We start from the raw sequence: 52,115 nt of genomic DNA, 5'->3' as shown, positions 1-52,115 counted from the left end.
GAGGGTGAAGTTGGATTAGATGTTAGGAAGAAGCTCTTTACTGTGAGGATGGTGAGACACTGGCACAGGTTGCCCAGAGAAGCTGTGGCTGCCCCATCCCTGGCAGTGTTCAAGACCAGGTTGGACGGGGCTTTAAACAACGTCTAATGGTCTAATGGAAGGTGTCCCTGCCCATAGTAGGGAGGTTGGAATTAGATGATCTTTAAGGTCCCTTCCAATCCAAACCATTCTATGACTCTACATATTCACTAACATTTGAAAACAAAAGAGGAGGAAAGCCATGAGACCTGCATGTGGCTGCTTCCAGCACCTACCAAGGAGATGCCCCCACTATGCTCCCTCATTCCTCAGAGAAGCATGACTGCCTCTGCAAAAGCAGTGGCTCCTGCCTACTCTCACACTTGGATCTCCAGCAGCACAAATCTTCAGAAGCCTTTGTAGCAGAAACAAGAGACCTTTTTATTGGGGCAAAAAGTTGCCAGAATTTAGTATCTTTGAGCCTAAATTCCCTCTTATCAAATTTAGTTGAAGTTGGCTGACATGGTCCAGCATTACTGAGCAAGGCTGGGCAGAAAGGATTGGGCATAGAGTAAAGGAAAGCACAACTGGATAACCTCTGTTTTCAGAGGAAACAGGCTGGCTAAAAAAAAACAAAATAAAACCAAAAAATCCCAACCTTGCTCTTCCAGGGTATTGCTACAACCAGTTTGGGGTCCTCCTTAAATTAGTTTTATTTTGATGCATTTCACTCAGGTGGTTCCTTTTTCTTCTCCCTCATCTCAAAATGAGATTACAATTAATTTTGCACACAGCTAAAAGCCAGAAAAAAATCCCACTTCATACATGATGACCTGAATAAAATGCCCCATGACAACATGAGATTCATGTCGATATACATATACCTCAGTGGAGGTATTTCTAGCTATTTTATGTTCTTGTCCCAAACTTGGTGCTACATTAGTCTATGTCTAATATCGATGTACAGCTGCCCCTCAGGAGGGCTTAAATGCATTTGGGCATGTTCCTGGAAAAGGGGAAACAGATCAGATCAGGTTGAAACTGCAGTACAATCATCAAGACCAACCATTTGCTTTCCTGAAGTCACAGAAATCCTCAAGAACCGAACAGTTAGGCACCAAATATAATTATCTCTACAAGCCATATTACTATGTCTGTGACAGCCCTTCCCTACAGTTCCTAACATCTCTATTTAAAATAAAGCTTTGTTGTTTTGTTCTTCTATTGGCACAAGGCTATAAAACATACATAGATTTGCCACTGCCTTATATTTTATCCATTTATAACCAAACCTGATCAAAAGTAAACCAAAATTTGAGTAAAACCTGTGGACACTCGCATGGACTATTTGCTGCACTCGTATATATATTTCCCAAAGTCAGCACTAAATTTGAAATGAATAGTGCACTGGCTGGATATAGGGTTTATCTAGGACCTAAGAAAAACATGTAGTGATTTTCTTTTGTGACTTATCTGAATACACTGGCATAGGAAATTAGGTGTTCTGGATTACATGGTTTCTAGCATCAGAGAAAATTTGCATGAGGAGAGCACACATCTGAAAGGGACTCAAGTAAAAATGTCAAACATTGTTTCTGCTCTGAGCAGAATAATTTAAGAAAAACACTCATATCTCTGTAAAAGGCAAAAGTTGAATACAAACTTAGCAGTAAAGATAAAATAGCATTAGAAAAAGTGGTTGCAGCTTGTAAGGGAATCCAAAGACTTGGGGATGGTACATAGCTGAAGACATCCATAACTTTGCTTCAGCCATCACAGGCCAAAAGAATAACAAACGAAATAGTGAAAATTTAAAGGGATGCTCTGACAAAGAAAGGTGCAAACCTTGCAGCTGCTGAGAGGCTTCAGGATGCAAAAGTCAGTAGCAATACACTGTCGATGCCTTATTGACCCCTGAGGAAAAAGGGAAAGGCAAAACAAGCATCAGAATAAGGATTTCAGTACTGAGCTTTGTGTCAAACGCACCCAAGTTACTTGTCAGATATCAAAAGCTGGATTATGTGACATTGCTCCCAATAAATTTCACTAGAACCTGAAAACAAGTAGCTGGACCAGGGACTCTCTGATGAAAGTGCCTCAGGATGGCTTTAACTAGCCACTCTTACACATTGAAATAATTGTACAAGGAAGTTAGCCATATGGTTAGAAAAGCTAATAAATATGACAAAAAATAGTCATGATCAAGCATGCTTACAGGAAAATCATATTGACCAAAGCTAAATCCTTTGTGAAGCTTGCAGAAAGGATTACACTCTTCTGAAAAAGTTTCCTTAGCTTCTTCAATATGCACTTCTCAAGCCAATGACAGAATTTCAGTCCTTTAAAGATGCTGATGAATTCACAATTCTTTAACATTTTGATGCTATTTCTGCTCTTACAGTTCTTGAAAATTACTGCAAACATGATTAGCCTCTTCCTTAGTTGAACTTGTTGACTGAAATGGGAGAGTCATTACCCAGTTTCACAATACTCAAGACAAACTGTCACGAAGATTGTGCTTTTAATAAAAAGTGATAGTCATGATAAGTATCTTGCAATTTAAGACTATGAACAGAAGTAATATTGGCCAGAACACACTCATAGCATCTGCTTTACCTAGGCAAAACTACAGGCAACAAATTTTCTCTTCTCCAGGCTGCACAACTCCAGCTCTCTCAGCCTGTCTTAACTGGAGAGGTGCTCCAGCCCTCTGATCATCTTCATGGCCCTCCTCTGGACTTGTTCCAACAGGTCCACATCCCTCTTGTGCTGGGGACCCCAGAGCTGGATGCAGTACTCCAGGTGGGGTCTCATGAGAGCAGAGGGGCAGGATCACCTCCTTTGACCTGCTGGTCACACTCCTTTTGATGCCTCCTGGCATACAGTTGGCTTTTTGGGCTGCGAGCGCACACAAGAAGCCAGGTCACAAGCATTATCCAAACCTAGCCAACATTCTTCTGCCCTCCTGAATAATACATGTTCAGTACAGAGAAGCACTCTACTAGGTGAAGATCACCTTGAAGTGCTTCCAGCTGTAGCTCACCGAGCAGGTGCATACCTTTGTAGTAACATGTGATAGTGCTTCTTCTGCACATGGATCTAAAACCATGTTGCTGAATTTGCTTGTAGTGAAAATAAAATGAACAGGTCTTGCATTTCTTTCTTTTTAAAGAACATAGCAAAGTAGACACAGGAAGTTTATGTGCATGAAACAGGTGCTGTCTATGTACTCTTTAACCAAACCCCTCATGAGAAAACATGTCCAAAACTTGAGTGGCATTAACATAATTGTTTTTAACCTAACTTTAGAAAACAGAACAAAATCAGTCTATTTACCTGAAATGAACTGGGAGAGTTGAATTCCTGACATAAACAAAATTTTATTTAAAAGGTATGAATGGTGAAGGGCCTTGGGCAACATGGTCTAGTGGGAGGTGTCCCTGCCTATGGCAGAGTGGTTGGAACTAGATGATCTTAAGGTCCTTTCCAACCCTAACTATTCTATGATTCTATGAACAAGTAATTGAAAAACATCACATCTCCCTACAAAAGCTACATGCAGAATATTGACACAGATAACAGATTTTAACTTCCTTTAGATCAGGGTGCCATGTGGTTTCTGCTGGGTCACCTTTTAGCTGCTCCCAAAAATTCAAACCATTTGAAACTTCTGGATAACTGAAGTCATAATATAATAGAGTATCTAAGTTGGAAGGGACCATTCCTCCCATATACTTCTTACAGCAATTATAAACTATGATGCTGCAGCAGCCTTTACTTTGAACATTTTTCCCTTATCGTGCTCCTTCCTCTGACCTGCTCCCCCATTGCCACTTTGTGTGCCTGCACACCATGCAGGTCTGTAAGCACAAATGGTTGTCTGGCAACACAATGAACCAGACAGGTCCATTTTAAACACAAATTGGTTTTTTACCCGTTTATTTCAGCAGTGAAGCGAGAGCAGTTCCCTGTCTCCCTTTAATGTTGCTGCTTGGTTGTTTTTAACCTAGTTGGTTTGCCACATGGCCTCAGAAGAGGTAGCTGCAGCTCTGTCAGCAGATGAGCTAATGCAGGGTGAGAAAAAAAGAGGTGGAAGTGTAGAGAAAATGGCCAGGACCACTTATATGGCATAGCCACCAGAAGAAATGCCTACACAGCAAACCCTTCATACAAGCTACAGTGTTGAGGACTGGGTTGCACAGATTTTAGAAAACATTCAATTCAGTCAATAAAGTCTGAAATATTTTTGATCCTTGAGAAGTTACTGCCAATTTTCATGTATCTCTGCATACTCATGTGTATTTGCAGCACATCCAGAAGGAGAAGTTCAGAGACACAGGAGACAAGGGGAACCATACCTTTCAGACTCAGCAAACCCAGTAGTTAGGTCTGCCTTATAAGCAAGCTCTTAAAATAGTTCTAGCATGACCCATAGACCAAAGAAACACACTGCATAAGAAAGTCTTTGGCAGCAGTTTAGCTCTTTAGATTTAACTCAAAGTTGAGACAGTCAAGCACAGTGACTCCCCATTCTACATGCTGATGGTTTTGGACTGCATGCAGAAGCAAGCTCTCCATATCTCACAGTTTGGGCCCTACACCAGCTTTAAGGCACCTCTACATCACAGCAAGCTAATTGTCAGAACTGGTATCCATCATCAAGACAGGTGCTGAAATGTGATAGTACCATCTGTTTTGCACTATCAGAGATGCAAGTGACAGCCTGGACAGTTTTGATGCAAAAGTCAGTGTATGTGATAGGATAAGCCAATAGCTTGTTATCTGTAAGTATACTGCAGTCTGCCACATGCTAGTCCCATCTGCAAGGTTTTGGGCTAGCTTGGGTCAGCCTTCTGCTTTTGAGGTACCTTCAGCAGTTCCTAGCTCACACCCCATACAGTGTCTGGGAGAACAAAAAATGTGCATCATGAAAACCTATAATGAATGTATTAAGATCATAAGATCTCCAGGAGATGTGGATGTCTTCCCTGAGCTCACTTAGCACCTGCAGAGATAAACAGTCAACATAAGACAGACTGTTATGACAAGTGTGCCCGAAATTCAAGGCTAGCAAATCAACTGCCATGTTGCCAGCTGGAGGTAACAGTTATCTGCTGGGTGCAGCTCCTGAACAGCATGTTCATGTAGCATGTCAGCTACCTGTTACTATGTGCTAAGCTACCCATGCTCTGTGGTTTGGTACAATTTACTCTGTCCATGTGTCAACATCTAGAGGTCAGAGACTGTCTCTGCTTTCCTTAGCACTGCCAAGTGTCAGCTGCAGTCTTAGGCATGCTCAACCACTTCTTCATTTCATATAGCCAGAGGTTTATCTGCTCCCAGCCACCACTGAAGTAAAGGCATACAGCGCTTCGCTAAGTAGGTCAAGATCCCAAAGTAGCCTTGAAGTCAGCAATAAAGACAACCAGCTTAGCTGAACAGGGAGCTTTGGCTGGAACTCAAGAAACAAAAGTTTATGACCAGCAGGACTAGGGCAGTGATCATCCCCCTGTTCTTGGCCATGGTGAGGCTGCACCTCAAATACTATGTTCAGTTCTGGGCCCCTCACTAAAAGAAAGACATTAAGGTGCTGGAGTGGGTCCAGAAAAGGGCAACAAAGCTGGTGAAGGGTCTTACAGGAAACAGCTGAGGGAACTGGGGTTGCTTAGCTGGAGAAAAGGAGGCTCAGGGGAGGCCTTAGCACTCTCTACAACTACCTGAAAGGAGGTTGTAGCAAGGGGGGTGTTGGTCTCTCCTCCCAGTGATGAGTGATAGAATAAGAGTAAATGGCCTCAAGTTGTGTCATGGGAGGCTTAGATTGGATATTAGGAAAAACTTCTTCACCTTCAAAGAGTTATTAAGCACAGGCTGACCAGGGAAGTGGTTGAGTCATGATCCCTGGACTCAATGATCTTAAAGATCTTTTCCAATCTAAATAATTCTATGATTCTGTAAGTGCATCTCAATTATAACTTCTTAAGACATATGCTGTCCGAAAACCAACTCCAGAAACTGTGAGCAGGTATCTCCTCTTTCCATAGTATTTAACTGTTATGGATACGGTAAGAATTTTGTAATTGTAGAGAAACATTTTACTACGTGACACAGGTAAAAACTTCAGAAAGGATACTACCCCTTTTAAAAGATAGACGTCAGTGCATGTGCTGTGACAGAATATTCTTGTCAGTCTCCATAGGGGTCTTAAAAAAAATAAAGAATTGTCAAAAAGGTCCTGCCTTAAAAACCCCTCAGTCATCCTTCTACCCCAAGTAACTAACCAGTGGTCATAAAATATCAAAACACTCGTGTATTACATGAGGTGCTAGTCATTAGGAAGCATTTTCCAGGATGTCCCAATGTGAAGCTTAAGAGCAGAATTTGGACAAGGCAAGGAATAAAATATTTTCTAAAAAAAGCTACAGCATCTGTTTTGAAAACTAAAGAGAAGTTAAATAGGGAAGTGTTGGCAGCTATCAGAACAAAAAAGAAAAAAGCTTCACATGTACCGATCTTTGTTATTCTCACCTACTGAAACTTGTTTTAAAATTCCACTCCTGCTTGTCTTTGTATATACAAAGACTACTTACTAAGATGTTTCCATGATGCATAAATAAATACTTTTGACTTTGGGTCTTTCAATGTAAATCACACTAATAGGGCTGCACAGGCAACATAGCACACAGTGTGTTGTGCATTCATCACCAAGGTCATGGAACTTACACTCTCAGGTAACATACAATGAAGCTATCTGTGCACTTTGAAGTCAGCCAAAAATAACCTGTAATGGCTGTAGCAGGGCTTTTTTTCCATTTTTTGTTTTCATACGTTTGCCAGTTCTCATCAGTTTTCCCAATTCCACAATCTGAAGACACCAGAAATGCCACCAGTATCCTTCTGCCTTCTACACTTCCATGCTCACACTGACAACCCGTGACAATTAAATCCCACAGTTCTCTTTCCTTTGGCTTCATAAAGTTTGTATTTATTTGCTTGGGTCTACCCTAAACTCTCCTTGATCCAAATAGTTTCCTTTTGGTCATAATTTAATTTCCACTGGTTCTTTTCTTCCTAAAATACTTAGGAGCCATCTTGCAAACACTACCCAGTGTAAAATAAGAAAAAAATTAAAAAAGGAAAAAGCAACAACAAAAGAAAACCAAACATTTCCAATCTCTCTTCCTTCTCACTCCAATACCTTCAGGGGACAAAGTAGGCAGTGTGACCAGCACTCCTTTTTTTATGTCCACATGCAGTCCCCATATCCCCAACACATTTGTTGTGCTGCCCTGCTTCTGGTTCCTCCTCTTGGCTCAATCCCAGAGTTCCTTCCAATCTTAACTTGTTCCTGCATCTTTTATTCCCTTGACACTGTACAGAAGTACTTCTTGTCATGCTTCCAACTGCAAAGTGCATTTCACCCTCTTCTTTCCTTCCTACTTTCTCCATTTCTACCTCTGAAGCTCAAGTTCATTAAAATGTATGAACTTCTTTGCACACTTCCACTGTTCCCATTCCATATTTCTAATTCCTTGCTTCCTAAAGCACCCCACATTTCGAAAAGGCACTTCTATGTTGCTCAATGCTGCTACTAGTCACTACTGCACTTGCTTTGGTACTTCTCTCACTTGCTCCTTCAGCATCTCCCTTTACCAATGCCAACTACTCCTTCCCCACCTCCACCCCCCTCTGTGAGCAAGGTTTGTCAACTTTCTCCTTCTATTACCCTCAGGCAACATCATCTGCAGCCTCCTATTCCTAAAATAAGAAAATCGAGTACTCTTCTCACTTGTTCCCTTGTGTTGTTCCCTCCAGCAAGCTGTCAATACCTTAAACTCTCAACAATGAAAATAAAGACACCTATCTTGCCTGTTGTGCATGTGGATGATCTTAAATTGCTCTTTATCCTACCCTCGAAGTTTGTATCCAAGACTTTCCCCCCCCCCTTAAGTTAAACCTTCCCTATTCCTTTTCCCAACTACCAAGGCCTTTGCTATCACTGTACCTAGGACAGATGTAAACACTTCATTCCAGTCAGCTGGAATATATGTAAATCTCTCTACAGTCTCTTTCAGAAGTCACATTCTTCTTCCATTGTCTGACATGATTCCTTTTTCTGAACCAGACTCCTGAGCAACTTCGTTCAATGTGCCTACCCTGTCCATGTCCCTCTCCCTCTTCATTAAACTTGTGCCAAAACTTGCATAATTCTTAATGCATCACTTCTTTCTCCTAAGCCTATCTTTTCTGTATGCCATCAATGAGTCACACCACCACCCAAAGCCAATCTACCACTTTAGAAGAACTAAAGCTTAAGAGACCTCCAAAGAATCCACATCCACAGTAATGCATCACTTCTTTCTCCTAAGCCTATCTTTTCTGTATGCCATCAATGAGTCACACCACCACCCAAAGCCAATCTACCACTTTAGAAGAACTAAAGCTTAAGAGACCTCCAAAGAATCCACATCCACAGTACTCTACAGAAAATTAACTCTTTCTACATAAATATCACTGAAGCCTCAAGTCATTCTCCCCATGGCAAACATCAGCACACTTTTCCATACTAGAGAGTATCCTATCTGATCATATATTATATGTAAAATAACTGAATTTATTAATCTGAGACAGAGAAAGGTACTCAACAAAAGGGCTATTAAGTAACTATGTGTTTGTTAGGTGACAACAAAAAGGAAGAAAGGGTAGAATGGAAACATCATACCCATTAATTCTGTCATTGTAACTGACTTGACAACATATTTAACAATTCAAACACACAAGTAATAATAGTGTACCTTTATTTTAACACGTGCACTGCACTGATGCAGTAGATACAATGCCAGCAGTCTTCTCTTTGCACAAACTACTATCAATCAAGTTTTGAAATAGTTAGATCACATTTCTAGGTGGAAACAGCATTTGGTGCAAAGAATAAGAAAACCCTAATGGTAACCCTACCTCATGAACTATTTGCATACATAGTGCACCAATCATAGCTATTTCCCACTGGCCTTAAACATGGATAATTCAACTGCAGCAGTTTGCATTTGAAAATTCTAACACAAGGAATCTTCTTTTCCTTTAGAAATCTACACTACAACAACAAATAAATAGACTGACAGTGTGTATATATTTGCTCAAAATCAATTCAGCAACTTAAAAATATAATGTTCAGTGTTTACCGAATTGCTTATACTGCATCTATCACAAAAAAAAAAAAATCCTACATTAGAAAAGTTTAAAGAAAAAAATTTCTCCAACTCTCTTTTATACTTTATCAGTTGAAAAGCAAAGATTTGCAAGCACTGCTGCCTCTCACCTATCAATATATAATTCAGGTCCCCTTGTCATTCTGGGAACTGATCACAGAACATCCTTGCACACCCAGCATCTGTGTTTTGGCAGCCTTGTGCAGCGATGCTAAAGAAAGTGCTAGCCTTGGTACAGCAAGCCAGCAAGCATATTAAATCACCTTCTGGTTCACAAGTTCCTTTGCTAAACAATGACCACCCCCACTTGTTGTGACCAATTTCTACATCTATCACGCTCACTCAGGAATATATATGCCATAAGCCCCATCGCAGTGAATGGCCATGTGCTTACTTTCACCTACATGAGTAAACACACTAAGAATCAATGGGAATATTCATGCTTGCAAAGTTAAGGGTACATGTAACTGTTTACAGGATATTGGCATTAATTTTCAGCTATACAATATACAGATTGCAGTCCTGTATCATAAATGAAGGTCACTACTAAGAAATAGGAAATAATATCAAGGTATTTTCTGGGAGGTATAAAACAGAGCTAAAACACTTGGGGAAATGCAAAGTACTTCTCTCCTCCTGTTTAGAGGGAGGCTCTGCTCTTTGGGAGTATTGAGGAATGCATAAGCTGTAGGCCACAGAAGTGCGCCCCATGTATATTGAAGAATTAACATTGAATGCAATTATGCAGAACAGTAAGACTGAAGAATACTTCCATTGGCTCTCCAAACTGAACGCATTTTGATGGCACAGTTATATGCCAAATGAAGAGAAAATGTTTTCAAGTTTTTCAGCATCTGGAAATCTATATAAGCTACTTGATTTCATGAACAGTTGATATATGTTGGACACAGTAAAATTCTTCTTTATGTATGATTTAAGAATACAGATCTTAAGAGTGTTTCTTTTGTTTTCATTAATAGTATCTTGGGGAGGGTGATATCAACTCCTCCAACAAAACTAAGAAAACGTTGATAGTAGGTGTTAAAGGAAAAAAAATCATTATGGCCCAAGATTAAAGTGTTTAGGGAAATAGTGCACTTTTTATTCTATCTTGGAAATGTACAGAAATGCACAGAATGGTTATAATCCTTCCTACCTCCCTTCAAGTGTGATCTTTTAAACATTGAAAGCAAAGGTTTAGTCAATACATCGGACATTCTTACAAAAATATAACTTTTCAGACAACATGAGAAATAGACAAAAATGCCTTATCTTTCAGAACAAAACTATAATGCAACCCAGCTTCCACTGATTTTTATACTGCAAGTGGACCTAATTCAGCAACAGCCCCACACAACATTGTCAACCTGTGACAATACAACCAGGACTTACCCTACTGAAGTACACATACTTGCCTCAAAACGTTCAGTACTGATGCACATGAATCTAGATCGTACCCACATTTCTTTGCCTTCTAAAGCAACCTTTTTTTCTTCAAAAACCTAGTGGTTCCCATAAGGTTGAGGAGCATATGCCCACAAGAACCTCATTACACTCAATTCCTTGTGTTGTGTGTGGTGGGATGGAAAACCAGATTTAATTTTCATGCTGACAGAGTTCAAAGTGCCTCTATAACCTACTGTTAAATCCATAGGAAAATCTAAATTATCAATATGGCAGCAGCTAAGGAATTCCAGAGGTGAAAGGTCAAAGATTCTTCTGCAGAAGAGATTACAGCAAATGAAACTAGAGTGAATAAACAAAATTAAAGACTAGTTTTATTCCTTTGCAATGAAGGATTTGGAGTATTCTTTCAGAAGATTTTTTTCTTTTTTTAGTTAGTTATGCCCTTCTCTGCATGGAAGCACTGCAATGTTCATTTTTTAAAAAAATCAAAAACTCCTTCCATCCTAAAAAAGCACCATAGATAAAAATCTGGTGGAAAAACAAAAATAACCCAAAACCAACAAACTCCATGGACCACCCTTCAGGGATGAAATGCTAAAGATGTCTTTTTTAATCTATCAGTTTGTGAAGATCTACAAAAAGAAAAAATAAAAAGGATCACATTCTAAAGGTTCAGTGCATTCAGCAGCTACATAGTTTTGCTGCTTATTCATCTTTAAGTTGACTTTCAAAAATAACACCCTAGCTCATCAAAATATACATTTTCCATTTGCTTTTAAATTAAAATAATAATAAAAACATTTAAAGAATTCACAATCAATAGCATGACTAAGTTTCAGGATCATCTACAGCATATAATTTAAAGGTTCAAGATGACAATATGCAGCACGTGGCAGGCCTATATGCTCCATGCAGCATGTACATTTAGCATAATCTCAAATAAGCTTGATGTTCAGATGTCCGTTTGTTTCTTCCAAATAGTGTAGAATACCCATCTGGAGAAAATAAGAAGTTAAGGAAAAAAAACCAACCAAAATGTAACAACCCAAAGTTCATAGTACACAGTTAAAAAGGAAGTAGTTTTTTTCACTTACATTTCAATTCTGAAAACTTCTGGTACCTCATAAAGATGAGTTAGGTAAAAATCTCTAAAAGGAAATCTCCCAGGATCCTATTTTTGACTCAGAGGTTCAAAAGAGCATTCTGTTTGCACTGCAACTGAAATCCTTTGCAAACCCATGATTTCTAACTCCTGCTGCAGACTTTCAGGTGGTGCATTTTTGTGCATTGCAATCACTCAACAAACCATAAAAATACTTTGGGAAGAGAGATCAAAACTTTGATCAGGAGTTTACCCAGTTGGGATCTCTCTTGCTCATCTTCTCAATCATGAAGTAGCACAGAAAGAGACATCCAGCTACCTTATTTCTACTGTCTCTTAATTGCCTCCACAGGGGTTCTGTTGAACACTTACTTAATAGATGCCTCTAAATTTTGCCTAGGCTTTTCTCGAAAAGCTTCTGCAGTGTTTGCCTTTGGTACCTAAACAATTTTCAGAAAGCAGACCTTTATGTTGTCCAGACTGAGCTAGCAGCAAATACAGAGCAACTAGCAGCTGTGTCAGAGCTTTTTTTGCTGCTCCTCTGTGGGGAGACAGACCCAACTTCAGCAGAGTCATACACTACACTCGAACCACAGTTCTCTGAAGTACTTCTCACAGGACAGACAACAAGAGCTCTTGCCATGTTGAGCATATGAGAGCAGTCAGAGCTATATAATTCTACCTGCTTCCGGAGAAGCAGATGAGAGGATGAGACATTAATAGAACTTAGATTTCTAAGAGGTACAGCAACAGCTGCAGAGTAAGGCACAGATTTCTGGGATTTATAACTTTGTAAAAATCAGAGATACACATTCTTTTGTTTACACAGTGAGGTCACACATGCTCCAGATGGGAGCCTCCATGATCATCATAAAGTCTTGGTGGAGACTTCAGAGACACATATGCTTTCCTTGAAATAGAGCTAACTCATGTCAACAGCTACTTGAATTTCAGATGACTCCCACAGCAACACTGGTAAACACCAGAATTTCAAGTAACAATTACACACAATAACAATTCTTCAAGTAGGCAAAACAATTAACAATAAAAAGTGATAAGCCAGCTTAGTACTTTGGCTACAGTCAGGTACCCATGCAGATAACTTCTGGTCAGGCTACAGAAACGAACATTTGCATAAGTGAAAAGATTTGTTCAAATGGCTCAAGAGATTTCAGGCACTTAAACGAACGCCACAGATGCGTCACACTCTTCAGACAGAAATAAACCCCTCATTTTTAACTACCTGTCACAATTCTATAAACCATCACATCTTTCAGTCATCTAAGAAACACCATTTAGGTATAAACTTCCATTCAGATAAAGATTCCTGAGTATGTAAGTTTCAAGAAAAGCGTTAACCTGTACCTGAAATGCACTAAAAGGCTATCAGAAGTCCAAGGCCAAATTAAGTTAGAGTACATACTCTGGGCTATTCTGAAGTCATCAAGATGACTTCTCCTTTAAGATTCCTGTATGTATACCACTATAGCATTGTTAATTCATCCAGAAAAAGCAAACTAATAAAGTTTGCCCCATTTCCACAAGAACTATTCAAGTGCTGTTATACTTTAGTGGCCAGTTTTAACACATCTATTGCTAAAAATATTTTGTAACTGTTCACTTACTAAAAACATCTATTAAAAAAAAAAGAAATTAGCATTTCTACTTCATTAATTTAGAAACATTTTGCATACTTCCAAGTAAAAAAAATGCAGTAAGTATTTAGAAGTCTTTCTGAGGATGCATACTTCAAATCACATACATGTTGCATAAAAGTCTGGCAGTTGCAAAGGCAAAAATAACCAGTTTCTCCGAAACTGTAAGCTACAAGGGTAAATATCTTCACATCCTCTTTCATTCTTCCATTTTTGTCTTAAAAATGTTAAGATCAAATCTGAATCTCACTGGAGAGCTGACAATAATGAGAAACAGGAGGAGCTTGCTACAGTCAGTATGGAGTCCAGAACAGCAGGCTACACAGTAAACAGTATCAAGATTGGAGACAGAGAAGGCAAAATGAACACACAAAATAGAAGAAAGGCTGTGGCAATTTCACATACGTAATGCATTATGAATAAGCAGATCCTGGAAAGATCTCTCCTGTCAAGAAAGGGACAGTCACAGAAGGCATTACCCTGCAGAAACATTTCCTGGGAGATCACACAAACACTTGAGGCAAATACAGCCACCAGAACCACTGTATAGGAGATCAAAATGCCCCTCTAGAGCCAATGCCTTGAAGCTGAAACTTCCAGCTCCTTGTATAACTTGCCTGCCACCCACAGATTTTCAGTAATGCTAACTAGTAATGATTGTTAAGAATCACTTTCTTTTTCTTCCATTAAAAATATTCAGACTGAGCTATATGTATGTTCAATAGATCCAAGAACATTTAAAGACCTAGGTCATGCTAGTTAAGCATGTATTAAATTTGTCTGGGTGGGTTTTGGGGGCAGATGGGAGGAAAATAGCCTTGCTAGAACTCCCAGGCAGTATTACCCTCATCCTACAGTTTATCCTACATCACATAAATAATACACTTGGAACACTCGGAACACTCAAAAACATTAACAAAAACATAACCTGATCTTCAAAGGTGCTGCTCATTTCACAAGCTGTGAATTTATGGCACCTTTATAAAAACAATTCCTGCAATTATCCTCAAAATAAAACCACATTAGTTCATTTACTATGAAAAGAACATTAATAGTGCTTAAATTACAACTGCCTTCTTGCACTCAAGTTCATTACCTACAAGCAATTTAGGCTTGTTTGATTTATTAATACACACTCTCTCCACTCTTTTTCAGTTTGTAAGGATACAATTCCATGTACGAGGGAACACACACAGTTTCTTTTGAAAACTCCACAGGACAATAAAGCCTGCTAAGCTGTTCTTCATACAGAGTCAAGGCATCAGTCAGATTGATACAGTTTCCCTGAAGGAAAAAAAAAAAAAAAAAAAAAAAGAAAAAGAGAAAAGTCCCAGTTACAATCAAACAAATAAGCAAAATTGCAATTGAATATATACATTTTGACATTAATGTAAGGCTCCCACAAACTTCAAAACCAGATACATGCTGTTCTTAATATTTACAAGGCAAATTCTGAACAGCTTGTCTTCATTCTGCCTACAGCAAACAACAATTTGTATCTTTTCAAGAAAGGGTAAGTATAGGGGGAGATTATCTATCTTCTCATTAGCAGAAGCAACCATTACATTACAGACTCTAGTTAAAACAGACCACCATGTGTTGTTTACCTATAACATCTACTCAACAACCATTTTCTTTATGATTGCTTAAATATATCAGTAAACAGTATTACAACATCCAGATTTTCTCAATTATTTAACATTGTGTGGTTCTTACAGCATTTAAATGCACTATAAAAAACACTACAACCTATTCATTTTAAACAGATTCTTCCACAAAGCAATATGACAAAATCAATCAGATTATACAGAAGTTCTGTGGCTGCAGGGTACATTGTCTTGAGTGTATCATGCTTCTGAAAAGGAATTGATTCCTATGATACTTTTTTATCAGACCCTTGTTAGCTCATTTAAAAATATTACTATCTTTTTCTGAACAAAATAGAAATCAGTGCTTATTTTTCTCTAACAGTGCAACTATGAAATACAAGACACATTGAATTCATAACACTCCCAGACAAATTATTACCCAAATGAATCATTCTTGGAATGCAAACAAATCTCAAGGATTACAAATGGTGAGAAATTAATCCCCCCACCAAACAAAACCCAAACCTCCTCCTAATTACAAGCACAACTTTATCCAAAGCTAAGTATTAACAAGCAGAAGAGTTATTGCAACATACACCTGGGATGCCCATACAGAGAAAGCTTTAATTAGAAAGTGGCTATCCATAATGGGTTTGAAGATTTAGTGGTATCAGTTATTGCAACATACACCTGGGATGCCCATACAGAGAAAGCTTTAATTAGAAAGTGGCTATCCATAATGGGTTTGAAGATTTAGTGGTAACAGTGAGCCCACAGAATGCCAAACTGAACACACTACCCAAGCAAGTTTTTAACTAAAAAGCTTCCTGTCAAGTTTCTTGCCTACATAACTGAGTAGGCTAGCTGATACTTTACAAGTTATTTGGACATTAACTTAAAATATTAAAATAAAGATGAAAATAGTCACCACTGCATGGTCTACAAATTACTCAGGTGTTGTTTTCTACGTACTAGACACTGAGCAAAGACCCACCAAATATGAATATACTTTTGTTGTGGCACAGTACCAAGACAAGACATTCTGGGATTCTGCTCATGGGCAACAAAATGTCAGTGATCCTTGGCACACTGACAGCCAGATGAATTGTGGTCTTCTACCTCCACCACTTTCACAAGGAACCTTCAGCTCAACCTATGGGCCCCAAACACAATTCCCAACCATGCTGCACACTACACATGAACAGCAAGTTTTGTGACGATGATGAATCCACACAGCATGTACATATCCAGTCATATGTGAGGCAGGATGAGACATCTTCAGGAGACATGCATCCCCATTCTTCTGTAATGGTTGGGTTTACTAGCTTGTAGTATAAATGCCTTTTTCCTTGACCTGTCACAAAGCCTACTTTCTTTTTCTGATTTCTTATCAGTAGAAACAGAAGCATTAACTAGCATTTCTCTAATTACTTTCAGCTTCAAAATCCTTAGCTTTCCCACACATTTTAACCACTTCTAGTGGAGGAACAACGTTTACCACAGAAGACAAAAACAGGGAACACAGTTCTTAGTAACCTAGTAGACAAGTCAGTGTCCCACAAAATGATGGCAAGAGACCCAAGGCACAAAAGTTTGCTATTTGTCTCAGATGACAAGAACATTAGTCGTGATATGAGGATATGCATAAGACCAAAAGAAGTCTAGTTAAAACAAAAAACAAAAAAAAAAAAAGAGGAAGAAATAGTCATTTACTAATACAGCCAACTTCTTGGTCTCTAGATGACTCTTTCTGTTCGTGACAGGACAAGCCAAAAGCCTTCTAGCATAAGCACTTCCGAGCGGAGTACTGCTTCTGATCTCTACAAGCCCTGAACTCTGCAAGAGAGACAAGAACACAAAGCCTAAAGCAACAGACTCAACCCATGGAACAGCAGGGTCTTCTCTCTGCACCGAATGACTTCTGGAAATGTTTGCGCATGCACACACATAGAAGTTGGGGCTTTTGTTGTTATTGTGTGCCCTCCCCCTCCATTTACTGAGTGAGGTTTCTTGTCCCTTCCTGCCCTTAGATGAAGTGTGTAACTGGCATCTGACTGTGAAAGAATGCATAAGGTTCAACTAAGAAAAAGGAGCTGGAGCCAATTAAAAACTATAGCTCTCTTACAGTCACAGCTTATTCAATATTCACAACTCAAAGAATCATAGAATAGTTAGGGTTGGAAAGGACCTTAAGATCATCTAGTTCCAACCCCCTGCCATGAGCAGGGACACCACACACTAAACTATGTCACCCAAGGCTCTGTCCAGCCTGGTCTTGAACACCACCAGGGTTGTAGCATTCACAACTTCCTTGGGCAACCCATTCCAGTGCATCACCACCCTCCCAGTAAAAAACTTCTTCCTTATACCTAATCTAAACTTCCCCTGTTTAAGTTTGAAGCCATTACCCCTTGTCCTACCACTATAGTCCCTAACGAAGAGTCCCTCCCCAGCATCCCTGTAGGCCCCCTTCAGGTACAGGAAGGCTGCTATGAGGTCTCCACGCAGCCTTCTCTTCTCCAGGCCGAACAGCCCCAACTTTCTCAGCCTGTCTTCACACGGGAGGTGCTCCAGCCCTCTTATCATCCTCATGGCCCTCCTCTGGACTTGCTCCAACAGCTCCATGTCCTTTTTATGTTGAGGACACCAGAACTGGACACAATACTCCAAGTGAGGCCTCACAAGAGCAGAGTATAGGGGCAGGATCACCTCCTTTGACCTGCTGGTCACGCTTCTTTTGATGCGGCCCAGGATATGGTTGGCTGTAACAGATCCCCACAGTAGTGTCCCCCATTGCTGTTCTTCCTTTGACCCTGATCCATAAGCTCTCTGTTGACCTGTTAAGACTTCTGACTTGAAATGAAAGTCCCATAGGACCAAAGGAACAAAGGATTTATTTAACACTTCCAAAATGTCTGCAGTACCTATGTTTCACATACGTGCACTGCTCTGCTAACACGCTGCACGAAGCCTTCAGCTCCAAGAGAAGGGTCTTTAAGAAAGCTGCGTTTTACTGTTTAACTTCTGCTTTTCGGTGCTCTCAGGTTTTTAAAAATAGCCTTAAAATAATTAAGCGCACACAACTGAAAGTTAATTTTCACAAAGCAAGGAACTAAGATGAGTCTGGCCAACAAATACTACCTGTGCTCTTAAAAAGAATGTACAACATGTAGAGACATTTGAAATCAGTATGTCTAAACAGCTCCATCTACACTTTCTTTCATGTAACATCAGATGATAACTAGAAACAAAGTGTATAATACACATTTTGACTTCAGTATTTAAACTATTTTTCCCCAGCTTATCAGTAGGATTTTTTTCCCCACATTGCATTTCTATTTCTAGAGGAAGTGAGAAGAGACTTTATTATTGTTTTTGAATTTTTTGCGTTGTCCTCAAGTTTTCACAAGTGGAAAACTCCTATACACAGCATCTTTTAAAACAAATCATATCCTTGAAAGCTCTCTCTCAAAAGAACTTGCATAGAACATGCCTTTGATTATCATTTTGGTCACATTTCAAAGGTGTACTTGTTTATTTGTTAAAGGAAGATGGTATGCTTTATATTTAATATATCACAGTTGGGTTTGGGTATCAGAAACAAAAGTGGTTTGTAAGAAGGTAAGAGATGAACACTAACTGAGCACAACTGCACAAAACACAATGCACAGACTGCTGTAGTACTTGTTTAGTAACCTGTTATTATCCAGGGGACTATAGCAGTTATTTGGTTCAGCCGCCCTTTACCAAACATATAATTTTGTTTCAACATCAGACTGAATGCAAAAGAAAACTAAAAAACAACCTGTGTGTGTAATTTGAGTCATAAATAGAAAACACTGCTAGGTAATTTATGGTGCATACCACTATTACAGAGGAAGTTTAATGGGATACACAATGAGATAAAAGTATCTACAGTTTCCCAGCCTATCACTTCAGTGTTTCAGCCTTTTTCCTATTTCCAGCAACAGACAAATCACTGTAGAGTGGAAAACTAATTACTGGAACAATGAACATGCCAATAAGCAATTTTTACTTTTCAAACACATAACTCCCCAAACTCCAAATCAAGATTTTACCTAAACGTACCTACAGTGTTGATAACCATGTCAATCACACACAGATGTTCTTGTATCACTGAAATATGACACAGGGAACCAAGCCCAGAATGCAACACAGTGATCAGTCACATAACCAATGTTTATTTTAACGCCTCCCACCTCATGAAAATAGCCATGTGATAGAGCAATAGAATCACAGAATGGTTTGGGTTGGAAGGGACCTTGAAGATCATCTAGTTCCAACCCCCCTGCCATGGGCAGGGACACCTTCCACTACACCAGGTTGCCCAAAGCCCTGTCCAACCTGGCTTTGAACACTGCCATGCATGGGGCAGCCACAGCTTCTCAGGGCAGCCTGTGCCAGTGTCTCACCACTCTCACATGGAAGAATTTCTTCCTAGTATCCAATCTGAACTTACCCTCTTTCAGTTTACAGCCATTCCCCCTAACTTGCCACTACATGCCCATGTAAAAAGTCCCTCTCCAAATTTCTTCTAGGCCCCTTTAGGTACTGGAAAGCTGCTATAAGGTGTCCCTGAAGCCTTCTCTTATCCAGGCTGAACAAGCCCAACTCTTCTCAGCCTGTCTTCATAGAAGAGGTGCTCCAGCCCTCTTACCTTCATGGCTCTCTTCTGGACTTGCTTGAGCAGCTCCACATCCCTCTTGCATTGGGGGCCCTGAAAGCTGGATGCAGTACTCCAGGTAGGGTCTCACAAGAGCAGAGGGAAGGATCACACCTCTCAAACAATATGTGTTTTGTTCTAAACAGCCACTGTATACTCAAACAGTAACTAATATTGATTAGTGTTTAGTAAGGTTTAAAACTAATGACTCACCACTTTTTCAAAGGGAAATAAGCAAAATCAGACTTTTTTCTCCCACACTGTTCAGTCAATTTTCAACATACACAAAACCCCTACCAAACTCCTCTGCCTGCCTCCCCTTAATCTTTGTTCCATGTCAAGCATCTTGACAGATAAGAAATAGGGGAATGCTGAATTTCTTCTTTTTTTCCCTCCTTAACAAGCATGTCTCTCTCACAGAAGTATCTGAGGTAGTTTTAAATTTTGAGATTTGTCAGTCTGTACTTATAAGACCTTGTTTATATGATCAGTCAATTTAAAACTAAACTCTCAGTAACACAAGGAAATGAAAAGTTTGTCCCTTAGAGTCCCAAACTGCCAAGAGCTCTCACAGGGACCTGTATCCATTCTTCTATTCTTCTTCTACACTGCAGTCAAGGAGAACCCTGCTCCCTCTTAGGAAGTAAGTGCTAATTAGAAAACCCACGCAGCAGCCAAAAATGGGAGTGTAACGATGGAGCAACATCAGAGTGGTCTGGACATTCAGAGGGCAGGGCCATGCTGTATTAGAGGGCAGCCAGGAAGTGACAGCTTGGTGAAGGGCCGCATGTGCCTGTGGGAGACATCTGATCTCTTGCACCAGTGGTTAGTGCTGTTTACTGGAACCCAAACCCATGAGTGGTCTGAGACTGTTTCTAGCCTGCCTGGGTTGGATGACCCAGACTAGGAAGGAGCAAATTCCTGTTCAGAAGTATTTTTAAAGGTTCCATTTCATAAACAGGCTAAAAATGATAGCCTGCTCAACCTCAAAGGATTAGATCAGCAGAGCACAAACTTAGCATAGAAAAAGGCATTTTCCTAGCTACACATAATCCAGTGACAGGGACAACATTACCATTGGACTCTGCAGCTTATAAAGCATAGTTTCACAGCTGTTGGGACAATCCTCATGTTCTACTTTGAAGGTGCAGAACTGTGATGGTTCAGCAAAAAGCCACAAACGTATCACACCAGTATCTAAGATTACACACGCTCTACTAAAGTTTAAAAAAAATCACTTGGGCAATCTAAAGTTCATACTGGCTTTTAGAAGGTCCAACACTTAATGTATTCAGAAACAAGTCCGACAGAGTTGAAATAGGACTTTGGGATACATCAAGTTCTTACATCCTCACTGACTCCCACTTTTCTTCCCACTGTGATGGTTGGGAACCTGTAACTGCCTCCCCTTGGAGAAGGTAACACTGACCACCCCTCCCTCCCCCCCCGTCCCAATATACCTAAGCACAGACTCATAGCAGCAAAGAATGAGATCCATAAAACTGCCCTTTCTATCTTTCCAATGGTGAAACAAGTAAAAAGTCCCTCCTTCATCCTAAAATTGGCGACATATGTTCTTGCATCCCGTAGGAATACGAACAAAGAGTCTGAGAAACCTTTCACAGGCAGAATCTCTCTATATTAAACTGCCGGTCAATATTAGTTACCAGTCTCCACCTAGTGGTGAAAGAATATTCTGCATTAGCATTCAGAGACTGCTTAGAGGTTCACTATGGCATCCCGAGGGAACAAGGAACAACCAGCCTTGTCAGAGTAACATACCAAAAAAATAATTATTTTTACAATCTCAGATAAATTATATCCATCTAGAGTTACACAGCTCTAAACCCTGCCTGCTGTCAATTCATGTGCTAAAGAGAACATTTTCCAAAACTTGTGCAGAGCTCAAAAGAAGAGGCAAAGAGCATTTTCATTTATTTTTCCCCAGAAGTAGCATTTAGAATCTCAGGCAGCCATACAGCATGTGAAAGGCTGGCATTCTGTGAACAGAAATCCACTTTTGGGTAAAGCATTTCTTGAGCACTGAAATAAATTACATTCTCACATGATGCACAAGGCAACCCCGCAAGCACAACTATCAGAGGACAGGCTACAAACTACACAAGTTTCAAGTATCTACACAACATAATGCCAAGGCAGAAGCAGCAACTGTAGCTACTTGGCAGCAACCAGCAGAACTCTTTTGCAGCTTCTCTCCTGTGAGACATTTCCCCATCACCACAAAGGTCAGGCTCTAACAAACAGGTGGACATTTCCCCAGTTGTTTTCCTTGATGACATTTAATATATTTTACACTTCAAGAAAGCTGGGGGGGAGGGACAGGACAGTTGGAACAAAAGTAACTTAAATTTCCAGTCTTAACACACAGAGGTAAAAACCCCTGCCATGTAACACATCAGAGAATTCAAAACCATTTATGAGTTCCCAGTGTGTGACTAAACTCAACTATTAAAGTCTGTAGCAGTCATGTTTCAACTTCTGTTTAACCCAACCCTCTGGATATTCAGTTTCAACTAGTTTAATGAAAAACTTAAAATCAGCTGTCTATAACTTCTTTTATTTAAAGCACCCCCAAAAGTTTGTTTTTCTTGTTATCAGACTCATGAGTTTTCTGAGGGTTTTTCTCTTTGTTTTTGTTTTCAAATCAGGTCCAACTGGGAAGCAGCTACAATAACCAAATGGGCTGGATAGTGTATCAGTAGATATATAAAAAACTTCTATCTGTTTGCCCCTATATTAATTTTGCCTTTTCAGCACCCTCAGGAAGACAAAGGAGCCAGAGCGCACTACCTTTTGTACTCCAGCCCTTTCACTGGCTACCAGTTAGCCACAACTCCAAATTCATGCCACTTCAATTTTAATACTGTTTCTTTTCCATCCTGCCATGTTCCACCTTGTTGCTTTGGGACTGTGAAACTGATAGTGCACAGTTTCAGAATGGCTTAAACCAGCCAAGGCCAGTTCTACTGCTACCCCTTCTTCCTGTGCAAGCAGAGATGCTGATGAGTTGAGTCATGTCTTCCCACCAGGACAGGACAGGCAGCAGAGCTGCACCAGTCTGAACCTCTGCTGGTTTAAAAGCTGAGATTGAACAACCTCCCTGTACCCTGGCTGCACCACAGCCATCACTCCAGGTTTCAGCACAAGCTTCTTCCCAGAAAAAGAGTCCTTCTGCAAAGTCTGACAGACACTGTTCTACAGACATACGTTTACGTATGTTCTAATAAAGTCAGCTAGTCTCACTGTGTATGTTACAAATATGACAAGGACAAAATCTTATTTATGACTATATAAAATACTTCACAAAATGTCAAGTGTTGTAACAACCATTCAAATGTTCAAAATCTGTTTTGCAGAAGCCAAACCAGTGACTTGCATTAGGAGTGGACAGCAAGCAAAAAGAGAGTACTTACTCCCAAATGACTAATTTTCTCATCCCATTGCACCTATTTCAAATTCTTACACCTTTATGGCTAACAAATTTTCATGTCTTACACTCTACAACCAGAGACATTAGCTTAAAACCCATGTAGCTGTTCATAAAGTACATCTATCCTCCTTTTCCAAGATTTGCTTACAGCTAAAATATTCTGTAGTATGCCTAGCCGCTTCTTGAAATTATGCTTTTCAATTCAAAGCCGTAAGTGCTGCAAATTCAGCTGAAATGGTGAGAAGACAAGTCAGTCAGACAAAGTCCAAATTTCATGCAATAATCCCTAATGAGTGGCTAGAAGTAGCAAGCCAGCTAGTAGCTTTTTTTATATATACCTGAAAAACGCAGATTGTAAGAAAGTATTGCTGTGTATGTACTACATCCAGGTTCATACCTGTGTGAAGTATTTTCCATCTTGTTTCAGGACCTTCATTGAGAGGTCAAGAATCAACCGCAGAAATTCCCATGTGGAATCTGCAAGAGTATATTTAAAACAGAGCAGCACATTACTGGCTTGTTCCCTATTACATATTCAAGACTTGCAACCTATCTACTGTTTAAAAAGTAGCTATTCTGTAACTTAAAAAAAAAAAAAACCAAAACAACACTTAAAATCAATAACCCCCCCCCACAACCTATACACAACAGCAATGACGGCAGAAGTACATGGTTTTCTTCACAGTAATTTTCCAGATGCTTCCAAATTTACTGGAGCATGAACTTCCCAAATACTTTCCCAAGAGTTACATGAGTTCATATTATTATACATGAGCTTAAAAAAGTCCTAGTCACTTGCTAATTTTTTCCTAACATTCAAGAAAAATTCATGACAAATAGATGTGTTACTATCATTCTTTGCCTCTCAGATCTGCTATTGAATAAGGCAAGAGTAGAGGGTTTTTGCTGCAAGCTGCCAACTATCACACAGCAAAAGGCCAGAAACATGGAAAATCCTCAAAGTTTAGGAAAATAAATTAGAAGATTAACCTTCTTCTGGAGATGTGGAGATTGGAACAGCAGTCAGATCATTAATTACATAATCAAACATCCTTCCTTCTTTGGCATACCTCTTCAATACGGGAATACAGTCTTCAATCAGAACCTGCAAGCATGAAATACTGTAGGTAGTCCTCTAAATACCCTAACACCAACAAGTTAAAAGGAACAAATGTAGATTCACAGGAATTAAGAGGAGGGGGAAAGTACAAAGTTAAATAATGCATTTAATTTTAGGCTCAATTTTCAACTTCTTATATAAAAAAGGAATAACAGTTATAGGAATTACAACAATGACAAGAGTGGCAATAAAGGACTGGCTTTCCTAGCTCTGTCACTGATTGCTGGGTGACCACTGTTCTATCTACCAAATGGTAACAACAATTAATAGCCCCCAACAAAAAAAAAAAAAAACCAAACAAAAAAAAAAAAAAAAAAAAAAAAAAAAAAAGGTATTTGTATGAAGGGCCACATGCAAAGTACCATGTTAACTTCTTTGTTAATTTTTTGCGTGCCTTATTTTTAGCTTATATCTGTAAATTAGTATGAGCGCACCTTAAGGAGCAGTAATGAAAACAAAGAAAAGATTTCCTGTGAAGATGTCACCTGGACTAGTTTGTAGGGTCTGTCAGATAAAGCACTTAAAGACCTTAACTGCAGGGATGCATGCATTTTTTATTTTCAATATATTAGCAGTGTAATGGTAAGAGATTTCATCTGCAAATTAAAAATAACCTTTAAGTGTGTATGACAGATCCAGATACTCTCAACAGTAAAGGACAACTAACTTACACACATTTTTCTATCTTTACATCAGTTTAAGGAACAATGTTTAACACTGCATCCTTACTGCTATTTCCTTTTTATTTGTAAGCTATGGTAATAAACAGTCTCCCATTTCAAATTCCTTAAAAGCTATATACAATTCTTTTTTAAAGAATTTGAAAAGGGAGTTATAATATTTTGACATTAATACTTATTTCCAACACAAATTCCACTATTAAAATTTAGAAGTGTCATAACAAAGGAGGAAATCTTTCCCAGAATTAAGAAAAATCAGAAGACTTTTCCCCAAAACTTCACCATAGCAGGCTTCCAGGCTAGGTGCAACTGTATTTGAAGTATCACTTCTAATGAAAGAAAGCCAAAACATTACCTGATAGCACTCTCCATTCAGATTGTCTAAGACATCTCCGCATGTTTTACGCATGTATTTTTTACACCCGTCGATCACCATTTGGTCAATGTTTGAAGCTGGTTAAGGCATTCTACATTCCAGAAATAATACTGGTAACAGTTTCTATTTCTTCAGAAAAAAATTCTCAAAAAGATGACATTCAAAGGAATAAGGTGTAACTTGGTATAGATACTGCAATAGCCAACCTTATGTATTCGCCTCCAGATTCAGTTAGAGGCTTAGGAATGCTTATTTTTGTTTTTAACCAGTATTTCCGGTGCCTTAGGCTACCATTACTGTGAAAGCTTGAAATGTGAACAACATGATGATATACTTAAAAACCCCATAAAGCTAAACTAAGTAAAGACTTTAACCTACATTTGCAAACTAATTCTTTTTAGTTTCTAACAAGGGAATCCCAAAACCTAGGGTGATCAACATTCCATATGGCTAACAGTGGTTTACAGTACAAACTATGTGAACTACAGAATGTTGAAAACCTGGTTTATATCAGTATTTTTAAGACAGGGCAAGAGTCAGTTATTCTGTCACCAAGACAGTTCACCAAGTCCTGATGTTCCTTTTTTGCTTCTAGGGATTAATTTTTTTTTTACAGCATTCTTTAGAAAAACAGAAGAATCCAAGAAGGCAGAACTCAGCTGCAACTGCAGACTTGACAGCCCTGTCTTCTATTACCAGAGAAAATATCAGTCTGATGACATAAATGTGCCTTTCCAGTTCTATGTCAATTGCTATTCAAGAGTTATAGTATGGACTGGGAACTTGAAAGAAGGTGTTACATAATGATGTACAAATATGTAGTCGCTGGGTCTCTCTAAGCTGACAAAAAGAAATTTCATTTTAAATCCTATCTCCTCATGCAAATCAGAACCTGACGGTTAACTGTGCTCAATGCTAGGACATCTGCAGAAAACACAGGCTGAAAACACTGAAATCAATGATCAGTCATTTGTCAAAGGATATCTCTACCATAGTAACCATCTTTGGCTTCAGTTTGACTATCTCGTATAGTATACCTCCATCACCACCTCCTAGGATTAGCACTTCTTTCCCAGTGTAGTCTTCCTTTCCGCTGCCCATTATGGCTTGTGTATATGCCAGGTCACTCTCTGCCAGATCTGAATGGAAGGAAGAGAAAAGAGTTGGACAGAAACATTGCATCTTTAATTCTCATTAACTGGTACTAATCCAAAGGTGATATAATAAAGACAAAAGCAATAGCACCTACAGAAACAACCCAGCTCTCAGAGACAGTCCAGGTAATGGGAGGCTGGTGATTTAGCAAAACTAGTGAGATCCTCCTCAGAATCCCACACAGGATTAATATTGCCAGTAATGGCTACCTCACATTAGGAAGTACTGTGTGGCAAGAGAAAGAAAGTCGTAGAGCAAAACTGTCAGCATTTCAGACTTCCGTCCACACTTGACACTTCACGTGAGTTTTTACCTCAGACTAGCACTGCAAGAAACAAATCACGGTATTTTTGAAAGCACATTCTGGACCCCAACTAAAAAGTGCAACCTAGGTGCACCTCAGTAAATCCCTGCACAGAAGCATGACTTAACATGTAACTGCTGAAAGGCCCTGAAGCATGCTTTCTAGTTGACTTACACTTCGTTAGCTCCAAAGCAGGCAATAATGTTCCCAAGCTGTAATAACACATCTGAGCTACAAGGGCAAAGCTTTGTGCAGTAGCACATCATGGCATATCCTATCACTCTTGCTGGCAATCAGCACTTAGTTTCTAAGTGCGCAGTAACTAAATGACACAACGCAGTGTTTTTAAATCCCATGGAACGTAAATAAATAATGGCATACTTCCCTTCCTACGAGGAACACTACAAAACATGCAAATACAACTTCATCTGCACAGGAAACTGTTAAAAGTTTCTGGCTAGAATGTTGCATAGTATGGAGTATGGAAGTATGGAATACCTAGTTGGTGATTTCAAACACAATTCTAACTGAACTAGAAAATACCTTGTTAATGAAATTCAGTAACAACACTTTCCAGATGCCATCTGCACAGAAACCCCCCTGACACTTGCAGAAAGCTAAATGAACAGTTAGAGGTATTTCTGGCAATTTTAAAAAGCTATAGTCAAATTTCTTAATTACTCTGCCATTAGATTGAAATCAGGTATTCTATCCCTAGACAGCAACATGCCTCATTTACATCAGTCAGTACTTTTCAACTTAAGTACTGAGAGATTTTACAAAGCATACCCCTGCTTGATGACTAGATTTTCTAATAAACTGCGTTCTTATCCAGCTCAAAAGAACAGTAGCTTCTCCCAAGTACACTTTAAAAATTACAAAGCTGGGCACACAGAGAGTACCACATATACAGACATACCCATAAAGTTGAGTTATTCTTCTCACTAACCTAAGAGTTTAACTGAGCATTTTGAAGGAGACAGAATCAGATGATACTCACCTACAAGGCAGCTAAATACAGGTGGTTGGAACTAGATGATCTCAAGGTCCTTTCCAACCGTAACTATTCTATGATTCTATGAATGTAGCTTTCAGCATCAGAACCATGACCCTTAGCAATCTATGAGAACTGTCCCATAGTGAGATAGAAAACAACACTTGCTACATTTTCACAAAAAAGATCCTGAAATGAGATGATACATACTGACATCCCCACTGAGGATGAGAATATTCCCGAACTGTTTTGAATGCAGGATTTTAATATTTTGAAAGGGTGAATCTTCATCATAAACAACTTCATCTATGTCATACTCCACCAGGCGCCCATCAGCTGTGGGCCAGTATCTATCGATGACACCTCCCCTCAAAATGGCTGGCAACCTAGAAAGAAATAATAAGTATCACAAAACATTCCCTCTTAACATACCGTGGCTTCACCATATTAAATAAATACTTAGAAGAATGATCTAAGAAAACTTGCAAGATTTAACACTCAACATATAAGAACACTATCAGCCATATGTTAAATATACATAACTTGCTACAGCACTGATGAAATATTATGTGGTTCTTCTTTATGTACAACTTCTACAACATGCACATGATTCTCTCCACCCTTAGAGAGGGTATTTATTTACATAACGTGGCTAGAAATAGATAAAATACAAAAGCAGAATTCAGACCAAAAAACATGACAAAACCTCTTCCCATCTTCAGCTCAGCTAAGAACACCATTTCCTTGGGATTAGTGGACCTCACCCTCTTAAAGTTATACTGAGAGACATTTTAAATACATACACAAACACAAAAAGTGAATTATTATAGTGTTTCAAACCAAGCTGGGTCACCCTGAAGTTTGTAAGCACAAACCCTGGTATCAGCTGACAGTTTGTGCTACTTTTAAAAAGTGGTTCAAGCACCTGCACAGACTGTTTTGGTTTTGTTGTTGGTTTGGTTTTTAAATTCTATATAGAGAAATCTTTTTCCAAATCACTATTTCACCTGTAAACAAACTATATTTGAAGTAGCAGTGAATGACCAAAATGATCACATTCCATTTCAAGCAAAATGTGCAGGCACAGAGTTAATCAGATTTCCCACACACACTTTAGAAAGTTAAAAGCTTTCTTTCTCCACCCAGGAGGGTGTAGCACAAGATGGGACGTAGACAAGAGGTTTTTAAATTCACTAGTGATTCTCAGTAAACGTTTCAGAACTACCTCCTACCCTCAGTGAGCCGCCAGATGGCAGCACAAAGTGAGAACAAAACCATCTATTCACTACACCAAAACTACTAAAAGGCAGAACTTTCCCAGCAGCATCAATTCTAGTGCAACTGCATGTGTAAAACTAACACCAGAAGGATGCAAAGACATCTACTTTAAGTTGAGGGGTGTGTGACAAGATGCATACCAGATCCACTGTTGTAGGAGGTTCATCTTCCTACACCAAGGCAACCAAGTTTACCCGGATTACTTCAGGCAGACTTTTTCCTGATTCATTTTTAACAAGTTCCTATCATAGGGATTCCACAAACTCTCAATATTATATTTCAGTATTAAAATACCCTCACAGAGAGTGCGCTTCTCCCTGATATACACATACATTGGCAGACTGTGCATCAGGTGAGTATTTACCAGAACAAAACGGGACAACTACCTTTCTTTTATACACAACTGTTACACACAAAAAACACATTCAAGGTGTAATATAACTTTTCAAACCATTACCACTTCGCTTGTGGCCTTGTATAGCCTTCAGATAACCTTCTAATGTAGTACTGCTTAGCTGTTTTCCCATTTTGTAGTTTGGTCCTTGGCTTTAGACTCTTGTTGATTTTTACATCGCTTTTTACTTTTCTTTCCATTTCTGTGTTCTTTAAAGCACCTGCTGCACCTTCCAGCAAGCACATGCCTGCAGTAAGTGCTCTTTGGCTTTGAGGTGCCAGTCACTGCCAGTTGCCAGGAAGACACCAACATGAACTGTGTTCTTAGATCCCTGGGGAACTTCAGCACAAATGAATGCTGTTTCAGGAGCAGGCAACAAACCACAATCAGCATCCCTATAGTTTAATGTACAACCTTGTACTCAAAGTCAACCAAAATGACAGAAGGCTTGCAAAGCCTCCCTCCTTCAGTTATATTAAAACATTGCTATCTTCTTGGCAGGGCCCTAAAGCACAGAGGTTCCCCTGGGTTTTTTGCCACATGTGCCCAAGGCCAGCACCATGAGCTACAGCAGGGACAGAGCTGTCAGAGAAAGAGCTGTGGGAAACCTTAACAGGGAAGGGCCTTCTCCATGGGCCTGAGCTTTATTAGCTCCAGGCCCTTGGTCCCTGGCCAAGCTACAGTGCAGCTCTGTCCAGAACTGCCCAAGTCTTTTGCCAACCCTTGACACCTAGCTCAGTCTCAGAGCTGTCTCAATACTACAGCCCAGCCTGGCAACCAGAGGGCTGGGACTGACCCTGGTCACTCTCACCAGCTCTGCTTGCCTTGTCCTCAAGCTATGGGATGTGGCCCAACAGGTACAGTTCATGCCCCCTGAAAGCCTTGCTCCCCAGCCCTTCCAGAGTAGTATGCTCTCACATCCTGATTCCATTTTCTCCCACCATTTCATGCAACCATTGCAGCAAATTGAAGAAATAATCCTTGTCCAAGGTAAAAATACTTAAGATGAAGCTTAGCAATATGAAAAACCTCACATGATCTTCAATTCTTCAATAAAACAATTTTAAAATATTGGGGGGAAAACCACATATGCATGAATCCATACTCCAGGCTATTCACTGCAGTACAGTAAAGCACAATTTGTTTATTATCTTTAGCAACTATGCAGATGAGCCACATGTAGAAGCAGATATCTGAACTTACCGTTTCACCCTTTTTATGTTACCATGAAACAGTTCTTTCATTCTCTCTTCTACTTTGTTTAGAAGCTGGGGGGGGAAAAAAAAAAAAGCCAAACAAGAGGTGGAATTTATAGGCAATTATTTGATGTAAAGTATCTGTTAAATTAGGCTACTTGGAAGGCAATAAATAGGAGCACCTATTGAAAGACTTCAAAACGTAACATTAGTGTCCTAAGAATAACTAGCTGGTCACCTTAGCCTTCTTACTAGCAAGAATGTGCATATTGTAGCAGCTGTCATCACCGCATTTAGTTGTCTTCCAGGATAACATAGCCAGATCTTTCAGGCACAGCCAAACAAGGAACATGAGTACCCTCTAAGTTTCATTCCTGCCAAAGCCTATTCCCCTGCAATATCCAGTTTCTGGAGCCTTCATATCAGGGAAGATGAAATTATTTTTCTCCATTGGGAAGAAGTTAGCATATAAAGGCTCCCAATTTATGAGATTAGAGAAGGGGGGAAAAAAAAAAAAAAAAAAAAAAAAATCCATTTCACCAGGTTGCAGGTTGAGGATCACTTCTCCCTTACTGCCCTGGGTACCTGAAGAGACCTGAGCCCTAGCCAAGGCTGCTATGTCTTTACAACTATTACAGCAAACAACATGAGGCCTGGGACATGCAAAATAGAAAGAGTGCACTCATATGTATGCATCTACTAGATGTAGCAAGGATGAAATTCCTTACAATAAGGGTGGTAAAATACTGGAACACGTTGCCCAGAGAGGTGGTGAATGCTCCATCCCTGGAGACATTCAAGGCCAGGCTGGATGTGGTTCCGGGCAACCTGATCTAGTTGAAGATATCCCTGCACAGCGAAGGGGGGTTGGACTAGATGACCTCTGAAGGTCCCTCCCAACCCAAACTATGATTCTATACTCATCTGTATGCACTCAGGTTTTAATTAACTTTTAAATATCAAAGTCTTCAACCAAGACACACAGACATACTTTGATATACCTGAAGAAGGTATATCAAGGGGCTCCCCATGCAGTTTGAGAAACCTAGTAAGATAAGCATCGCTCATACCTGATCAACTTCCTCTCTTCCTTTTGCATGATCACTGTAGCTCTGCAGATCCACCAACACTAATCCATGAGGGTGAATTCTCAAATTGGCAAAACTACAAAATAAAAAGATATAATGAGTTTATTATTAAAACTTAGATGAGCAAAGAAAGACTGAAATCGGTTATATTAAATTCAGAATGCATTTTTCTTTTTCCAGCCATCTGTAACTGTTGGTAGTGCCAGCTCCAGTCTTCTTCTACAAGTCACTAAGCAGCAAACAAAGTTGAAAAAGCATACCAGTCACTACATAACTAATAAAATCAGCCGGCAGCAAGGCAATAAAACAGGGTGTTTCAACCAGAACAACTCTTGTACAAGGGGAAAACATACTGCCTACTGGTCTCAGCTCTTTAAATAAGGCTACTCAGTTGTGTTGGTTTTGATTTTTAACTGAAATCAATCCTCATGAAAACAACTGAACATTTTCCTTCCCTCTACCTTCCTTCTCACTCCTTGGCATTTTGTTTGTTTTTAACTTTATAGCCACTATACACAGACACAGTGTAAACATTCAAAGCTGAATAAAATTTCTAAGTGAGAAACAGTGTCCTGGAGCAAACCATGGCTTTGACTGGCAAAAAAATTAGAGAAGCAAACTTGCATTGATGAATACAGATGCAAGATACACAAAACTCCTACTATATATTGTATTACAGGAACATTTAAAGACTAAAGAGCATGGCTTCACCATGCGAGGTGTTGGCTGGACAAATAGAGGACCTTCAAGAACTTGCAACAAACAAAACAAAAGATAAGGACAAGGAGGAAGAACACAAAATACAATGAGTAGCAGAGGTGACATTCTTTCCATTCTAGGGAGGGGAGAAAACAATAAGAAACAGAAAGGCTACAAGGGGATTACATAGATGGATGAGAGGGGAAGTATACACTGAAAGAGGGGGGCAGAGGGAATAGGAACAGCTGAGCAAAGCAAGCAGGGTATTCAGGGATGGAAATTCCTTAGTACAACACAGAGAAACTGCAGGTAAAGTTGTATACAGTTCTCTGAATGCCTCTTTCTTTGCTTGTCTGCTTTTATCACCCCACTCAGCCTCAAAGGCAAACCACAAACCAGCTCCTGTTAAGGCAAAAAGTTTAGGTGACCTCTTATCTCCCCACCACTGCCACTTTCCTGTGTCCCTTCTAGAGCTCCCTGACTGAACTGTCAGTCTCAATATAAACACCACCTTTCCCATGGTGGTTGAACTTTGACCAGCAGACACCCTTAGCTGCAGCCAGAGAGAAAATCCTAAATATCCTGGGTTATCTGAAAATTATAATTTTCGGTAACTAAAATGGTCAAATTGTGAAACTGACTGAAGCGATTCAAGAATAAACACTCCTGCTGGCTTTCGTCAGCAGTGATGTGTTTAGCAGTTGACAGAGAAGCTAGAGTGTCACCCTCTTCTCTATGTAAGATGAGTTGGAAGTCTAGGGCTCTCCAGAAGACTTTACACATGGATCTTGCATTAAGGAAGAAAGATTCTTCTAACACGACACCCTCAGGAACACCGTGTTTTGTTTCCCTCTCCCCAGTACCTGCACATTGCCACGAAGTTACCCTCCCCACACCTACACAGCGACTGTCCACTAGGTGTCCTCCCGACAACTGTTTTTGATTAGGGACTACAGAAAGTCTGCTCCCGGTAGGCATTAAGAGAAGCCACAGAATAGCCTTAAAATGTGCATTCTCCCCGCACCAGGAAATTAGTCCTGCATAAAACAAAACACAGTGTTTTACCCTGATGAAAGGATGAACAGAGAATAGTCAAGAAATAAACAACGATGCTTTTTTCTGTCCTTTTATTTTTTCTTTTTAACTACCACTTGAATTGCTATCACTTAAGAAACCAGGTTTGTCAGTTAATTAAAAGAATTAAAGACATTTCCAAGGCAGCTTTCTCTCATACAAGCTATATAAGAAAGTGTTTAGGGAGAATCAGCACATTCATTCTACTGTACTCCTGACAAAACCAAAGTAAAAGAGGAAGCTCTTCTGAACTTCAGCAGATAAACACTTTACCCGCACCTTTCAGGATACTGCACCCCACTTGCTGGTTACTGACACAGTTCAGTACTTTTGATACATGGGCCACTTCATACTTTGCATAGTGACCTCAATCTTACAGCTAAAGGTGATGTTCCCAGCAGTACTAATAAAACACAACTAGGACCATTAAAAAAATAATAATAAAAAGGCATACTCCCAGTCTCCCTCCGATCTCTATGGGGCTTCACAGGTTCTCTCTGAACTTACAACCCCTTGAACCAAAGGAACTCAAACTGTGCGCTTGCCCTAGAGTCTCTTGGCACTCAGCACAGAGGGAATGGCTACTGCACAGGACAGCTCTGGAGAAAGTCCTACCAGGATTTTGTTCATGTGACTTTCATGTCAGCAAAGGTTTGCTTTGTACTGTGCCTAACACGAAAGGAAAATAAAATAGCCAAGCATAAGCACAGGAACAAAGAGCATTATCATAAGACTCCAGGAGATATCTTTAGGGCTTGGGTTTTTTTTTCCTCTCTCTTATTAAAGGAGAGGAAGACAAAAGAGCAGAGCTCATTAGATGGAAACATGGGTCCTTCCATCAGGTTTTGGACATAACCATGCACAGTGAAAAGGGATGTTTCTAGTGAATTCCACAGTCCTACTACAGGCCCTCAGAGCTGAGGCACTATAGACAGAAATGAGTATTTGCAGTTCATTAGACATCACTGTGAACTTTCAAGTTCTCCAGTATCTGGCACAGTGCCAGAAATATTTGCACTGTTAGAAAAACTTCTTATCAGTTTATTCTTGTATTCCAGGAGTTGCTGTTAACACAAATAAACAACAGATTGTCCCATGAGTTGAGCTCTTTTAAATTCCTTTCCTAACAGAATCACATAGCTGTCATAAGATTTGACAGCTGACATAGTTTTCACTTCCCCTGTGACTGCATGAAATACTTCCTCAGTAGAGGATGTTACCACATTTGCTTTGGGGTATTTTCATTTATTTTTTGGATGGGAGGCAGAGAGGAGCATTGCTCCAAAAAGTGCAACCACAAAACTTCAGACTTATTGTAGGTGATATGACAGTATTACAGTACAGAGACAGTAACACTGCAGAACCACCATTCATCTCATCAAACTGTCACCTCTACCAGAACTGCAAGGTCCTGACACCTGAGGGTAGAGATGAAAGGCAGGCACCAGGCTGGAGCATTGTAGTGGGACAAAAATTCAAGTTCCGACTGTTAGGCCAATAGTCTCAGACAGTTAATTTAGGGTGAACAACCCTGACTGAAATTCAAAATTCCTAAAGGCGGCAACACAGTTCCAGGTTAGTTATACCTTGGTTAGAAGTCACGCAGTTGGAAACGAACACTCAAAATAAGCTGTCTGTAAAGACTGAAAGACACAGCAAACAGGAGAAGCATACGTTCAGAAAAGTGACCAGTCTAGTAGCATTAAGGCAGTAGCAGCAGGCGAAGGCTGAACCACAAAAGACTTGACTGGCTTCAATCAGCAGGGAGCAAAAGGCTATGCTGGCTTTTGTTACATTGTATTTGTCTGCCTGGTAGTAAGCGTGCGAATGTGGCTTTTCAGCAGAACCAGCTCTTTAAATATTTGAATAAGGTTTTTAAGAACCATGGTAATACAGTTTCCATTTCTACCTAAGAAAATATAGTAAAGATTACAGTCAAAATGAGGGGGGAAAAAAAAGCAGCGAAAAAATGAAGTTTTCTTCAGAAGTCTCCCCTCCTGTCTCTTGTCTTACTGACGAATTTAATTCCCGATTTCAAAATAAACCACCTGCCACACCTTTGGTGTGTGCTCACTTACCATATCAGCAGTGAGAAAGGATCTAGTAGGAGACAAACCCCTACTTGCTGCTACACCTGCATACCTATCTTCTAGGGCTGTACTCAAGCTTTTTGTGCTTGGAGTCTCAGCTACAGACATAATTCTAGTGCTGCATCTTGCCACCTGAACAACAGATGTCAAGAAACAAATCTTGACTACACAAATCAGAAAGTAACTTTGAAACTGAGAAAGGTTGTGGATGAGCATCCTACACTTAAAAAGAATTAGAAGCAGGGAGATCAACACATTCTAAGCCAACCTGTGTATTCTCTACCTTAGTTACTTATACACAGTAAGAAACACTGCAATCCCACGCAGCTGAAAGTTATTTGAAAAATTAATTCCCTCACACCATACCCAGAGAATAGAACTGTACAGACAGACAGGTGCCTACAAACTCCCCTTCACCTGCCAAAGCTTTTATCTGCTGACAGACTAACTTTGAGTCACTACAGAATATGGTTCAATAATTTGAAAAATAGTTTGCCAATAAAAGCACCACCTGTCAAATTGCTCAGTGAGGCAGGAAATGAGAACCTGCTTATACTGGGAAATACCCAAATATAGAAAGAATTATTGTCATGGCATTATTTCAACAAAACACACTTTTCTTAAAAAAATGCTCTTCATCCTAATTACAGAGTACTTAAGGGACCTTACGGAACTAAGTAACCACAGTTTTTCACTGTGCCATTATTCCTGTTCTCTTTTGACAAAACAGGGAAACTAAACCAATGAAAGCTATCACAGTTCTAAACTGCTGCTGATTCCTAGCAACTGCTTCCTCTTCTTCAGCCCATATTTGCACTCTGGGTAACTATGAATAAACTAGTACATTTCAGCCTGAAACAAAGATCTGAGGAATGTTCATCCTGCTCCTTTAAAATATGCTGACTAGGCTGTAGAATAGTTAGCAAAAGACTAACACAGAAAAGTAAAAACATCCCTCCCTTCATGGTATTAACGTATTCATCATCATCTCAGTGACATACAAACCAGCTTCAACTAGGTAAATCTTGCACTGTTGTGAATGCCAGTAGGATTACACTCTCCAAACAAGAATTCAGACACAGAACAGAAGCTAAAAATGGATGTGTGCATACGGGAGGTCAAAGCTTTCCTGTGAGACAGTCTTCCACTGTAAAAACAGTGGTTCCAGGTTTCATTTTTGTGGTGTTTTAAAGAACTTTTAAGTTGAACATGATAAAAGAGGGAGCAAGAAAAAACTGTGGTAGCTGAACACAGTATATAACAAGAGTACTTGCTCACAAGCAATGATGCCATTAGAATATAGCATTGAGAAGATACCCAACAATTTCCAAAGATTAGCTTTAACAAGTTTCTCCTTACCCTAGATTTTATTCTTTTAAATCTGTTAACATATAATGGGCCCTATGACTCCATTATTTTTTTATATCTATATATATACATATACATACACACACACCCCCCCCATATACACTAAATAAGACACTCCTAACTTTTTTAACTGGACAGTCTAAATTAGAATGACACTTCAGTGAAAGCATGCTGCTTAAGGTGACCCTGAAAATACACTGGAAGTGATATAAAAAACACACAGCTCAGGAAAACAAAACTGATGGGAACCTGAAACTCAGAAAAAAAGCTCCTCTCCTGCGTGTTCTCCAACCAGTGTTGGGCAGAGGGCTGAAAACCAAATAAAGTATATCCATCCCCCACTAGGGACATGGCCCGAGACAGGCTGAAGTGAGCCATTTCCTGCCCCGTTCTAGAGCCTGTGTTGACAACCCCATTAGTTACTGTTTTCAGCTGAACTTCCCTCAATTAGGTCCTTTGTCAGAGTAAATCACAAAGTAAATGGACCAGGTAGAGTTGCCATATGTGACTTTTGCTTGCTTAGCTTCAGACAAAGGACAAGAGTGAACTGTCGCTTTGGTAATGACAACAAGAAAGCATGGCTTAATCCCCAAATCAACTCCCAATTCGTTCAACAGCCCAGCCCTCCACGGGGCTGTTCACACGGTATCTTTGTCAGACAAAGTTTTGTTAAATTGTGGGCACTGCTGTTGATAATCTGCAGCTCAGGGCACCCTGCAGGCTACAAGGGTTATCTCTGCAGACTTTGGAGTGTAGACGCTGTTTAGCAACACATTACTATCTCATCTCAACCATTTTTTTTCCTGGGATTAGTATATCTTTCTCTTGCAATGGCTCAAGTCACCTTTGGCTCGTTAAAAAGGTGTTTGTATGTGCACACTCACAAGCCTCTTACTCGCATACAGCGCCAATTCCCACATTTTCATCCTGGGAAACTGCTCATGACATACCTACTTTCCATCACATTTCCACCCCTGCTTTTTACTACAAATTACTTCATGTCCAGAAGCACGCTGTTTTACAGGAAAAGTCGGCATGCCCTGATATTTCTTCCTAGTTGTAGCAGATAGGGGTTTTTTAATTAGCATAAATTCTTATACATTAGGTCTCAAAACGCAGACAAATTTGCTAGTACAAGACTAAAGCCCTTTTTAGTTATTATCAAATCCTCTGTATGATTTTTTTTTTCAACTACCACTTGGATTGCTATCACTTAAGAAAGCAGGTTTGTCAGTTAATTAAAAGAATCCAAGACATTTCCAAGGCAGCTTTCTCTCATAAAAGGTGGTGTTCCCTTGCATTCTTACCTGAGTGGCAAGAATGAACCGTTGAAATGGTGCTGTTCTGCAGAGTTTAGCTGTCTAGTCTATTGGACTTCCAGTGTTCACACCCTTAATTGTACCAGTTAACCAAAACCACATCAATGGACATTAATGGAAATAGTCTATATTTAAGGCTGCCTTAAAGTATATGCAGTGTAAAGGATCTGAAAGCTCAAGAAAACAAAACCGCTGAGGCCCCAGAACACACAGGAAGTTCTGCACATGCTACTGTTCCCAAATCCAGAGTTTAATGAGACTGGCAAAGCACACTGACACAGACAGTAAGTTGTCTAGCTGAAGTGAGTAATTTCCAGGGAAGATAAATCCAGTATGCACTGGAGTTCAGACTGCAACGAATATACCAGGAGAAAGTAATAATCATTCTTTATTAATTTACATTTAACACTGCACCAGAAAAAAAAGGGACACTTGCAAAGCAAACAACCTTCTCAATGTTCAGGTCTTCCATGTACTCCTGTTCTTCATTCTTCAGTTTTGAGGCTGTATCAAACTGCAATTCCTTATTATATTTAGTGTGCTTTCCTGGATAGTTTCTCTTAACAGCTCAACTATTTTCCAGATCTCTACTGTATTAAAACTTTGAATCCTTGTGAAGTAAATTCTCAGTCTTCATTAGCAAATGCAATTTTGAACTGACAACACTTGTACCATTTTAACATTTATCTGACAACAGTAATTTGAAATTAAAACCAAACTCATCTAAAATTTTGACAGTTAACCATATTTCTGCTGGGGGAGTCTATTAACAGCTGGATTAGTGAGGCAGACAATGAAGTACAGTACACATGGGGTAAGAGGGAAAGCAAGGTTGCAGCATCTGCATGTTTACAGGGAGAAGAGGAGACTTCCACACCTGAGTGCTAAAAAACACAACATGTCAAATGGGCAGTGACAGAGCAACTCAGTCAGCCCCTATGAATGAGGGAAGGCAAAAATGGTGCTGAAGCCCATGTCTGTCTTTGAAGCCTCAGTCTTTAGAGCACCTTTGAGTTCAATTTTTTTCCTGAAACTCAGTATTCTCTATCACATTTCTCACTGTCAATTATAAAGATGAATGGCATGTCCAGCACATAAGGTTAAACAGATGAGAACCAGTACTTCACTAAATTTGTTGCATTGAGGCCAGAAGGCTCAAGGAGATGAATATTCCCAAAGAACCAACAGGCCACATCCTTTCTTACACCACTTAGCCCCATCTCTTCCTGTGGCCCACGTTGTATTCCTGTGGCCCCAAGACAGTAAGTGAAGTTTCTTCCTTAACCCACCAAGTACAACATCAAAGCATCTCAAGTGATGCAAGGGCTCTGCTGCAATCACCAAGTATTTTCAAGCCACTGTACACACTGCACGCCCTGGAGTGTGGCAAGAAGGTTTTATGTAAGAAAAGTAAGGCCACATGATTACTTGATACAACTGTGAGAGCAGAAGCTGCCCAAACTGTGCAGCCTCAGCAACACTGCCTTTTGGGACAGGACTCTGGAACACATCAACCCAAGGCCCTGCCAGCTGACAAACTGTTAATGTAGTCCTAAAGAAATCCAAGCAACAAAGTTGGCTGTCACCAGCAGTATAGATGCCCGAGTACTTGCCCTTGCTCAGTGAACTGTTGGCAAGAGGTAACCAAGACCCAACATAACAGACCCTCAATTATTTCCTTACAGGAAAGCCATTAGACCCATCTCCCTTTATCTTCACCTTCCCACAACAGTAAACTACCTCTGGTGCAAAAGTTTAAGTTGTATTTAACAGTGTAATGAAAAGCTGAATGATTCAAAGTGTCAAGCTGCTGGAAGACACAAGATCAACAAGATGCACAGGAAACCACATTTAAAAACCAGAATGAGTATTGAGTAATTGCTGAAGCTAATCCATTACACATGGCTTTCAGGAAACTTTTCCCCCCCCCCCCCCCATCTACTTGAGACCAGTTATCAAAAGCACCAAAAAACTGACTGGAGATTTTATTTACAGTTCTCCAGTATGTCAAGTTCCCAAGCCCATACTCAGAGCACCTAGGATATCGCTCCAGGGCTCTGCTTCACCATGGAAGTTATTTGACCAACTTCTGCTACAATGACCAGAATGTATATCAGTGCACAGGTTCGTCCTTCCCATGAAGTCTTCCCCACCTCTTCTACACAGACATGTCAACTCTTACATACTCTTCTCCCCCTTCAAACATTCATTGGTATTGTACACTAGCACTTGAGGAAGACAGTGGAATTTGGAAAAACAGTAATTTTCAGTTGGCAGTGTAGTAAGAGAAATAATACTTTAAAATTCAGAGATTTGCAAGGCCCTTAGATATGCTTCTAGATGCCAGTTATCTCCTGCAAAAGTTATACAACAGACAACTTTTCTAGGAAGTTCCAGGAGCATGTCAGAACACATGTAAGTTAACTCTGGAAACTGATCCTTTAGAAGAGGCTGTCTTCCAACAGGGAAATGATCAGCTAACATTGCAAAAAGGAAAGACAATTTGAGGATTCATCTCTCATGTCACTTTCAAACTCAAGGAAACACTGGAAGGTCATGTAATCAAAGCAAGCCAACCTTTAAATCTTCTAAGCCCTTTTTAAATCTAGATGTTTTACCTTTTAATTGTTCAGAATTCATGTATACTTGATATTACCTTTTCATAAGTAAATACAAGCTTAACCCAGTACAGAGGAAAGACAACACCGGAGTAGCAAGTTACCAACTTTTGCTATATTTTCACAGAGAAAAGGATATCCAGAACTGGAATCTTGATCAAATTACTCAGGAAATATATAAAAGCACACGTAACTAGAGACAGAATAAGAAAGACTGTACAAAAAACAAAACAAAATCATTTGGTTTTTCTAAGCCTATCAAGCATTAAGAAAACCAAACAATTTTGATCAGAAAAAGCCAGTGTCACATTTGAAAAGCTAACTGAAATATCTCGAACTCCATGGAGCATGACTATAAAAGATACAAGCTTAGTACTGGACTCTTATCAGCTTGTTACCTTAAGTCAGGCCCCAAGTTTACAACATTGATGGTCTATGCTATATATAAAATTCAGAGCTGTACATACAAATGTTCACACACAGTAAACAGACATGAATTTCAGCAGGCAACACACCTGCCTACAATCTGAGTCTTCCTTCTAGAGATACTGGTTCTCTCTCTCTTTCATTACAGAGAGAACTTAAAAATTGTTGGGCAATTCTCGTATGTTTGGAGTGTGACCAAATGAGGTACTTAACAGGACACCCAGGAGAAGACAACCAACAAATTAAGTTTATATAAATTAAAAAAAAAAAAAATTAAAGTTTACATAGGTTAACCCCAACCCTGAAGAACAACATACGTGGAGATTTCAAGAAGAACAAAAGTAACGACTGCCACAATGGATGTCAGGAACAAATTAAGTGCAATAAAATTATGGCAGCTACTAACAAACAGGCCAAATAAGTGTGTCCATAATTAACTAAACCTGACACTGTAAAGCAGCTTCAGGAAATAAAGCTAATGTGGTTTTGCTTACCTGCTTATCCCTGCAGATTCTGCTTATGTATCACTAATGATACTAACCACCTTTGTCATGCTGTCAGTTACTTCAATAGCTGCTTGAGAAGTTCAGATTCACAGAATTGTTAGGGTTGGAAGGGACCTCTTGCGATCATCTAGTCCAAATCCCCTGCCAAGGTAGGGCCACCTACAGCAGATTACACAGGAACATATCCAGGCGGATTTCAAATGTCTCCAGAAACATCCCTGGACAGCCGGTTCCAGTGCTCTGTCACCCTCAATGTTAATAGAAGTTCTTCCTCATGTTGAGGTTGAAACTTCTTGTGCTTTAGCTTACTCCTTGTCCTGGGCACCACTGTAAGAAGTCTGGTACCATCCTCTTGGCACCCACCTCTGAGATATTTACATGTATTAATAAGATCCCCTCTCAGTCTTCTCTTCTCCAGATTAAACACACCCAGCTCCTGCAATCTCTCCTTGTAAGAGATGCTCCAGACCCCTGATCATCTTTGTGGCCCTGCATCAGACCCCCTTTCCTTCTCCAGCCTATTGAGGTCCTGCTGTGAACAGCAGCACAGCCTTCAGGTGTATCAGCCACTCCCCCCAGCTTCATATCATCAGCAAACTTGCAGCCCTTCACCCAGGTTATTGATAAACAAGTTGAATAAGACCAGATCTGGGCAACACAAAGTACAGGCCTCCAACTGGATTCTACTCTGCTGATTGCAACCCTCTGAACTCTGCCATTCAGGCAGTTTTCGATCCACCTCACTGTCCATTCATCTAACTCACATTTCCTAAGCTTATGTACAAGGATGTTACAGGAGACTGTGCGAGTGAAGTATATAAAGTGTTTAAAAAAGCATATTCAAGAGAAAAGGACAGAAAAGTTTTCATTATTCACATGCCATTTAAGCTTGGATTTAGTCATGCTCAGACAGAAGAATTACAAATACTTTTAACTGACATGAACTATCCTGCATCTGGAAGGACTGGCCCTGAGATGAAGACACCAGAACAATGCTACTGCATCAGTACAGCCCAGACTGACCAATTCAACTATACTGATATACAAAGTATAAGATGACACAGGCAAGATTATCAACAGTATTCTGCTTTATTTCAGTCACTTTATACATAAGGCTGGTAAAATAATAGCTTCCCCTGCCTGCACCTCAGGAGATCCAACACAGAAATAATTACCTGTAAGTGAGGACAGAGGGGACAATTTATAGGAAAACAAAGAAAATCCACTCACCTGCCATTTTTTTTGATGTAGGTTGCTAAATAACCATGGTCTTCCCAGTTATGGACTGTTTCTGTCATTCCCTGCTCCTGAAAAATGGGCTGTAGAGCTTTAAGAACAGCATTGCAATCAGCTGCATGATTGGGGGGGGGGGGGGGAGAAAAAAAAAAAAAAAAAAAAAAAAAGAAATCAGTAAGGATTTTCCATTAAAGTCAGTTCTGCTTTTTTTTTTTTTTTTTAAAAAAGGCTGACCAGTATTTACTGTCAGCCTGGAGTACCTTTGAGTTCCATCTGCCATCTGAACAATAGCTTTGATGTACCTCTCCTCCCTCATCCCTAGGAGATGCTCCTCAGTGCAATTTTCTTTAATATTAGTTTTATTAGTTTTTTACTCCTGAGTAAGAGCGTTTATCTACAATAGATGGTATAAGAGTACTTTAATTATGGCTACTATTGGTCACCTACTGTATCACAGTCCAGGCATGCCCTTACTCATACAATTACTTTTTAAATCACTTGGAAACAACAATCCCAGAAAGAAAACAGTGTCCTGAGAAATTAAGAGTTGCCCTGTCCTACAGCTAAACATTTCTTCAAAAGGCACTGAAAAACTAGACAGGGCAAACTATCCTACCCACTCTGCCCTACCCACAATCAAGCCAAGTATTTGGGACATTAAAAGTATAAAAGAAATGGGGCCATAATTACACGTTCCAGTCTCTGCAACTTTGCATTGCTCACTTTAAACTTGTATTAACCCTCTTTCTGGGGAGGATAGGAACAGGTGCTCCAAGGCCAGTACATTCAAAGATTTTGTGCATGTACTTGCAAATGTACACAATTTTTGTCACTTCAGACATGTGGTTCCCCCTTGCTTGGCATTTGCTTTCCTTGCCACACTCCACTAACTTCTCCCTCATTTTTTACAAAACCCGTGCTCATTTCCTTCCCTTACTTATGTCATCAGCACATTAAACGAAAAATTCAGTTTAATAATGCTTACCATACCTTCCCAAGCCAGCAAGTGACCCCAAAACCCAAACTGAACTAGTATGTGACTAACCACCCCCTGACCACTTCACTTCTGCAGCTCCTGCAAGATATTTAAGTGGTAAGACAGAGAACAGGCCCTGCAAAACTCATAGCACATTTAGCCTCTCTGCTTTCAACAGCTTCAAGGATTCCTGCTAGGTACATCTTGGCAGAGACTGCAGGACAAATCATCACCGATGTTCTTCTGCTCCATAACATACTATTTCCTCACAAGCTGCTCATCATTCAGCAGCAGATTTCTTTGCTAGGCAGTCAGGCACAAGCTTGACTGAGTTCTTCCTATTATGTGGTTAGCTTTAGGAAATTAAAAAGCATATTCTTTTATCATATCTCCTTTTGGTTACACCACACAAGATTTGCCTCAGAGGGATAATTAATTCCCCGAAGTTGGAGACTCCTTTTTAAAATGTTTGAGGCATCAGTGGTTGCCTGAAGGCATCACGACATTTCAGCAATCTCAAGATCTCTCACCAAAATCCACTTGCCTCCACCTCACTTCAAGCTCAGAAATGCTGTTATCAGTCACTGATAAGCAAAAAAACCAATGGTGATTAGAACAGCAGCAACACCTTTGAATCTACACTAAAATGTTAATTCAAGAAGTCCTTAATTTTTTCTGCTATTCAGAACAAAGTAATCAACTCCAGTTACCAAGCACAAAATACTGTTTTAAGGATTTGATAATTATTTGCCAGAAGAATGAAAAGGCCCAGGGTTTCAACTTGAGAACAGAAACAAAACCAGTATGTTTAAGATTTGAGAGATACATATTTCTCAAGAGTTAATGCCCAGTTAAGCTAAACAATTTTGGAATCCCAGCACACTTTAGACGATTTGCAGCAGTTGCAAAAATTCCACTAAAATTTCAGCAGTGAAGCAGCTATTATTTGACAGTCATCTGTGAACACAAACACAGCTCAAAGTTCAAAGTTACTGTAAGATTCCAGTCTGGCCTCATGCATAAAATACTGGTTAGTTCCACCAGATACTCCAACACTGAGCTCAGTAATCTGCTACTGAGCCAGACTATCTCCAAAAATATTCTAGTTTAAGACCTCATACCAGAGGATTGACAAACTCTTAGTAAACTATGAGAACAGACCAGCTCTCATTTGAAAATATTACTCCATTTCTGACTTCCAAGTTTTTCTTACCCTGATTTTGAATCCTTTCCTCCAGGAACCGAGAATGTAACATAAAACACTAGGACACAAAGCACTTAGACAGACTTCCTCATCTGATGTATTCTTCCCTTGGTAGCTACATTTTCATTAGGGAAAGGTGAAAGGGGGGGGTAGTGTCAAATTAAGTGAACTGCTTCATTAAGAATACACTGAAGAGTTAGTATACATTAGAAGCCAAAATGCAAAATATGCTAATAGTAAACAGCAACTTGAATGACTGGCATAATGTTTCAGTTCAGAGCTGTTTAATTGTTTCACTACACTAAATTGTGCTGTGCAAGTCCACAATTCTCACACATGAACACTGTCAGCTACGAATCTTCAAAAACCTCACAGAAAAGGTAGATATACAAAGTGGGAGGGTGTCAGATACAAGCAATGAAGGAACACATCTGAGAAGAGAGATTAATTTCCAGTCAGGTGAGGTCCTAGGGGCAATTCAAGAGAGCAGCAGAAGGCTGGGCCTCCAATCCACTGCAGCAATACACCTGACTGCTCTGGCACCAAGCCCACCAGAGTCAAGTTAGGCCACTCACAGTGCCTCTCTCCACTTAGAAATACAGCAGCCAGGCTTATAGGTGTACAGGGGTTCCTCTCATTCATAGACTAATCTGAGACTTTTTTCCAACACCAATATTGTATCTCAATCCTTATCATAAAAATAACTCCAGAATTAGAATTTTCTTTCAACAGCTATAAAATAAACCCACACCTCAAGAATGAAAGCACACCCTGAAGCCCCTGCCTTCATTACTCCAAGACAAAGACACTAGCTTTTGCCTGACATGTTAACAGATGCAAATAAAAACCAAACGGGCTGAGCAACACATACTTCCCAGGTATTAATAGGAAGGCTCCCATCAGAACCCTCACCCACACAAGTAGAATCCTTTGTTTTGTCCTTGCTAACTCTGAGACCAGAAAACATCAGGAAGCAAAAATCTATACTAACATTATTCCTTTCAATCAATTTGCACCTGTGAGAATTAACCTCATCATGTTAACTTATACACTGAAGTCAATAAATAATGCATTGCATAAGGCTTAAAAAAAAAAAAAGGGGGGGGGCAGCAGGTAGAAAGTCATTACTACTCGCCCATCCATGAGAAAACAGATCAAGTTCCCCCATGCACTTGCTCCATTTCATTATCATCTATTACAAAAGGTTAAGAACAGAAGGCTGCTTTTTCCTAAGGAGTTTCTACAGAACATTCCCCACACTCCTACTCTGAGGAGCTCCAGCTAGACAGTGAACACAGGCAAATCAAGTAATATTGTGCCACAGCAGCAACTGCATGAACCTACACGTATCCACATAATCACCACAGTCAATATAAATCACCCAGTGCATCCAAGTGTCATTTTGGAAATTATGGGTAAACCAATTATGGATCAGGAAGAGCTCTCACAGTATTCAAGATACACAGCTACAAACAGGAGAATTTAAACCTCATTCTTCCCCTGCACCATCACCACCTTTTTATCAGTTCAGATTGCCAAGAATACACACAAAACACCCATGAGAAAAATCTCTGCCAGACACTACAAGTCTTTAATGCAGTATTTGCACCATTCCTGAAAGCATAGTAAGTTTTCCCCTTATAGCCAGCTAAATACTGTACATTCCCCTCGCAGTAATCACTTCTCTCTTCCAATGTCCTGCACAAGTTAAATGCAACCCACCCCTTCCCACACACACTCCACAGCTACCAGCCACCTTTTCCCCAAAGGATCCCAACCAACAAGGGACTGAACTTGTGTTTTTCTGTATTGACCAATACCAAGCTAAAACTGCATGGTCACTAAACAAAGCATTCCTACCCTCTCTCATTCCTGCCTATACACTCACACACCAGACTTGACACAGAGTAGAGGAAGGTGGTGTGGGAAGCATTCAAAACCAACTCAGTCATGTATCACATCAGTGATGACATGAAAAGGAGTGCTTAAGCCAATGATGTGACCATACCTGCCGAGAAGCCAAACCTGTAGTTCACCTGAGGTCTGATTTTTCTACTTGAAGTAAATTCTGTGTACATCCCTCTGGCACAGACAGGTCAAGTAGCTACTGATGTTAGAAGTGACCTACATCCTGCTACAGCAGATGTTAGAAGTGACCTCTGGAGACTGTCTCATCCAACCCCCTGTTCAGAGCAGGATCAATGACAGCAGGTTGCTTAGGGCCACAAGCAGTCATGGTTTTGCTATGTCACAGACTGAGATTCCACTACCTCTGTGGACACACTGTTCCTGTGTTCAGCCACCCTCGCAATTAAGTATTCTCTTCTCTTCAGATCTAGTCCCATGTGTTTCAATTTGTGCCTACTGCCTCTTGTCCTGTCACATAGGGCATCACTAAGGAAAATCCAGTTCCACCTTCTTCAGTCACCCCACCAGTTGTTTGGGCTTTTATAATACATAATTTGACATAGCACTTACAATTTGACATGGTTTAGTTGTGGACTTGATAGTATTAGGTTAATGGCTGGACTTGATATTAAGGGTCTTTTCCAACCTAAATGAATCTATATTGGCAAGATACCCCTCAGTCTTCTCTAGTCCATGCTAAGCAGTCCCAGCTAATGCAGCCTCTCTTATGACAGGTGCTCCAGTCCTTTAATCATGTTCATGGCCATACATTGGGCCAACTCGAGCAGGAAAGACCTGCTAAACTCTAGGTAAACAGCAACTACTAATCTTCCCTTGTCCATGAAGTCAACATCTGGTGGTCAAAAAGCTATCATGTGGGTCAGGCATGATCATCCCCCCTTTGAAAATCCAGATTCACTACACCCAAACACTTCCAAACCAAACACAGGTTTGGATATACAATTTCCAAGATTAGTAATTATGGTGACCATAGTAAATAAAGTAGTAAGGTACTAAAGTGAAGTTCACACAAAATACATAGGGGGCTTTCAGATGGCACTAGCACACAAACACTAAGACAGCTGATCATAGAATAAGAGATTTCTTTCCAAGTCTCCAAGGTTAATGTAAAGAGAACAGAGCTTCACAGCCACTTTTCCAGTCTTTCATTTACAACAATAAAAATTCAAGTTCAGGGTACACAACCAGCAAGGCATTAAACACTAAGCAAGAATTCAAACAAAAGCAACTGCAGGAACAGTGAACAGGAATGGCTGTGCTTCAACTTCTGCAAGCAGCATTAAGTGCATGTGTACATAAAAACAAAGACATCATGCCCAGAGATACAGGTTCAGTAACAAAATCACCTTTTCTTACTTCCTTCTCTGAGCTCTAATAAAAAGAGAATTTTCTTGTTCAGTTCTTTCACAAAAACAGGGTAAGACTCCCTCATCACCTTTAAGGGAAAACTCTACATAAAACCTCAAGTTTTCAGCAACTATAGGTCTATCAGCTCCATCCACTTCCATAATGGAGAAAAAAAAAAAAAAAAAAAACACACCCACATAAACAAGTTATTCAATTTCTTGTATTAGGCCAATCAGAAGTTTACTGTACACCTAAAACCAAAAGCATATAACCCACATTTTGTGAATCTGAAGTTTTTTTGTAAACTCAGCCTCAATAGTTAAGATGCAGCATGCCATTACAGTTAAAATTTATAAATGCCTGTCTGCTAGAATGGTGCACAACAGCTACCAGAAATCCTGCCACTCTTCAGTAACTCTGGAGAGGGTGGGCGGGAAACAACCGAAAAAAACCAAAACAACAAACCCCAACCCAAAAACAAAACACACAACACCCCGCCATCCCAAAACAAACAAAAAAACCACCACACCCAGAACACTTCTAGGCTTCCAAAGTAAGTGACTTGGCATTCTGTAAGTCACACTGCTATTTACTCATCATGCAAAAGTTTAGTGAAAAGAGCTTTTAACCTTTTTTACCTCCCTAATTGCTACTTGACCCTGTAAGAATTTGACAGGTTTTTCCACTTCACACAAGTTCTCTGTTCTTTAATACAAAGGCAACATTTGGTTATCTAGAGACAGACATGAAGTATTTGTCACACTGTTCTGTACCACCTGAAAACAATATATTTTACCTTTCAACCATCTAAGTCTCACCATAGACTCTTCCAGACTTACTGCTTTGTGAAGTTATGTTTTGCTATGGGAAGATTTAGACCTCTTCACCACTTCATCCCCACAGATTATCAGAGCTGAGCAGCAGGTGAACATGTAAGCCAAAGGCATTTGCAAACCAACATTCTCACACGGAAGTTCAGCATACCACTTTTACACAGAGTATTTATGCACTCAGAAAAATTACTTCACATGACATGTAGCTTGAGCCTTAATATCAACATATGTGTTTTCAATGCCTTAGCTCCACTAACTTCATTTGTCTCTCCCAGTAATGTATAAACTGAAGTCCACCAACTGGCATATAAAGACTATGCAAATTTTAAACATTATCACCTTTTGAAGTATCTGTAGCTCTCCAAGGAAAAAAAAAACAACCAAACCAAAAAAAAACCCCCCCAAAAAAAAAAACAAACCACCAAAACAAACCCACCAAACAAAAAAAACAAACCAGTAAAAAAGAAAATGCGCTTGGTGACAGAATTTCATTACGCCCAAATACCACCAGCTCTCCTGTGCACTCGCATCTCAAGTCATTTTCATCAGCTGGTACCTGACTATCTTCTACAAGTTTATTAAGCAGCAGTGATTATTACTTGTCATATGTACTTCTCTCCGTCCAAGGATTCTACTATTGCAAAGATACAGTCAGAGATGTGTACCCAAAATAGGAAACATTGCTGTGTCAAAAGCAGTATTTCCTGGAGGAATTTGTTCCACAACCTCAAACTAGACCTTCATGGAAAACATCTCCCATGTTCTTAACCTTCCCCTTTGCAGGTGACAATTCCTTCAAGTCTGAGCAAGCAGTCATGGAGTACTTGACATCATACTGGAGAACCATGTAATTATATTCTCAGAATTCCATTCAAAAAGCATTTTAATCTTCAAAACCAGAAATCAACCAAAGCAGGGAATGAGTTCACAGCAGCCCTTACTGCTAAAAATGGAAAGCTATCAATTCCGTATTAACTCCTCCTGACAAGCCCCATTTGTGCTCTGACACGCAGCAGGCCAGTTCTTGGTCCAGGCCTGTCAGAACTAGACTGTGGAGACCTGCAGGGCTCAGCTCAAAACAATGCAGCCAAGGGCACAGGGTAAGCCCACACCACTCAGAGTGGCTGCTAAGAGCACAACTAAAACAGACCCATACAGCTGCAAGCTAGCTGCAAACTCACCTTCAGCCAAGGTTGATAACAGAGTTGTAGGCTTTACTTGAGTAATACCAGAAGCATTTACTTGAGTCTTGTTTAATCTTTATGTGGTCTTCACATACAGATCATAGTCAAGAGTCAGCAAATTTTGATAACATACCATAAATCAATATGATAAAGAAGAGATAAGCATATCAGCCACATGTTATCAGTGCAATCAGATGTTTCAGCACTTCAGACAATCCAGTACTTGACAGAACCAGTCAAATTGAGCTACAGGCTCAGAGATGTCATTCCATCCAGAACACATTCAAACATACTTTATGTGTTTTTACTAACTGCAGCCAGCTCCAGTCATAGAAACAGACCATGCCTCTTAGGAAAAACAGAGCCCTAGCATCTCCAGTACATTAGGCAACAACCAGGCACTCAAAGTTTTATGAGTTTTTCATTTATAATCTTCAAAATTGTCAAGTATTTAATATTAGTTTAAACTTTTCTCCTTCATACACAAGGTTAACTTACTCATGGAAAAAACTCTGCAGAGACACAAGGCTTTCAATGCCAGTCACCTCTTCCTGCTTTCTCTGGTCCTCAAGTGCAGGATGAACCCTGACTCAACAGCTAGAACTGCTGATTATCTCTTTATTAAACCAAACCAGCACCAGTTACAGATTGTCTTCACTACAGCAGGATACAGCTCACCACACACAAGCAGCTGAACTCCTGTAGAGCATTCACAGGTAGAAATTCAGGTAGAGGCTTCAGAGACAGTAGAGAGGAAAAGCCAATATAGCACACCTCCCTCATCATTTAGTTCTCCTAAATACTCCTGTTTCTGGGAGATTGTCTCCTCAGAAAGGCCTTTTTTTTTAACTAGTCCTTAAAGTAAGGCAACTCAACTACATGGCTCCGAAGGGATGTAGAACAAAAAGCCTTGTCAACAATTTCCCCCTCTGAAGTTTAGTTCTTGGCTGTGCTGATCAAGCACATAAAACTGTAGTCCTGCTCTATGAAGAGCATAAAGATGTCCAATCAAAACAGAAGACAAGGATGAAAATATTAGCTTAACTGCATGCAATTCAAATGTCTAACAATTTGATAGCCTAGGTAAAAAATTCAATATGGAAAGAACATTTAGCAAAGCAACCTGGAACACCTTATAATCAAGATTCTTTCAGAACACAACATGGGTAATTTACATGTTTGCACCCACCTGCTTTACCTTGCAGCACTTTGGCTGCTTGAAGCTAGATAAAAAGTTCAAGATACAGGATTGCCAGTAGAGTTAATGGCACTTCCTTATAATGTAATGGATGCTTCAGCCAAGACATTTTATGTATTTTTAACTAACTTGTAAAGCAGTTAGTACTTGAAAAACACTCCAAAAGAAAAATTTTGTAAATCAAGTTTGTCTCCAATAAGGGCAGTTATGCAGCAAAATACTAACCAAAGTATAGTTTTTACAAGTCAAATCCAGTACACATTATTCCAGCTAGATTTTTCTTTCACACAATTTATTAGTACAGAATATCTCTTAATGTATCATCTACATCCAGCAACATTTAGACCTAAATACTGTAGCCATTTTTTATTCACATGTATTCCTACCTGATGACAGGCTTGATTTTCTCAT

At 39.8% G+C, this 52,115-nt stretch overlaps 1 protein-coding gene across 1 annotated transcript; it reads right to left on the bottom strand.

Moving 5' to 3' along the window:
* Positions 1 to 11,047: 11,047 nt before the first annotated feature.
* On the bottom strand, positions 11,048 to 43,145 carry SMS (spermine synthase). The gene is made up of 10 exons (XM_010023126.1): positions 43,028 to 43,145; positions 31,680 to 31,773; positions 30,617 to 30,681; positions 27,952 to 28,127; positions 26,273 to 26,427; positions 25,268 to 25,357; positions 24,103 to 24,217; positions 23,510 to 23,589; positions 14,557 to 14,672; positions 11,048 to 11,626 (listed from the first exon to the last, which is right to left on the bottom strand). Exons 1-10 carry the CDS (start codon positions 43,093 to 43,095, stop codon positions 11,584 to 11,586), a joined length of 1,002 nt encoding a protein of 333 aa, XP_010021428.1. The 5' UTR covers positions 43,096 to 43,145; the 3' UTR covers positions 11,048 to 11,583.
* Positions 43,146 to 52,115: the final 8,970 nt, after the last annotated feature.

Source organism: Nestor notabilis, unplaced genomic scaffold (assembly GCF_000696875.1).
Source record: "Nestor notabilis isolate BGI_N333 unplaced genomic scaffold, ASM69687v1 scaffold2641, whole genome shotgun sequence".
NCBI classification, from domain to species: domain Eukaryota; kingdom Metazoa; phylum Chordata; class Aves; order Psittaciformes; family Psittacidae; genus Nestor; species Nestor notabilis.
This window is presented reverse-complemented; position numbering and strand designations above follow the sequence as displayed.

What these genes read in the sequence shown, in the direction of transcription:
- SMS (XM_010023126.1), bottom strand. Translation starts at nt 43,095, where the DNA reads ATGACAGAAACAGTCCATAACTGGGAAGACCATGGTTATTTAGCAACC. An exon ending in TACATCAAAAAAAATGGCAG is followed by an intron (nt 31,774 to 43,027) that starts GTGAGTGGATTT and finishes TTTATTTTGTAG; the next exon opens with TTTTGCCAATTTGAGAATTC. An exon ending in AACATAAAAAGGGTGAAACG is followed by an intron (nt 28,128 to 30,616) that starts GTAAGTTCAGAT and finishes ATTTCTTTCTAG; the next exon opens with GTTGCCAGCCATTTTGAGGG.